Genomic DNA, 71701 nt, shown 5'->3' on the forward strand with positions numbered 1-71701 from the left:
TTTTCCTGCCAGTCACTTTGCAAACTCCAAAAGCTCAGATGAAAGATAAGATGTTTTTTTCAGGTTAAAAATCCTGAAAATACACAGAACTTTTCAGCCAGGTGCATGTGTAAATGCAAGTTTTACAAAGACTTCTTCACTTCTACTTTTCCATCCTGACTTAACCCAGATTTTTCATACCAGTCCCCTTGCATATCAACGCTGATTTTAATCACTTACCTCCTGAAAATTTCCTGAATTTTTCAGGGTCAACTGCATGTGTGAACATCAATTTCTCAACCTGTTTTTTCATCCTGTCATTTCCCTGCCAGGCTCCGGTCAATTGGATGATAATGAACTTTTTTAATGAACTTTTTCAGGTTGAGAATAATTTCTTATCCTGATGTTTCCTTTTTGACTTTACCCAGACTTTTCCCTACCAATCTTTTTGTATGATTTGCTGGTTTTAAACATGCACTGAACTCATGAAAATTTCCTGAACTTTTCAGGTTGAAGATAATTTCTTATCCTGACTTTTCCTTCCTGATATTACCCTGACTTTTTTTCTACGAGTCTCCTTATAAACTCCAAAAGCTCATTTGAAAGACAAGCTGTTTTATATGTAAACAACCCTAAAATTTCCAACATTTTTCAGCCAGGTGCATGTTTGATCTCCAAATTTTCACTGTGCCTTCTACATGCACATACCCCATAATCGCTAGCCATATCAATACATCTCCTCTGAGGTCTCCTCTCTGCCAAATTTTCCCATAAACTTCAGGATCAGCTGCAAACTTGACAACCTGAAGTTTATAATCTCTACTTTTCCACCTTACCTCTCCATCCTGGCTCTACCCAGACGCTTCCTGCCTGCTCTGCTGCTGCAGCGTGAGTCAGTGTGTGAACGTCGCTGTAATCTCTACGACACAGGTTTTGGTATCCTGTGTCGAAACAGAAGCAGCCTGACCATAACTTCTCCATGAATGTACCTATGTTTTTAAAGAAGCACAGACTAGCATCGTGTCTACGTCGTCACTGCACATCAACCCTTTCATTTCCTCTCTTTTCTCCTTCACGATGATGACTGCTTCTCATCTTTGACCTGCTCCAAACCCCCGTTTTCCTGCTTTCTCCAGAGGAAACTTCCTGCTCTGAGAAACTTTAGGAGCTGACTATCCTGAAATTTTCTGAATATTTTCAAAGAGTAAAGAAATGCACGGTAGCAGCACGGCATGGTTTGTCTCTGAGAGCAGCTTATTGTTTTGTTTATCCTGCATAATGACATAAACAAAACCCCAACTGGAGGACAAAACGCTGGTTTTCTTAACTTGGTTTGTGCATTAATCTTTTTTACTAAGTGGCTTAAAGTTATCCCAACACTTTCACTCTCCTCTCTGCTGCAGTTTGCATATTTTTCTGTGATTTATAAACAGAGTGAACCATCACCTCCTCCTTCACTGAGCTCCACAACAACAACAGAAGCATAAACACAACAAACAGGAAGCTGTAATCTGCTTAACTGCGCCTTTTGTCCGTTTTTCCAGTCAGCCTTGAATGCACCACACACACACACCTGTGTGACTGTCACCTGACGGTGAGTAAACACACCTATTCCGCGTTTTCCTCCACGCAGTCTGACCCTCCTCGGCTCCTGTAAGAGTGTCTATGAAGGCCAGCGTCAGTATTGTTCCCTGAGCTGCTGTGTGTGGTGATGAAGCTCGGGTTGGTGAAACACACTCAGACCAAAGCTCATTCAGAAACCTTCTCATGTAAACCTCTATGTGTGTGTGAGTGTGTGTGAGTGTGTGTGTGTGTGTCAGCTGGGAGCATCACGCCCTGCTGCCACAGCTCCCCTCGGCCTCCCTTCATCACCTCCTCCTCTCCCTCCTCACCTCCTGTGTGGCGGCCGGCTTCGGGAGCTGGCTCTCGGCGTCCTTCAGCTCCTTGGAGTCGGCGGGCTGCGGTGGAGGGTCCTGGGCTGTGTCCGACATGTTGGCGTCGTTCCCGCGGTGGATGGTGATGAAGCTAACGGCTAGCTCTCAGACACACACACCGACAGACAGGGAAACAGGCGACTGACAGGCCGAGGGGAGGAGAGGGGAGGAGGAGGGGAGGAGAGGGGAGTCAGGAGGTTTTCCCAGCTCTGTCATGTGACTAACAGGAGTCCTGATGGGAGCCAGAGAGGAGGCGGAACGACAGAGCTCTCACTCCGAGGCGCTTTTCACCGGAACTTCACAAAAACAGTTACACTTAAAACCACATACACAACGCAAACCCTTTCAAGCAGTTTAATAATAATAATAATAATAATAATAATAATAATAATAATAATAATAATAATAATAATAAAAACTTAAATTTATATAGCAAGTTTCAGTTTAGTTTAGATATTGATACCCCTCAACTCATCATTTCTGTTGTTTGCTAGTGTCTAACCACATATGACGCATATACTTTTTATTAAGCCGACACATTGGCATTTAAACAATTGTTAAAAAATTCAAAAATTTTGCAAAAAGTTTTAAATATTTGCAAAAATTACAATTGTAAAAAAAAATGAAGAAATATTTTTTTTCCAAAAATATGTTAATATTTGCAAAGCTAAAAAAATGAAATTTAAAAAAATGTGGAAAAAGTTTCAGACAATTTTTAAATTTTAAAACATTTTTAAATTTTAAAACATTTAAAAGTTAAAAAAAAAACTCTGAATTTAATATCATAAATTAATTATACCTCTCATCTTATATTTTTTTGTTGTTTGCTAATGTCTTGCCACGTATCAATCATGTATATTAATCCCAAGACCCTAAACTATATGAGCTCTAGGTTTTGTCCTCCTTTTAATTTTGACAAGAAGAAAGCAAAAACAGCAAAAAAAAAAAACAAAAAAAAAAAAAAACAACGGTTTGATGAACCATTAAAAATTATACAAACCCCCTTTTTTCAATATATCATTAACATAAAATACAAAAAATAATAGCAGTGGTATTATGAGAAAATGTAATTAAATTATTGTTATTTTTTAATAAAACAGAACCTCATTGTCTTGATGTTTCTTGTTTTATAAATTAAATCTCGCAAATTTTATGTAATATTTGTGTTATAAATTTTTTATAAGGTATTAATAACCCGAAAGTTGCACTTGTTTGTATGCAAATAAAATATAAATAAATTACTGTACTTTTTTTGGCTTTTATATTTTTATACAGTTGTTTTTATTCTCATGCTGTCACACTGTTATATTGTTTTAGTTGTGGTTATTATTATTATTATTATTATTATTATTATTATTGTTTTTGTTATTATAATAAATTTTTATTTTTATTTTTTTATTATTTCACACATAGTTTTTTTAACAAACATATAAAACTGTACTAAATGTAATAAATTTTGTTCTACTAAATTATTTTTAAATCAATTTTATTTGAACTCAGTTCCTTTCATTGTGTCTTTTATTTTACTTCTGTTATGATATCCGTTGGATCCTATTTTAATATAATGGAATGATTTTATTTTGATTTCATAGTATTTTAAAAAGATTCTTCTCACATATTTCTGTTATCAATTGTCTCTCTTTTGTTAAGCACTTTAAAAGCTGCATGTTTGGCTGTGTGAAAGGTGATATAAATAAGAGTGTAACAGCAGCAGTTTGGTTTAACTGTCACCCATTGATGAAAGCTTTATGATGTTGTCAATAAAGTTGTTGTAGAAAAAATCTTTTCCGCCATAGACGATCTTTGATGCATCATTTCCGCGTCGTTAGCAAACTACAGGCGGTAAACAGGAGTTTATAACCGGTAATAACACTGATTCAGGTAAAAGTCAAATGTGTTTTTGTATCAGTGGGAACCACCACCATTACCAGATAAACTTTAATAAAACATTTTGGCTCTGGATTTAGCGTGTCAGCTAAGCTAACTGTGTTTCACTTTCTATTCTCTGCATGTAGCTGTGTTAGCATGGAGGCTAACGGGCTGACGGCTAGCCTGGTGTCTGGGGAGGATCTTCAGGTGAAACACCTGAGCCAGGAGGAGGTGGAGGAGCTGGAGGAAGATTTGGCAAACATATCAGTAGAAGGTAAGAGCACAGTAACAAAGATAGGGTGTTTAATTAGAGGACAGTTAACTCCGTGTTCAGGCTAAAGCTAACAAACCACACAGCTACTGATCTCCCGAGATTAAACGAGAAGTCAGTGAGGTCTGATAAATAAAGGTGATGATGCTCCTGAAATATTAATGAAACATCAGTCAGATATCTGTGAATTCATAATATGAGACTTAATGAGGATTTTCATTGATGAGTCATTAAAATCATGCCCTCAGCGGAGATGATTTAAGGACACTCTTCTTTTGTTTACTTGTTTTATCTCCTTGTTTCCTTTCCTCAGACCTGCTGCAGAAGGCTCAGGCCGTGCAGACAGACAGCACCACACAGGAGCTGAGCGTGAACACCGACCCGGACTGGGAGAGTCAGGTGGAGGCCATGTTGGAGTACAGCTCCAAGCTGACGGAGCAATACGACAGCCTGACGAAGAAACAGGGTGAAGAGGAGCAGGCGAAGGAGAAACAGAAACTACAGCTGAAGAATAAGAAGGAGGAGGTCACCCAGCAGCACCATGTGAGACTCACACACAAACACACACACATATTCACACACTGCTGGAGTTTAACATGAGCTGACTGAGCCGTCACTCTGCGGCTGTGTTTCAGGCGCTTCTGGATAAACTGGAGTCGGTGCGAGTGAAGCTGCAGCTGAACAACTCCAAGGCCACGAGGAAGAACTTCCTGACAAAGAAACAGGAGATGACTGCAGAAAAAAACAAAGTAGAGGAGGAGAGGAACAGGTACACACCACTATCACAGGAGACATGGTGAATGATTAAAGTTCAGGGACGACTGAGCTAAAAACAGGCTGCACGTTTCCCCAGAGACTTCTCTTAATGCAGGCGTCTGCAACCTTTCTATTCACAGCAGCCATTTAGCCTCAGCTCACCTGGAGTAAAGTCATTCACGAGCCACAAAAAGTTGATATAACTTGATACAAAGTTCTATGCATACCAGATATCTAGGGAATAATTATCTATACAAGAAGCTTTTTGAATTTATGTAATCGTACACATGCTCCTGGTTTATTATCTTCAAAACGTGTGCAAAAAAATAAAAATTAAAAATTAAAATCTTTTTTTTTTTCTTCACAAATTCAGCAATTTTAACAACTATGACAGAACTTTGAGGTTTAAAAAAGAAAAAAAGATAAATTTGAAATGTTTTTTTTTTTTTCAAAAATGTAAAACAAAAAAAAAAAACAAAAAAGAGGAAATTTCGAAAATTTCCAAGAATTTCAAAATTTTTGGAAGTATCCTTGAATATGATAAATGAATGAATATTGATATCTCTTAACTCATTTTTTTTGTTGTTGGCTAATCTCTTACCACATATGAAGTATTTACTTTCTTTTAAGCTGGCACATTTGCAGTTAAACAATTCTTTAAAAAATTCAAAAAATTGCAAAAAAGTTTTAAATATTTGCAAAAATTACAAACATTTTTGAAATATCAAGAAATTTTTAATTAAATAAATACATAAATAAAAATAAAATTGAAAAAAATCCAAAAAATTTTAAATACTTGGAAAATAAAAAAATTAAATGGAAAAATTGTGCAAAAATTTCAGAAAATGTTGAAATTTATTTATTTTTTTGTTTTGTTTTGTTTTTTAAATTCAATACATTTTGAAAATTTCCAAAAAAGAAAAAAAAAATGAATTTGATAACAAAATTTAATTATATTGCTCTAGCTTTAGCCACTGTAAAGGAGTCAAAGAGCCACAAGAGGCTCCAGGTTGAGGACCCTTGTCTTACTGTGAAGTCTCCTTCAAAGACCCAACTTCTGTTAGAGATTTGTTTTATAATTTTTTTTTTACAAAAATACTTTTAAATCCACAAAAATCTTGATCAGAGAAAACCAAAAGTAGAGGAAGAAGAGGAAAGGTTGTGGCAAAGCTCAGCCTCCTCCGCTGTCAATACCCACACACTCAAGCTGTTCGGTGGTTGGTAATGAAGTTCTTTGCAAATCCTCACTCTGGTATCCTCACTCTTCTCCTCTCCTCTCCTCTCCTCTCCTCTCCTCTCCTCTCTTCTCCTCTCCTCTCCTCTGCCCAGGCTGGCTAAAGAGCTGGAGGAGAGTGAGGCGAAGCTGGCGGCGCTCTCTGAGGAGCAGAGCGAGGAGCAGCGCAGGTGGCAGGAGGAGCTGGAGGAGCTGAGGCAGGAGATGGAGAAGGTGAGGAAGGAGGCGCGGAAAGCCGAGCTGCAGGCCTTAAAGGACGAGATCGCCGCCGTGGAGAAGCAGAGGGACGTGGCGATGGAGCACATCGAGGCCTGGCTGAGAGAGGTAACGATCAGATACAGACGCTCAGATTTATGACTTTAAACACCAAAACAAACCTTAAACGTTTCACATGAATAACTCTGACCCTGACCTTGTTGTATTCTTGTCTCAGGTGAAACAGTACCTGAGCGTCCTGAGGTCAGAGTCCCCGCAGCAGTTCCCCCATGAGAGGCAGAAGTGGGAGAAGAAGGAGGGGGTGGTTCGGAGGAGCCAGGCGGACCTGCAGAGCCGCTTTCAGGAGGTTCTGCAGCAGCTGCAGCAGGGACGAGAGCTGGAGGCTCTGCCCAGGATCAACATCCCGTCACTGCCTCAGGTCCCCATGGTGAGACGCTTTTACACTCTGCACTTTGATCCATGTGAGAGACAGACTGTTCACTGTTCACAGCATGAGGAAGAGGAGGAGGAGGAAAGGTGTGAAGGATTAGCTGAGGAGGAGAAGTTTGATATCAATCAGACCAAAGAAAGAAAAACATGGATACACGATACAGCCAAATACTAATATCTGGATTTTTTTAGTCAATATAATGAGACACAATTTATATAAATCTCGATATTCTGATTTTTCCCTTTTCTGTCATTTGACGTACAAAATGACCCCAGTATTATGATAGAAGCAGACCTTTCAGTTGGATTTAAAAATTTGCAAAAAGGGAAAAATCACAACAAGGTAAAGTTTAGCAAACCTTTATTTCAAACCAAACTTTATGTTGTTACATATTTTGAGTTCCAGTAAAAAAATTCATTCAATTGGCTGATTATATTCTTTTATTTCATGTTATATTATACTTTATTATATTATATTATATTATATTATATTATATTATATTATATTATATTATATTAAATTATATATTTTTTGAATATTATATTATATTTTCTTATATTATATTGTATTATATTATTTTATTTTATATTATATTGTATTAAATTATAATATATTATTTCATTTTATATTGCATTATTTGTATTATATTACATTATTTTATATTATATTAATTTATATTATATTATTTTATTTTACATTACATTATATAATTTTTTAATTATATTATATTATATTATATTAAAATATTTTTATTATATTAAAATATTTTTATTATATTATTTTATATATATATTATATCATATGACATTTTATCATATTATACACATTACACTTTGAAAATAACATGATATTAAGTTGAAGATAATTGAATATTACTTTCATTTCCATAAATCAGCTACCTTGATATTATTGGTCATGCTAAAAGGACTCAAGTGGCTTCTGTCTGTAAGTCTGGTGTCTGGTTGTTTTGTACTAGATTCACCTCCTCCATCTGTTTATCTTGCAGCTTAGAGTTCTGTTTCTGGACGGTTAATACACGTTTGTATAAACTCGTGGTGTTGCCACAAAACCTTCTTTGTTTTCTGAAAACATTGCTTCTTACAGTATTTTGGTATTCAGTTGTAAAATAACAACAAAACAAACAAAACTCCTCTCCACCTTCATGCATCGAGCAGTGTGTGCAGTGTATGCAGAGAAATGAAAGCAAAACTCAAGAACATGTCGTGTTTGATTCTTGTTGTGGAAAGCTGAGAGAGAATCAGGCAGGGATGATACAGGCAGCAAAGCAAGCCCAGATAAGAAACTGAACTTTAGAAACAAGTGGGAGACTTTTCTTGGTGGGCGAGGGGAGTGCAGTGCTCACTGTGAGAGGAGCGCCAGCTGTGACCAGCCAATCACTGAAGAGAATTATATTACGATGTCTGCCCTGTTTCTGAGCCTTTGACCGTGCAGAGAGTGATTTTAACTTTACTGTAACTTTCCTCTCCCCCTGCAGGCCGAGCTGAGGTTTAATCAGGTGATGCAGCCTCTGCTCCGCCCACAGTTCATGCCTCCACCTCCTCCACACCAGATGAACCGACACTTCCCTCCACACAGACCCCCACACTTCTATCCTCCCCCGTTCCACCACCCTCCGTTCCGCCATCGTTACCACCACCCACCACCTCCACGTTACTTCGAGCCTGCCCTCCTGCCGCTGCCCCAGCCTCCGCCTCAGCAGTCGATCCAGCCTCCCATCAGACCTCCCAGAGTGACTCCGCCCCCTAATCCCTCCCCGACTCCTCCTCATGTTCAGCCCTCCCACCCTACAACCTCCTCCACCCCTCCTCCTCCTCCTTCTGCTGCTGCTGCTGCTGCATCCTCGGCCCCCGCTGGGAAACTGGACAAAGTCCTGGACAAGCTGGAGGCTCGTTTCCCACAATGCAGCAGGGTTCAGCTGAGGTCGCTGCTGCAGCAGGTGAAGACGTCTCGCGGCACGCTGGCCGGCATGTCCATGGAGGAGCTGATGGAGCAGGTCGGCGTAACGCTGGCGCAGAGCGAGCGTGCACCTCCTGGACCAATCAGCCGGCCCAATCCGCCCGGCCCCATTCAGAGACCGGCGCCGGGCGGAGCAGGCGGAGGTCAGAGCGCCGTGCCTCGTAAACTCTGTCTGATGTGTCAGAACCCCGTTGATCCAGAGAGCCGACACCCGCTCAGCTGCTCCCACACCATCCACAAAGACTGCATCCAGGTGTGGCTGCAGTCCAGCAAGAACAACTCCTGCCCCTTCTGCCCCGCCAAGTGACCCGGGAACGCCGACCACGCAAACGCTGAGCCGTGAGGATCCAGAAACATCGCTCTGATCCACTGGAGGCTGGAGAAGTTTGTTTCATCACCAAACAGGAGAAAAAAAATGACGTGTTCCTCAAAGCAGGTGGCTGCATTATCAGTCATGTTGAAGTGAGTTATCGCCCCCTGCTGGTTCAGAATAAAAAAACTGATCTCTACTAATTCAACTTTAACATTTAAACAATGCTTTTAGAAAATTATTTTTCTGTAAATCACCAAACCAAATCTGTTGAGCATCTGCACACAGTTACTATTTTATGTTTAATGTTGGTTTATAAAGAATGATGCCAAAATAAATTTTGCCTTACATTTCAAAAGCCTCTGTTTAGATCAGAACGTTTGTTAAAAGAATAAATAAACTATTTTAATGAACATCTGAGCGCGAATCATGAGTTATTCTCAAGTCTGACAAATAGATACCAGTGTGTTGCGGGTTATCGTGCAACATTTAGCATTACGGACCAATTTAGCTTAGTCTTTATTTCCTTCATACTGTCTAAAAAATATATTTTTTAATTTTTATATTAATTAAATATTCATATTTTTAATTTTTATATAATTAAATATTAATATTTTTGGATTTCTTGTTAATCAAATATTTCTATTTGTACATTAAGTATTATTTTTTAAAATGATTAAATACTATTTTTTTATTTTTTATTTTTATTTTATATTAGTTTTAAAAAAATGTATATCCATTTTTTTTTATTTTTATATTAATTAAATATTTTTTATTTTTTTTATTTAATTCAATATTAATATATTTTAATCTTTATATTAATTAGATTTTATTTTCATTTATAAATTAAATATTTTTTATTTTTATAATAATTAAATATTTGTAAAAAAATGTATACTTATATTTTTTGACTTTGTATATCATTTTTTTATATTAATCAAATTATATATATATATATATATATATATATATATATATATATATATATATATATATATATATATATATATATATAAGAATAAAAAAAATAAAATAAATGAACAGGAGCAGAAAGAAGAAAATGTTTTATCATATCTGTCCCTTCTCTCACAAAACATTAATTAAACAACAAAATTCTGTCCTACTAGAGCTCATCTACCAACTCCAACCTCACCAAGCAGAGCTAACGTAACCTGGCTCTTCATTTTATTGATAGACTCTCAAGTTTGAACAGACCACTGCAGAATAACTGCTGACTGCTGCCTAACATTAGCACAAAGAGTTTAGCCCTTTTAGCCTTTAGCTTGTGCTCTATCTCTCTCCTGTTTCTCTTTCTTCTGCTCTTCTGTCCTTTTTCTGTCTGACAGTTAGTCTCCAGTGTCCACCATCACTACAAAATTAATCACAGAAATCATTAAGAAATGGAAACTTCATCAGCCAGCGTGACGTTGTTATAGAGACTAAAATAATTGCAGCCCCCCCTGCTGGTCATTTGACAGAATGCAGCTCTGCTTCACCTCTGCATTCACTTCACTTTTCAGACACTATTTTTTTTTCTGTGTTTAAGACAGCAGATTTATTAGGGACACCTGATTGAGTATGATAAAAAAAAAAGATGGTATTTATTAAAGGATTAATACAAAATAAACATCATTTATCATTTTTATCCCTAGGCTTTAATAACGTCCTGTTTCTGTGTGAGCTGCATCGAGCCCCTGGCTGCCCTCTGCTGCACTTACAGTAAACACATCACCGTGAACTCACAAATAAACACTCAGGACGGAAATATCGGGCCATAAACTCTCCACAAAACAACCTCTCGCTTCTGAAAGATCCACACACACACTCTCACTCACACCCTCCCTGAGGACATCCCAGTCAGCCTTAATGGGAACGCTGGGCGGTCGATGTGTGAGGTTAAAGGAGCCGTCGCTTCCCAATAAATATCAAAACACACACACACACAGAGCTGCACAGAGCTGGAAATGTGTCTATCTGGAGCTGTGTGTGTATGTGTGTGTGTGAAATAATGACAGTGTGTGTATTTCCTGTTTACAGTCTGAACGTCCATCTCTCTAACAAACTCTGGCTCTCCTCCTCAGTTTAAAGGTTAGTCTCTCTGAGCGATTTTACAGGCAGCCGTGCCGATAAAAGCTGCTGCTCTTCAGTAAAGCTGCTGTAATGAATGAAGGAGCTGGAGAAATAAAGACAAAACACCGCCCAGAGGAGGAGGAGGAGGAGGAGAAGGAGGAGGACACACACGCTGACTGTGAGAGAAAAACACTCAGAGGAAAAGCAAATTCAGGTAAAGCATCCAGAAAGTGAAGGTCTGTCTGTCCTGTCAGCCCGTCACCATCCTGATCCTCACAGCGCTCAACAATATAGCTTTTCCTCTTCCTATCACCCTAATGCACCTGTTTATGAATCCAGAGTGGGACTGTACGTTGGCCTGTAGGTGTCAGTCGATTTGCAAAAGCAACATCACAACAGCAGAAGTACAGCCACAGTTTTCCTAACAAACACAGACACAGAGAAGTTGTTAAAGTCAGTAAGTTATTTTTTTTCTTTTTTACCTTCAGCCATGGTCAATGTAGCTTTGACGCTAACGCTATTGATCCATAAAGCTACATATAAGATTACCTTTTTTTCCAGTTACTGAAATAAAAAAATAATATAATAAATATTTGATTAAAAAAAATATATAAGAAAAAAAAAATTATAGTACCATAAAGGATATTAGAAGGTGAGACCCCTACCAAGCTAAATTTGTCAAAGATGAAGTAAAAGAGATTATGATTTACTAACTTTTGTATCTTTTCTGTTTCTGTTGGGATAACTGACTTTTATCTTCCATTGTGGCTGTACTTCCGTTGTGATGTAGCTTTTGCATTTTTTTAGTAGCTTTTTGCACTTGTGTTGTAGCTTTTGCCTTTATAATGAAGCTTTTGCAGTTATGTTGTAGCTTTTGCATTCATGATGAGGCTTTTGCATTCATGTCGTGGCTTTTGAATTTGTGTTATGGATTTTTGCATTCCTGTGTTTGATCTTGCATTTCTGTTTTGGCTTTTGCATTTATGTTTTTGTTTTTGCACTTGTGTTTTGACTTTTTGCATTCATGTTTTTGCTCTCGCATTTCTGTTGTGGCTTTTGCATTTATGTTTTTGTTCTTGCATTCGTGTTTTTGCTCTTGCATAATTTGTGTTGTAGCTTTTGCATTTGTGTCTTTTGTATTTTGCATTTGTGTAATGGCTTTTGCATTTGTGTTGTAGCTTTTTGCACTTGTGTTGTGGCTGTTTCCTTGATGTTGTAGCTTTTGCATTCATGTTGTGGCTTTTGCTTTAGGAGTATAGCTTTTTTATTCGTGTCAAGGCTTTTGCATTTGTGTTATGGCTTTTTGCATTCATGTTTTTGCTCTTGCATTTGTGTTGAGGCTTTTGCATTTGTGTTTTTGCACTCGCATTTTTGTTGTGGCTTTTGCGTAAGTGTTGAAGCTTTTGCATTCGTGCCTTTGCTCTTGCATTTATGTTTTTGCTCCTGCATCATTTGTGTCGTAGCTTTTGCATTTGTGTTTTTTTGTATTTTGCATTTGTGCAATGGCTTTTGCATTTTTGTTGTAACTTTTGCATTTGTGTTTCTGCTCTTGCTTCTTGTTGCTTTTGCAATTCATCTGACACCCACTGGCCACCATAGGACTGTGATCAGGTGAGATAAATTTGAAGCAGATTGGACAATCTAGTGAAAGATGCTGCCATGCATTTCCAGAGGGTGGCGCTGTTGTAATAACAGAGAATTGAGCATGTGGATGTGTTGGCAGGTGGACCTTGATCATGTTTGTTAAACTTGAAGCAGATTGCACCTTGTATGAAGGATGTAGAACCAAGTTGTGGTTCATGGCAAGAAATCAGAGTTTGATGTTGTTGTTTGTTGTTGTATGTTTAAAAATAAAGACAGATTCTTTTTAATCGCTTACAACCTTTAGACAATGGGGGGCGCTGTAGTATGGGGTGAAAAAAAACATAAAGCTACATTCAGACTGTGACACTGAACACTTATGCAAAAGGAATTCAGACCTGCAGTTTAAAGCAGCAGGAGGGGCTATGCTTTTCTCACCTAGGGGGCGCTCTGGAGCAGGTATTGGCTGGAAAGCACTGGGGTCATACATTTTTCACCATGACAGAATTTTGTGGAATGTTTTGTTATGACTTAAGTAACGTTCATGACTAACAATTTGGTGTTAAAGCAGTCACAGGTGTGAACACTGACCTGAGGTAACAGGAAGTTACCCAGGTGATGCAACAAAGTGTTTCCTGAACAGGTGAGTCTGTGTATCTGCAGTTTCACCTCCTGAGGTTTCAGTTAAAGATGGTCTGTTTGGTTTTAAAACTACTTTTCTCTCCTCTGCAGCCTCCTCCTCGTGTGTGTGCGTGTGTGTGTGTGTGTTTATACGTGGGGTGTGTGTGTGTGTGTGTTGGGGGGTGTTATAGATCCGGCTCGCCGTGTCTCGGGGGTTGGGGGTATTAGTGATGGTCTGCTGTGTCTCCAGTGGATCCTGTGACAGCTCTAATGTCGGTGTGATTTACAGACCGCCGGACAAACAAGCATCATTACCGCAGCCTGTAAACGTGGGCCCGACCCACCGCTCCCAAAGTGGGGTCTGGGGACCCTCAGGGGCCCCTAAGAGGCTCCCAAGGGACCCCTCAGTGAAATGAGAGTTTTATTCGACGGTTATTTCATTGAGGAGGAGAAATCGGCTCTTATAGACGAAGATGAAGAGAGGAAATCGTCTTCACCTGCAAAACTTAACATGAGAGTTACTCGCCATTTTGAAATTATTAAAAACAGGAAGTGATGGTTTGCATTTCAAGTTTTATGGTGAGGATCTGGACTCTTCTCCTACAGAGCCATGCTGTTGTTGTCCTGTAGAAGTGGTTTGTTGTTGTCAAACTCTTCGTCTGGATGGCAGCACGTGTTGCTCTAAACCTGTAGATGTCGTTCAGCTTTAATGGAGCCTTCACAGGTGTGTAACCCCCACCCCATGCAACGGACCAAGGGTCTTCAACCTGTGGCTCTGGAGCCTCATGCGGCCCTTTGACTCCTTTGCAGTGGCTCCTTGTAGCTTTAAAAAAATATGATTGAAATAAAGAATTGTTAATTTTCTTACAGAGGGTATTGATGATTAACCCTTTAACCTTCATTTTTTTAAAATGCAAAGTGATATTAACTCTATTCCAATTATGAATTTAAATTAAAAAAAAAAACTTTCTTTATTCCTGAAGGGCAACTAAAGGCACATTGAGCAGTAAATCACTGTAGACAAAGATGAGACAAAAAAAAAGCACAGAGTTTAGTCTTGGACATTGAATTTAAAGTAAGTCAGCTGTTGAAAAAAAAAACAACCTGTAACATCCCATCCAAAAATGTAAAGTAAAAAAGTAATAAAAAATGAATATATATATATATTAGAAATTTAGAAAAAAAAACGTTTATTTTTTAAGGTTTTTTTAATTTCTGAAATTTTGCAAATTATTTAAATTCCATTCTTTGTTCTGTCATCACCCTAAAATCTGAAACGTGAAGATGTCTTCAAAACTAAAGTGAGCAGAAAATATTTTTTATTAAAACACAGACTTTGCAGTTTCATCATCTGATGCTTTTACAGTATTTTAGACAAAATATGAAATACAAATTATTTTAAAACCATTAAAATCTCTTATGGGTTTAGATCTGTGCCACTAAAAACGGAATTTAAATTATTAGATTGAATTTAAAAAGCATGAACTGAAATTAAACTTAAAGTTGTTAAACTGTGAGGCCTTAAGTTTGGTACAATTTGGAATTGTTGAATTCATTTCATTTCACAAAATATTACTATGAGTCTAAAAAAATCTTGGTTTTGGAAGATATACAAATGAATAAATAGATAAATAGATAAAAATAGATAACTAACTCACTAAAAAAATAAAATAAATAAATAAATATTTAAAATTCAAAATATAAAAATAAATAAATAAATAAATAGATGAATAAATGAATAAAATAAAATTAATAATAATAATAATAATAAAATTTAAAATAGATAAATAAAAACAAAAAAAGCTTAATATCTATACATCACCTACTTCAGACTCAGGAATATAGTCAGATGAATTTCAAAATACAATTTCAAAGCAAATAAATCCAGTTACAAAGCATTAAATCTAATTACAGATCACACTTTTCATATTTAGTGCAACAGTTTAAATGTATTTTTTATTCAAATAATTCTCAGTCCATATTCTTTCAGTAAAACCCGGCCGTGAAGGGACAAAAATTAAAAGCCCTGTACCACAAAAGTAAAAAAAGCAGACATCCCCTGGCTTCAGTTAGGAGGAAGGGAAGTTGAATTTAATTAAAAAACATTTTCACCAGACTAAAAAAAAACTTATCGTCCCCATAAAAAAAACAACTTTTAAGAATTTGTAAAGGTTGGAGAAAATCAATCCAGTGTTTGAGTTCAGGAGTATTTCTGACATTTCTCCAGCAATAATACACCCTCCTCCTCCTCCTCCTCCTCCTCCTCCTCTGCAGGGTCACTCACAGACTAACTGAGCCCTGGGTCTCCAAATTAAAATAAGAGTTTCCTGCAGCTTGTTCATGATGTGTGCTCGCAGTGTGTCGGTCCTCGGGGGGACAAACAGCGTGGAGGCCGAACAAACACTTTAACAAGGCGCCGCTGCTGTTTTCATGCTCAGAATCAACAAATCGACTGCGTGACAGAGGAGCTAAATGCCAAACGGCTGCTAAAGAGCAAAAGTGCTGCTGCTGCTGGAGGTCTGTTTGTTTCTGTGGGGAGGAAACTGCAGGACTGCCTCCCTCTGGCCCTGCAGGGGAACTACAGAGCAGGTCACATCAGCTTAGACTCATAGAAAACTGAGCTCAAAATAGATTTTTGATTATTTCATTTATATTTTCAAAGTAATCTATTGAGTTTATAAAACATATTTTGGCGTATTTTGTGTCCCTCTCTTGTTTTTATCATTGAAACTCAGACTCAGGTCAGATAGCTTTCACAAAAACAGGAGTTGTTCATCTACCTCCACTGCTTTTTTTTTTTTTTTTTTTTTTGCTTTTGTCATTAAATGTAACAGTAAAAGCTAAAACACAAAATATTACAAACACACACTTTTTCAGGAGTTAAATGTTGCTTTTGTCTTATACACAGAACACAAGAAGCCTGTTAGAGACAGACAACTTATTGGTTTACTGCCCCACCAGCTGCCTCCTGCACAGCAGCACACTCTAGAGGACAATCAGAGAATTACAATAAGACAACAAATTCCCAAACAAACAAACATTTTCCATATTTCTCAAACTCAAATGACTTTAAGTCTATGGAGTCACTAAAGAGAGTGGTGTCTGGTGGTTAATGTTTGAAACAAAAAGCTTTTTATTTGCAAGGACTTTCTTTAAATATTGTTAGACACTTTAAATAACTGAATCTGTCAGTCAGAAACAAAGGGAGGAATGATTTACACACGGTAAAGTTAAATAATCTAAAATAAAATAATATTTAAAAATAAATAATCTAAATATCTTTAGATATTTAAGCTCCAAAGAGTAAATCTCAAAACCGTTAAGGAAGGTCCCGCCCCCTAGTTAGCTTACGCTACGTCCCGCCTACAAACGCGATGAGCCAATCACAGAGCGTGTAGCTGTCTTCATTCACTCGGACATTTCCCGCCCCCGACGTCCATTGAAATACGGAAAGTCAGTGTTCGTTCGGTCTTTCTGCGATAGTAACTTTAAAAGCGGTCAAACGGGTTTCATGCGGTACACAGAAGTCCGACATAAGGTTTCCCGAGAGTCTGGGTGAAAGGGTTTATCTTTTAACCGTTTCTTAGCCACATCTCAACCAAGAAAAGTGTCTTCTTCTGGGGAAGGATTTAACTACATCAGCTCTGTGTGGATCAAATGAAGGATGTCTCCGTCTGCTCTAAGGTAAGCTGACATCGTGTTGGAGGCGGCAGATTGTCACTTTGCTGTAAAGACAGATAAAGTTAACATCTGTAACGTTAGCTTAAGTTAGCCTCATATTAGCCAGAGTCAGCCTAACGTTAGCTCGTAGCTGCGTGGTTCATCATGTCACTTTGCGTTCATGACCAATGCTGATCTTCTATCTCATTGTCTTAGATGCTAATGCTAACCAGATGCTGTTTATCAGGTTAGCTCTGGGATGCTGTAAATTTAGTCTGTAACTGAAGCATTTTATCAACATTCTCAAGAATGAAATGATCCATATATCCATCCAATGTGGACTGAAGAGCCTTTTGATAACTTCTTGATAAAATGTGACCTTTCTGTCTCCAAAAATCATCAATAGCATCCAGAGTAATGTCTGCTTCTGACACCTGTCATAGCACCTGTCACTGAGGCCTTGTACACGCGTAGATGGTTATTTTAAAAAAAAAACAAATATCATCCCAATTTGTCTTTAAAAATACTTTAGGTTCGCATGCACTGTTAAGTGCGGCTCGAAGCATGCCAAACCCATAGGTGGCAGTGTTTTTCAGACATGAAACCTGTGCCAGCCAACCAGAATGAACCCCAGTCATTTAGTTGAGATGTTTGAGAACCAAAATCTGTTTTTGGGTCATACATGAAACCATAGTTTTCCAAAATCTTCCAAAAACTGAAGTTTGGTGTGGATGACAGGCCTAAACTTAAGCTGCGTTTCCACCAAGTAGTACGGGTCGGTTCAGTACGGTGTGGGACGGTTTGGGACAGTTAAGTCTCATCCTGTTTGCGTTTCCACAGCAAACTGTGCCCTCTTGTGGTGGGCGGCGTGTAAGCCGGATGCCGGAAGCCACAGCTGGTAAATAATAGCGCTACGCCGTAGCAGCTTACCCCGCGATTAAATCCAACAAAGAAGAAAACGTGACACAGTAAACAAAGAGCACGGATGGAAGACATGCAGCATTTCGTCCTCTCTGAGATTTTCATGTAACTCTCTGTTACAAAGTGCAATCAAGCTTTGTTTCAGAGAAATCTGTGTGCCGCCAGGAGAAATACAGCCACTGTTGGGGTAAGTGACGATTCTTTTGACCAATCAACCGTCTGCAGTGTGTTGCTCCACCTCCCGAGAGCGGATTGGTTCAGTCTGGCACCCATACGAAAGGGTCCCAAAAAAGTGGGACGGCTCGTCTCGGTTTTTAGGGATCCGTCCCGGGATGAGTCTGTGGAAACGCCACTAAAAGCGCACCGTACGGAGACGAACCGACCCGGACTGCTTGGTGGAAACGCGGCTTTATAAAGCCTGAATGTTCATTGTTTGCTTAGCCGTAGGTTAATTCTGAGCTATGATTGGCTGTGGGTTTGTCAGAAGGAGGATTTTGGACAGTGATACAGCCAAGTAGAAACCTCACACTTTTAAGCTGCGTTTCCACCAATCAGACCGGTTTGGTTTGTCTCAGTACGGCACACATTTTGTGGCGTTTCCACTGACTGATCCCGGGACAGATCCCCAAGGAACTGAGACGAGCCGTCCCACTTTTTGGGACCCTTTCGTGTGGGTGCCAGACTGAACTCTCGGAAGGTGGAGCAACACACTGCAGACCACTGATTGGTCAAAAGAATCCTCACTAATGGTGTGACAGCGGCTGGTGGCACACAGACTTCTCTGAACCAAATCTTGATTGTTCTTTGTATCAAAGAGCTACGTGCCAATCACAGAGAGGACGAAATGCTGCATGTCTTCCATCCATGCTCTTTGTTTACTGTGTCATGTTTTTCTTCGTTGTTGGATGTATTAGCGGGGTAAACTGTGTCGCGCTGCTACGGCTTACAGGCCGCCTACCACCAGAGGGCACAGTTTGCTGTGGAAACGGGATCAGGCTTAACTTTACCAAACTGGGCCAAACCGTACTGAACCGAACCAGACTGCTTGGTGGGAACAAGGCTTTAGAATGAGTTATGAACTGCAGTTCCTGGAGTGTCCACTAGAGGCTGTCTGTAGAAAAAGCAGAAAACACATACACACTAATTCAAAAAGCTGATCTTTACAGCAGAAATTAACATGTTTACAGCCTGGTTCAGAACATGATCTCAGTCTGAATAGATCATTTCTCCATCACTGTGAGTGATGTCACCACAGTCTACGGAATGTTTCCCTGTGTCAGAGACATTCAGAGCAACATTCCGGAACTCTTTTGATTCCTTTAAATCCTGAAGGATGGAAGTTAGGATGAGTCAGCATTTCAAATACGGAACTTCTCAACGATAGTCCTCAAAACTCTGCATTAGAAACAGATGTGTGACATCACAGAGATTACATCCATGTGCTCTAATGGATTTACAGCAGAAATAAACACGTTTACAGCCTGTTTCATGATTTCTGTCTGAATAGATCATTACTCAATCAGCACACTCTGATCAGGAGATGAGTTATTATAAATCATTCACTTAGAGAATATTAATGTTACCCCACATTGTCCCTGTGTGTGCCGATGAACATTTTGTCCCTGTCCGAGTTCACAGAGTTCCTCAGTTCAGTGTGTGTGTAATCGGCCTACAGCAGATGTTGGTCTTCAGCCACGCTCCTCTGATGACTCTGAGTATAGATGTTATTGTTGAAGCTGCCAATATCACAGCTGCATTACAAATACTGTTCATAACAAAGCTTCACTAACAGGCCCAACAAACAGCAGATCTGAGACCTGTTAGGGAGATAAATAACCCTGTGTTTGCTTTCCTCTCCCTGAGATTCATTCAGCTCAATCATTCAGTCAAACTTTATTTACACTCCAGAGAGCATCTGTTGTTTACATCGACTCAGAGCCCGTTTTCAAAGCAAATAAGAGGAAACAGAGAACACTTTGGTTGATTTAAGGCTTTGAGTGTGTTGGAAAAAGCCTTTAAAACAAGGGTCTTCAACCTGTGGCTCTGGAGCCTCACATGGCCCTTTGACTCCTTTGCAGTGGCTCCTTGTAACTTCTATTCACAACAATTGTACTAAGAGAGTGCAGTTAAAACCAGAGTCAATTTTCTTATATTCTTGAAAACACTTGGCGTATAAAGGTTATTGGAATAAATATTTTTTCATTTTTACAGAGGGTATGGATGATTGAAAAACATGAAAACTAAACAAAGTCAGATGTTATTTTGTTGAACTAAATTTGAATCATATCTTGCAATGAAGCTTTCCAATATATTTTTAGATTTTTGCAAATTATTGATTTCCAATTTTTTCACTTTTTTTCAAATTAAGAAAAAACATTTTTTTTGAAGATTTTGCAAATTTTTGAAATTTTTGCAAATGTTTGTCTTCTTTTAATTTCTTAAATTTTTGCAAAATATTTAACTTCCTTTAAAAAAAAAAATCAAAATTTGAAATGTTATTTTTTTTAATTTGGCAAAATTTTGAAATTACAATATATTTTGCAAATTTATTAAATTAGGACATTTTTTCACATTTGAATTTAATTTCTTTGAAAATTTTACAATTTTTTTTAAAGTGTTGAAATTTTCAAAAAATCTTGCAACTTTTTGCAAATTGAACCCTGACATTACACATTTTTCAATAAAAAAACTGTAAATGTATTTAAAAAAAAAAAAACAACCTTAGACTTGACATGTTCAATTTTATAAACACAAAAAACTTCATGTCAAGCTAATTATTCAATGGGCTTTTATTATTAACAGAATTTTAAACCCTTTTATTGTCTTCATAGTGAAAATAAAGTAGATTTTATGGCTTCTGAATGACTTTAATCCAGGTGACCTGAGGCTAAATGCTCCTATGAAAGTAAAGGCTTTAGACCCCTGCTTTAAAACCTGACAGTCACATGGAAACGACTTTGTTCGAGATCCTTGAAGTGTCTGTTTGTGTCACAATGTGCTGCAGAAATGGTCTGATTAAAAGCTTTTCATCGTCTCAACAGGTGATCTAATTCTAGATTTTGCTATATTTGCATCACATCTTGCAATAAAGCTTTCAAATAATTTTAAGATTTTTTGCAAATTTTTGGATTTTTTTTTTCAAATATAGAAAAAAATCATTGAAGATTTTGCTTTTTTTTGAAATTCTGAAATTTTGCAAATTATTTAAATTCCATTATTTAAAAAATGCAAGTTTTTTTTTTATTTTTACGATTTTTTTGGAAAATAAGGCAAATTTTTAAAATAATATTTTTATTGTTTTGCTGATTTTTACAATTTTAGCGAATTTTTTTGAAATTTAAAATTTTGCAAATTCTTAAACCGTCAGAATTTTTTTTAAATATTGCAACTTATTGAAATTTCATTAATTTTCCAAATCGAGCCCTGACATTACAACTTTTTCATTGAAAAAATTTAAATTTGTTTAAAAAAAAACCTAAGACATCACATGTTCAATTTTATAAACACAACAAATATGATGTTGAGACAATTATTTACTAGATTTTTACAATGTACAGAACTTTTTACTCTTTTTTTTGTCTTTATTGTGAAGATAAAGTAGATTTTGTGGCTCCTGAATGACTTTAATCCAGGTGAGCTGAGGCTAAATGGCTCATATTATAATAAAGGTTGCAGACCCCTGCTTTAAACCTGAAGGTCACATGGAAACAGCTTCACTCTGTGTGTTTGAGATCCTTGAAGTATCTGTTTGTCAAATGGTCAAATTTTGAGGTTTCATCGTCTCAACAGGTGATCTAAATGTGGTCTTTAACTTTCTGATTTTCTCCTTCATCCTGCAGAAACTTCTGGACCCTCAGTGGGACCTGATGGACGCCCTGCAGAAGGTCAGAAGAACCATTTCGTCCTGCAGACGTGTCTCTGGTTTGGACTGGAAAGGACAGTTGATGAGTGACAGACGTGGCGAGGATCAGACAGGTGACGTCTTGGACCGTGACGACCTCTCAGGTGAAGTTTGGCTCTTTGTGAGAAACTCACAGACTTGTTGCTCGCGGCGTGTCTTCTGGTTAAGGCCAAAATGCAAATGCGGGCGGTGATCAGTATGTAAACGACGCCGCGTGTCGTCTGCAGGCCGCCGTGGAAGACGAATGGTGTTTATCAGCAGCGCCGCTTTGACCAGGACAGCGTCTAATTATCTTTTTTCTTAAAGGTTGTATTTATTAGTATCCATCATCGCTGGTGTTACATCAATTAATGCTGTTGACGGGTGGAGGAAGTGTCGCCCTCCCCCTCCTCCCCTCCTCCTCCCCTCCATCCTTCACAGGCAGAAGAACCTCCTCTCCTCTCTTTGGCATTAAAGGCCTGTCATCCCAGCATGCCGCGGGGCCCCCGGCCCCAGCCCAGCGGTGTCAATTAAATTTGATTGACTGAGTAAAAGAAGCACACAAATAAGCCAAAACAACAGACACAAAAATCCATACATGACTCCTCCACCCCCTCCCAACACCTCCACCCTCCGCCCGGCTGTCAAATCAAACGCTTGTCTCGTCCGTTTTCGTGGCGTGTGCCGAGGACGTCCGCCGTGAGACATCCGCTGCCGTGTGTGTGTGTGTGTGAGCATGAGCGCCGGCCATCCGGTCGGCCCCGCCCGCCTACCTCCTTAAACACCACCCACCCACCCCTCCAACAACAAACACCCCCTCCATCCAAACAGAGCGAACCAATTAGCGGCTGTGGAGCTGGGTGCGGGCTGCGGAGCAGAGGCCCCTGGGTATCGACTCAAACCGTTGTCCAATAAATGAGGTCTAATTTATCAGTTTAACTTCACCCCCCTGAAAGGATGGAGGCAACAGAGGGAGGGATGGAGGGATGGAGGAGAAACAAATCTCTCTCGTTTTTTGCTACATGAACCAGAGAGGAGCGCGGGCTGATAAATCCGGCGCTCCTCTCGTCTCACGCCCCCCGTCCTCGCTGTGTGTTGTTTTGCTAATTGTGATTCGTGGAGCTCATGTTTCATATTCGCGGCGATGATTGAGGGACACTATTAGAGCAGACCCCATTAGGCTCCGTGGGGAAGCAGCCGACCCTGCGTGGGAACCATCAAAGGCCAATTTGCCAGCCAAACACCATAAATCCTGCCCCGTTAAGTGACTGTTTTTGATGCCGCTGAAGCGCCTGCGAATAAATATACGCTCTGTTTTGTATCGTCCATTAAATTAGCAGAGAGCACAATTCACACGCCACATCCATCTCAGTCAGAGGGGGTCAAAAGTGGGGTCCAGGGACCTGCTGAGGGCCTCTGACAGAGGTGGAGGAGGTCGAAGTGACATTAAGGAAGCGTCTGTCAGGGATCTCAGATCACAAAACATTCAACAATTTCAGATTTTTCTCTTTCCTGTTGGAGACTTTTTTGTTTCTCATATGGAGAGGATGCAGCCTTGGATTTTAAAAAAGGAGCCACGAGGTAAGGTATATATCAACAGTTAGGTAGAGCTACACTTTGAAACGTGACAACAAGCTAGCTTTGTCAGTTTGTAGCGTAGTTTAGCAGCTGCTATATTTCTCTCTGCTCACAGCCCGGTGCTCTGAGACGTGTCTGTAACGTGTAACGTTAGTGAATCCTGGTTCTGTCCTACCAGAGCTCATCTACCAACTCCAACCTCACCAAGCAGAGCTAACGTAACCTGGCTCTTAACTCTAAACCTCACTTGTGTTTTAGCTTTATTGTTTTAGTTTTAAGCTTGTGTTAAAGTCTCAAGCTTGTGTATATTCTTTTGCTCATTTTGTACTCTTAAGCTTATGTTTTAGTTTTTAGCTCAAGTTTTAGCCTTGAGCTTGTGTTTTAGACTTTACCTCATGTTTTACTCTTAAGCTTATGACTTAGTCTTTAGCTAGTGTTTTAGTTTTTTCCCATGTGTTTTAGCCTTTTGCTCCTGTTTAAGTCTTTCGCTCATGTTGTAGCCTTAAGCTAATGTTTGAGTCTTTAGCTCACCTTCTACCCTTAGCTCATATTCATGTCATTAGCTCGAGTTTTAAGCTTGTGTTTTAGCCTTTAGCTTGTGTTTTGGTCCTTAGCTAGTGTTTTAGTATTTTAGCTCATGTTTTAGCCTTTAGCTCAAGTTTAAGTCTTTAGCTCACGTTTTACTCTTAGCTCGTGTTTTAGCCTTTAGCTTGTGATTTTAGCTAGTGTTTCAGTTCTTAGCTAGTGTTTTAATTTTTAGCTTGTGTTTAGCCTTTAGCTTGTGTTTTAATTTTGAAGCTTGTGTTCATTTTTTAGCTTGTGTTTAGCCTTTAGCTTATGCTTAAGCCTTTAGCTTGTGTTATCTCATGTTTAACTCTTTAGCTAGTGCTTTAGCCTTAAGCTCAGGTTTTACCCTTAGCTCATGTTTAAGTCCTTAGCTAGTGTTTAACTTTTTAAGCTTGTGTTTAGCCTTGAGCTTATGTTTTAGCCTTTAGCTCGTGATATAGCCTTTAGCTCGTGATATCCTTTAGCTAGTGTAAGCACATGTTTTACCCTTAGCTCGTGTTTTAGCCTTAAGCTCATGTTTTAGCCTTTAGCTCAGGTTTTACCCTTAGCTAATGTTGTAGTCCTTAGCTAGTGTTTTAACTTTTAAGCTTGTGTTTAGCCTTGAGCTTATGTTTTAGCCTTTAGCTCGTGATATAGCCTTGAGCTTATGCTTTAGCCTTTAGCTAGTGTTAGCTCATGTTTTACACTTTAGCTAGTGTTTTAGCCTTTAGCTTATGTTTTAGCCTTTAGCTTGTGATATAGCCTTGAGCTTATGCTTTAGCCTTTAGCTAGTGTTAGCTCATGTTTTACACTTTAGCTAGTGTTTTAGCCTTTAGCTTGGGTTTAAGCCTTTAGCTCATGTTTTAGCCTTAAGCTCATGTTTTAGCCTTTAGCTTGTGTTATAGCCTTTACCATGTGTTAGCTCATGTTTTACTCTTTAGCTAGTGTTTTAGCCTTTACCTCAGGTTTTACCCTTAGCTCATGTTTTAATCCTTAGCTAGTGTTTTAATTTTTAAGCTTGTGTTTAGCCTTGAGCTTATGTTTGAGCCTTTAGCTCGTGTTAGCTCATGTCTTACCCTTTGGCTTGTGTTTTAGCCTTTAGCTCATGTTTTAGCCTTTAGCTCAGTTTTAAGCCTTTAGCTCATGTGTTAGCCTTTAGCTTGTGTTCTATCTCTCTCCTGTTTCTCTTTCTTCTGCTCTTCTGTCCTTTTTCTGTCTGACAGTTAGGCTCCAGTGTCCACCATCACTACAAAATTAATCACAGAAATTGTTTTCAGCAGAGAAAAACACAGATCTCTCTTCTTTCTGATAAACTTCATTAGCTACCATGGTGTCGTCATGGAGACTTAGACGTGCTGTAAATTAATTCAGTCCTCCTCAACCTGATCAGGAAGTTAAGAAGTAGCATTTAGGAATCACCTTTATTGGTGCTGATAATCTCATTTTAAAGTGTGGATTAGGATCAGGCAGATTTCTGCCCTTTCACACACAAGTTTCTAATTTTCTAAGAAGAAATAAAAACTTATTTGTAGAGATTTTCTCAAAAGTTTATTTCCATTTTTGAACAGCAGAGCAGCCGTCTGTCTCTGTACACACAGGTTAGTAAAAAACAAAAAAAGAACAGTTTCCTCAAACATTCAAATGATATTGCATCAAAGTTTTTCTTTTTGCATTGAGAGTAAACAAAGCATCCTTCCTCAGAGTTCATTCAGAGTCTGTTCGTCTCCTCTGAAGCTCCTTTTCTCTCCTCCTGAAGGAGTGGTTATGATGAAGACACTTCAAATTAAAAAACAATCTCAGAAACAGGATAAACCCACAGACCGAACACTGAACAGGAAGACGAGGAAACTTTGAGACGAAGGCGACCAGAGGTTAACCAAAACCAGAAAACTTTAACAATGACCTCCAAGGATGCTTGACCTGTCCAAGTAATTTGAGAGTCAGACTGCAGCTCTTTTTTTCCTCTTTCAAGCTTCACACAGTTTGTTAATGATCCACTGAAAATCATAAAAAATCTCTGGAATGACAAAATGTGAATTACCGTAAAACTTGGAGTAGAGGAAACACTTTTATCAACATTTTTTAGAACATCTGAAAATGAGCTGCACCCCAAAAACTGGTGCACCAGAATTAAATCTGGAGAGTTATTCTGTTGTTAAGTGGTATTTTGCCCAGAAGGTGGCGCTCTAAGAAGGAAGCAACTGGTGCAGTGCAGGAGACGTAAGCCCCGTTTCCGTCACAACTGGTGTGAATCTCTTGTTGAAATGAAACTGTGTCACATTTTTCTTCTTTGTTGGATTTATTAGGTGGGTAAACTGTGTAGCGCTGCCATGGCGTCATGCTAATACCTAGCTGACGCAGCATCCAGCTTACACGCCACCTACCAAGAAGGGCACGGTTGGCTGTGGAAACACAAACTGCATCAGGCTTTATTGATCCGTACTGGACCAAACTGTACTGATCTGTACCAGACCACTTGATGGAAATGGGCTTTAGAAATGTGAACTGATTTTGAACTGAGGTCACAATCGTGGAATTTAGGAAGAATAATGGAGGACTGTGGAGTGTTTGATTGGTTAAAAGAATCCTCAGTTTGGAGCAACAGCTGACCAGCAGGGGGGGGGATAGTGTGCCAACTGAGCTTAGGTAAAGATGATGCCAAAAGGAGCTACACATCTGCACATTTCTGAGCACTACATGGAAGTTAGTGAATCCCCCAAAAACAGACATTTGTGTCACCTCTACTCCAGGTGTTACGGTAATTCTTAATCCTAACGTTTATGTCACTGGCGGCTTCAGGAAGTGCATCCTCAAACACATTTTGCCGCTAACGCCAAAAATACTGCATAGATAACAAAAACATGAGACGTGTGAAATAAAACATAAAGATCAAATAATTAAATACTTCTACACATACAGTGGTTTTAAAAGTGTTTCAAAGTTGTGCTGGTGCACGCTCTCCACGTGCGTGATTGTAACCACGTTTTTTAAAATACATGTGTGCATTAACATAAATACTGACATTTCTTCTTTACACAGTAACAGAGACTGCCTCTGACCTCCTTTAGACAAAAACTTCCTGTAACATTTAACTAAATGTGATAAAACTAAAAAACATGTGAAGTGTTTTTGAAACGTGAGGTTTCAGCTGATTAATACTCCAACTTCCTTCATCCTGTCAAAAACAAATAAAATCAAACAAAACAGCTCCTCGTTTCTCTCTAGTGATTTCTTTCTGACGCAGACGGTTCCTGTTTGACTCTTCAACGTCGTCCAAACCACCAAAGGTCAAATGTCTGAGACAGAGAACATGAGAAACAGTCAAACCTTCAGTCTGACTTTAAAAAGGGTTAACACTGTTGGGTAGAGCTCACAGTAAAACTGAAGCTACAGTAAAGTAAGTGCTGCAGTGTGAAGGTTACGTGGTTATAAAACCAGGGATTGAGGGTGAAAGAGGACAGATACTGATTTTACTCAAGCACAGTCTGCAACTCTGTGGAAAACAAAACCGCTCTGACACCCTGTAATGAACGGGAAACAAACGTTTGTTTACAGCGCCTGCTCCTCTTGTAATCAGCTGATGTGATTTGATCCAAATAAAACGCTAAAATTAGACAAAGTCAACTTTTCCATCCCCTGGTTTGGACAAATGAAACTCTGTCTGCAGGAACAGATTCAGTGTTTGACGAATCATCGAGCTCCTGTTTGTTTTTATTACATTTAAGCACTTAAACAGAAATGTAATAAACTTAAAGCAACAAACGACACAAGCTCTTTCAGCTGTTGTTTTCTATCAGTCAGCTAACTTTGTGATCTGGTTTCTCTCTCTAATCTGGATCCAGGTCGACCTCTGAAAGGTTAAAGGTCAGTTTTAAAAATCAAAAAGTGCTGAACTTGATTTAAAATAAACTTTGATGGGTTTAACATCACTTTGTTTCTCATGCTCTCTGCCTCCTTCCTCCTCTGCTGGTTTTGTGCTCTCGGCCTCGGTAGGCACCGATTGGTTGGTTAAACGTTACTGGTTCTGCTCTTGCCCTTAGCCCCGCCCCCTGGGCTACCTTTGCCCTCTGACTTCCTGCCAGGTGAGCTCTGACAGGCAGACAGTTTGACGGCGGATCCTGATGGAGCGCCGCTGTTGTTGTTGTGATTGGTGTTCCCGCTCAGCGTCTCCATGATGGAGCGAAACGCTCCGAACGGTCGCTTGCTCTCAGAGCTTCCTGTTGGAGTCCTCTCCTTCCCATGATGCACCTTGGTCTGCTCCGCCTCCTGAGTGGAGCTCTTGTGCACCTGCTCGTCGAAGGTGACCCTCAGTTTGAGGTTCTGGGAGGTCTTCCTGCGAGACGAGGGCGACTTCAGGGCGCTCTTCGGGCTTGTTGCGACTTTCTGGCCGTTGGCGTCGTGGAGGTCACCGGAAGCGTCCGCCGTTTTGGCGTCTGCGGCCTCAGGGTCACTGGAGGTGGGGGAGGGGTTATAGCCGATGCTGTCCACTGACTTGGACCCGCTGAGGGTGAACGCCAGCTTCCTGTCGGCGGTGGAGGCAGAGGCGGAGGCGGGGAGGTGCTTCCTCATCATCAGGTTGAGGTGGTTGGACGCCGGCTCCTCCTCTGTGATTGGCAGGTGTGACGGCCTATCAGGGCGCTGAGCGTTTGGAGCGCCCTGACCTTTCCCTTCCTCTGGCGGGTAACCGTCTGTGTCAGATTCGCTCAGCGAGCGCTGCATGATCTGCTTCAGCCTCGCCAGCTTCAGCTCACTCCTCTCCACCAGCCCCGGCCGGCGGGCGCCAGGGGCCCCGGGGCCACAGGGGCCGTCCCTGCTGAGGCTGCCCGCAGGGGGCAGCCTCTCCCTGGGGCACAGCGAGTCCGACATGTCCTTCCCCAGCAGCTGACGCAGCACCGAGTCTGGACCCGTCCCAGCCTGACGAACCATCCAGTGACCGTCACCTGGAGTCCCCTCCGCTGTCAGCAACATCTCAGGCCACGCCTCCACAGAGGGCTGATGGGAACTGGAGTCCAGGGAAAGAGACAGAGATAATCTTTTATTACTGTGAATAAATAATAAATCATCCCTTCACAGCAGTAACACTCAGCTCTGAGGATGTAACATATGGAGCAGTGAGAGTGCCAAATTACAAAAATAAATCTATAAAGGAAAAAAATAAATAATATAAGAATCTATAAAAGAATACATGAATTAATAAAAATTAATAAAAAAATGAATAAGAATTTATAAATAAATTAAATTAGAATCTATAAAATAGTATAAAAATGAATAAATAAAGTATATAATAATCTATAAAAGAATAATTAAAATAATAAACCAATAAATAAATTATATAAGCATCTATAAAAGAAAAAAAAAATGAACCAATAAATAAATTTTATAAGAATCTATAAAAGAATTAAAAAATGAATTAATAAATAAATTATATAAAAATCTATAAGATTAAAAAATGAATTATATATAAATATATATATATATAAATATATATATATATATATATATATATATATATATATATATATATATATATATAATGAATAATATAAGAATTTATAAAAGAATAAAAATTGAATTAATAAAGTATATACTTATCTATTAAAGAATAATTAAAAAAATGAACCAATAAATAGATAACATAAGAATCTATAAAATAATTAAAAAATGAATAAATAAATAAATTATATAAGAATCCATTAAAGAAAAGGCTAATAAAAGTATAAATATACAGACAAATCAAAAAATAGAAAAGTGCTTAATAAAAAAAAAAATAAATAAATAAATAAAGAAAGAAAGTTGCTATATAAAGTGATATTAATCAAAAAATAAACCCCTTAAAAGTATAAATATAAACAGGAATAAATAAAAGTATTCAGATCACAATATACGCAGAAAAATATGATATATATACATATGTAATATCTCTCTTTCTTTCTTTCTTTCTTTCTTTCTTCATTTACTTATTAATTTATTTATTAAGCACTTATCTATGTATTTTTTTGATTTTTCTTTATATTGCTGTTTTTTTATTAGCCTTTTCTTTTGTGGGTTCTTTTCTTATATAATTTATTTATTTATTTATTCTTTTAGAGATTTATTTTTGTAATTTGGCAATTTCACTATTCTATAGTCAGCCCCTAGTTTTTAATTTTTCGTGTCCCGTCTTGTCGTGGTGTGTGGTGTGGCGTGTTACCTGGGGGACCTGGAAGGCGTGCCCTCGGCCTTGTTGGGGTCCATCAGCCTCTGTAGTTGTTTCTGCAGCACCATCCTGTCTGCAGCCTGTCTGCACGGCAAACAACAGAAACACAAACAGGATCAATCACAGTGAGTAGTGCTGCAGGTCGGCCAGCAGGGGGCGTGTGTGAGCAGCTCTTATTGTCATTAAAGGAAAGACTGATGAATTCTGCTCAGTGAATCAACAGGAAGTTATCATGAGGTAAAAACTGTAACTTACTCGTTGAGCTGTTTGGTCAGTTTGACGACCTGCGACGCCAACGACATGCAGGTTTCCACGACGACCAGGTAGCGAGCACAGGTGGTGTGTCCCTGCCGCTCGGCACTCTGGGAAGGCCGCTCCCCCTGCTGGTTCTGGACGGTGACGTTAGAGCCGTACTCCACCAGAGTCTGAACACGGAGACAGAAACCATCAGAGATCTGACTTTAAAAACAGACTTCATGATTTTATAATCAAAAATAAAAACATAATTCTTTATGTTTTTGCTCTTGTATCAGTCTCTCCTCTCACTCCTGAAACTTTGCTCCATGCAGGAAAAAAAGCAGCAACTTTATCCAACACGTATCACTAACTATCAGGGGTTTTGATTGTCGGCCGGGCTCGCCAACAGGAAGCAGACAAGACTGATAACATCCGCCCCTCGTACAGACGGGTTCACCACTTTACAGCAGTAAAAACCACTCGGCTACAGCTGCAGGAAAACAAACCTCAGGCTGGGAAATCAACTCAGTGATAAATTAAACTGAGCACGGAGCAGAGAGGAAAATTACAGGTGTAGAAACGATCTTTCTCTAAGAGTTTAACCACATTTTAGGAACAGATATGACACTATTAAAACCACGTCCCTAATACCTCGTCTGACTGAATAACTTCAGTATTTATCAGAGTGCACTGCTTTAAAAACAACTGAATACATGACAAAATGTAAACTTCAAGTTTTGTAAAGTATGTGTGGACGCTTCAAGGATTTTCTGAGTCTAGACGTCAGCTTCCATAAATTTATACCTTAAAAATCCAAGAAAAATGTAGGAGTGGGAGAAAAAGATCAATGTATCAAAGTATCTGGATTTGTTTGTGTAATGATTTTAAATTGTGCTTTTTTTGTTTAAAACTTTTTTTTTAGATTGAAATACTTTATTTTAGTCTTTGTTTATAAGTTTGGTTTGAAAAAAAGTTGAGATGTCAGATCTCCTGAATAAATCCTAAAACTGATGATGGGCATTTTTTGGGAAAGAATAGCTACTGATATCGTCCGTAGACATCATCATCATTGCACTTTTTCACATGGTCTGGAGTTAAATAAGCAAACTAAGAATTGCAAGAATCAGAAACTAAACTAAACTAAAAAATAAAAGACGGAAATATCAAAGAATCGTAATTCAAATCCAATCAGCAGCCCAAAAATCGTAAAAGAATCAAATCAGGAGAAAAGCATAGCATCCCAGCCCTTATAAAATAAAATCTAAAAAAAAGAAAAAAAAAACTTTTTTTCAGCTTTTTTACACTGATGAAACTATCAAAAAATCAACTGCTTTTTTAATTTGGTGAAATTACAACAAATAAAACAAAAAGTTTCAGAATAAAAAAAAAAAATGAACCACTTTAATATTTTCCTCTTTAGATGCAACTTAACTTTGAGAGTCACATCCTTTGACAGTGAACCACAGCTGTCTGAGTGAAAACAGAGCAAAGCAGAGACTGATTGGTTTGTTGAATGATGAAGCAGTAAACTGTACCTGTATGCAGGTGAGGTGTCCGTACTGAGCAGCTACATGAACCGCTGTGTTCCCGTTCTGATCCACTTCATCCAGAGAGATGGCCTGTTCCTGCATGAACTGAAGCAGCCACAGCAGCACTTTCTCCTGCAGACACAGACAAGGAGATGGACAGAGTTTTATACATTGCTTAAAAAAAGAGAGAGAGAAAAAAGTGAACAAAAAAAATGATTCAGAACTAAAATACATCATGCTTAAGAGCAAAATAACTCTTGATTTTAAACAATGCCACCTTAAAGACTGAGACTTCAGCAAAAGTCCTTCAAACACTTGGATCGTTACGGTCTGGAAAAGGCTGAAAGCTAAAACTCAGGTGTTCAGTTCTGTGTGTTATCACGCTGGGCTGGGACGATACACTATTTTCATGATTTGATTCTTTTTCAATTTTTGTTTTGCTTCTTTAACACCAGACCATGGGAAAAAGTTAAATGATGATGATAATGCTGTTGCCTGTTATAATGCTGTAATGTTGCTAAGCACCGCCCTGTTGGTTGTGGCTGCCTGTTGCAGCAGCTCTCTCTTCTTTGTCCATTTCTTGTAATTTTTTTTGTCTCTTTTTCGTCATCTCTGTATTTGGAGTGGATCATTACTTTGTATGGTTCATTGTCGGTCATGGACTCCAAACTTTTTGTGTCTTCAGTGATATTTTTACTACTTTTTCTCCTGTGTTTGTCTGGAGATCCTACATGTAACCATGGCTGCATTGTTTACATGTGAAATCAGCTGTTAGCAGCCTGTAGCATGTCAATGCTAACTGGTGCTAGGCCGGATGTTTCCCCACAAGCTGAGGAGAAGGAGGTGAGGACGACGTGCTGGTTCTCAGGTGTGAGCTAAGAAGTGACGACATGGACCTGTCCTTCCATCCATCGTTATTGGGAACGTAAGATCTATCTCCAATAAGATGGACGAGCTAGCTGTGCTAACCCAGCAACAGAGGGAATACCAGAGGGCAGAGTAGCATCATGCTATTCACAGACATGGCTAACAGAGCTAACATCAGACACAAACGTCACATGTGAAGAGCTTCACCTGCTGTGAGCAGACAGGATCCAGGAGACAGAGACTGAACAGACTGCTGAAGAAGCTCAGTCCTGGACCCTGTGGAGGTGGAGGCTGGCTGACTGGACAATGATGGACAAGCTGTCAGCATCTATTTTCTTATGGAGCTTTTTACACTTTCTATACACTTTCTTACTTTGGTTTTCTTGATTGCTGCTGTGACTTCAATTTCGTTGTACTTGTTACAAATGACAATTGAGTTCTATTCTATTCTATTCTAATGTCTACAGACCAGCAGCCGTTGTCCTCCAATCGTTGTCTTTGTAATATTTGTTGACACAAACTTGTCAACAAGTTTGAAGCACAGTAGCCGGCAATTGTTTTATTTATTTTTATTAATTTTATTTTGCTTCTTCTGTGTTTATATTCATTTTAAATTTGTTTTATGTCTTTTATATTGCTCCTTGTCCTTGACAAATTCATTTTACTTATGTTTTATGTCTATTCCTTTGTCTTGTATCTTATTCACTCTCTTGTACAGCACTTTGTTTTAACTATGGTTGTTTTTTAAAGTGCTTAACAAATAAAGTTGGATTGGAAGTGTTTTGATTGGTCAGATGTTCACTTGTTGCAAGCAAAACTTTGGAAAAATCAACTTTGGTCCAAAAAAATATAAGCCACAATTTTGCTCAGCGAAAGAATGTTGCTGGTGTGAAAGCTTGTAAAAAATAATGCGAGAAATATTTGCACGAAAAATACAGGTCTGGTGTGCAAAGGGCTTTAATCAGGAGCCGTAGTTTCCCATAAGATGCACGTCACAAGTCAGAGAGGAAAATTTCGCCCTCTGCTGGAGAAAAGAGGGAACTGTTTTCCAATCCAGTTTAAAAACAAAGACTAAAATGAAGGATTTGAACTTGGAAAAAACAAAATTTTTAACAAAGAATCCCAAATTTGATACTGCCAAAAAAGAAATCCAGATATATGGTATTTAGATTATTTTTTTTGTTACCTGTCCGTAGCGGGCGGCGTAGTGGATCAGACTGGGATGCTCTCTGGTGCAGCTCAGCTCTGCAATGGCCTCGGTCTCACTCACCATCCACCTCACACACTCCAGATGACCGTTCTGAAAAACACACACACATACACACACATGTTCAGTAACGTGTTTCACTCAGGACCAGGTGGCTGAAAATCTTTTGCTCCATTAATCTGAGCGAATAAACAAGCGGTCTGCTGATAAGAGCCAATCAGGACTCCAGATAAACACACTTCCTGTCTGGCAGCCAATCAAGACGCTGGTTTCCACAGCGAGGCAGACAAAACAAGACTGTCGAGTATTTACGGCGTTCGCTTTCCTCTGATTCAACACGGAGTCGTTTCAGATCCTCCATCTTAATGCATGATGACCTCACTGACCAGCTGCCAACAGCCAATCAAATCCCTCCATGAGCGTCTGAGTCCACGGAGAGTTTCCCCTTAAAACTCTGCACACTTTGCAGGGTGGAGAAGTGTGTTTGAGGCCTCACACACACGCTCACACACACGCTCACACACACTGACCTTGACGCCCAGCCCGGCGGGGGTGAGCTGCTGGTTGTTGCGTTCGTTCAGGCTGTCCTCCCCCATCAGGGAGGTGAGGTGCTGCAGACAGTCGGCGTGGCCCTGAGACGCCGAGATGTGCAGCAGGTTGTTCCCGTCTTCGTCTCTGAGCAGCTCCAGGTTATCAGCCGCCAGGTGGGGCTGCAGGAGGCGCAGGAGGAGCAGGAGGAGGAGGTGATTAATCATGAGGTAAAAACAGAAAAGAGGAGGAGAAAGAGGAGGTGGTGTGAACTCACCAGCAGGGAGATCTGCCCCTCTCGGACGATGTTGAAGATGTTCTGGTTCTTCTTGGTCTCCTCGTCCACCTCCCCTCCTGCTCCTCCGCCTCCTCCAAACCCCCTGGGTCCACTGCTGCCTCCTGATCCAGGAGTCCAGGGTTTGGAGGCCTCCTGCCTGCTCATGCTGCTCCCAGGCAGCGGGAACATCATCCCCGATCCTCCTGAAGACTCCACGCCGGGTCTCTGGCTCTGGGAGTCCGGGTAGACCCGGGCGGACAGCAGCTTGTCTGGAAATCAAAGATGGCGTCAGATATTCAAACAGCTGATTCGGACTTCCTGTGGAGCTGAGGGAGATCTGGGTACCTGCGTCAGAGAAGGAGGACAGAGAGGAGGAGCAGCTGAGGAGTCCAGACGGGAGCAGGTCAGACTGGTAGCTTCCTCCTGCAGGAGACCGGTGGAGGTGGTGCAGGTCTGGGTCCATGGACTTGGACTTCCTTAGGTCAGACCACTTCACCGGGGACAGGACGCAGTACTGAGGACACACAGAGACCACGTTAAGACCTGAGCGTGTGAAGTGACCAGCTGTGACTGGATCTGAGGGGTACCTGGGTCTGTGAGCCGCTGCTGCCCAGACTCAGGGGCTCGTTGTGGGCTAATGAGGACCCCTTCAGTCCGCCTCCTCTAGTCCTTTCCAGGGTCCCTCCTCCCAGGTTGCTCCCCGTCACCGATCGCTTGTCATGGGGGACGCGAGGCAGCGTGGACATCTGCTGGCTGGACTTGATGTAAGGCACGTCCAGGATCTCGTCCATGTCCAGGTCGTAGTGCTCCAGCTCGCCGAAGAGAGCCTGAGGGTTGTTCCCGCCAACGCCCCCACCGCCGCCGCCGCCGCCCAGGCTCTTCGCCTTCCCTCCAGGAGCCTCAGAGGAGGCGTGGGAGGGTTTGTCAGAGTTTGTGTCATCCTTGCTGCCCTCACCCTGCTCCCCCAGGCCCAGCCCCTGACCCTGGACTTTACCGTCAGAGTCCGAGTCGGTGGTCTCTGGTTGGTGTTTGAGGGGGGAGACCCTCTTCACCGGTCTGAACTTACTGTGGACCTCAGCCAGTCCTGTGGGTTTGATTCCCCCGCCGCTGTGCGAGGACACGCCTCGGCTCCAGTTGATGGCCGGAGCTGACGGAGGAGAAGGAGAGAGGAGATCAGCTGATGGAAAACTGAATTAACCTATGGGTTCAGGGACTGGGACTGTACCTGGTCTCTCCTCGGCCTGGCCATCGCTCCTCCTGGATAACTCAGGGATGCTCTTTAGGGAGGTCACAGAGTACTGCAGGACGGTGGAGACAGAAACAGAGACGTCAGAGGAGTTCGTCCAGCGTCTGACTGAATCAGATATTTTTAGCTATTAGTTCATTAGTGGAGCAGTTTGTTCCTGTAATTACTCACAGACTGTGGAGAGCTGAACAGCTCCTTCAAACCACACAAAGATAAACTAGAAAATCTCTGATTTACCTTCGTTTCTGCAAAAGAGATGTCTGGATACCAGAGTTTTAAACCTCTGAACCAAAACAGTAAAAACTTAAAGATGCTGACACTTGTTCCATCTCGACAGGATCAACAAATAACTCCTAAACACAAAAAACTACTACCCTTTGAGCCTTTTTTTTTCAGAAACAACTGATATCTAATGTGCCGATCACAGGTGACATCCCTGTAACTCCTCTACTCTTGGTCTGTGTACAACACAACCGTGACGTGTTTAATCTCTATAAGAAGAGGAAAAGACGTTATTTGTTGACCTGTGAATGAGGAGAGTTAGGGATGTAGAGGCTGTGATGGAGAGCAGAGCAGACAGACACACACCAGGTAGAAAACAAACTGTTAAAGGCATAAATAATCAAAAACCATCAGGAACTTTTTCTTTGTAGTCCTTTGTGTCCTTCACCAGCACTCTCCGTCATAACTTTATTTCAAGTCAAGTAAAACAAAATTCACTGCTGCTCTCTCCTTTCTTTGCTAGAGAAAATATTACAGTACATCGTCATCTTCTGCAAAATCACATAGTTTAAAATACTGAACTTTATCCTTTATCTTGTTCTTCAGCACTGAAATGACTAAAGATGGGTACTAATCAGGTACTTTTTACAGGTACTGACCGAATTCTGTCTGTAGTACAGAATTGCTCAATCGTAAAGAATTTAACCTTTGTATACACCTCATTCAGAAAGAAAAGGGCCAATCTGAATGGACATTTAATCGGTTTCACAGAGGTGGAATATTCCTTTCCCCAAACTGATTGAGGTATCATGTATCCACTCAAACGGAAAGTTGTCAGGGTGTGTTCTTTCAGAGCATGCTCAGATATGACGTAAGACGCAACTAGAGACGTTCCTTAACTTTAAAAATGGCGGCGAGCCGTCAGCACTGGAGGAAAGTTTGTTTTTGATCCAAACTTTGAAAGAAATGAACATAATTTCAAGACTGGACGGACGACAAACTCGCAATACGCTTTGATAAATCTGACTATTCCGTTTGATTACAGCGGCGCATGTAGACCAGAGACTGGAATATTCCTTTCCATGTTTACTGTTGTTTTCAGAAAAGTCATTTGGAAAGATTCCATTTGGAATCGGAAAAACTCCTCATGTAACCGTGGCTAGTGTTTAGGTACCTAAATGCATCCTTGTGACTGTGAGGGAGTGGAAGAGTAGGAGATTTTCCATGCTGGACATGAACACAGCATTATAAGGATATATATTGAGAAGAAATATGTTAAAATGAAGAGATTTTATTATTAAAAAATTATATTTATTACCACAGCAAAATACAAAAAAAGTACTGAAAATTGGTACTGTTGAGGAACCAATACAGATTGTGGTACCTGGCATTGGTACTGTGTCTTTTCCAATGTGAGAGGAACCCATCCCTAATAATGACTATTGTTTTTAAGTGTGCTGTAAGGTAAAGTGTTGAGCATAACCTTTTAGACATGTTTGGGGTTTTGGTTGGATTATTTACAAATTAATGATCGTACAAATAATGTGACTTTCTAACTGGCTATTGAGGCTGGTTCATTTCTATTTAGGGGTCGTACTCAAGAATGGGATGAAACACAAAAGTTTTGTTGTGTTTTTTCCTCTCGTTACCACAGAAACAGCCATTTAGCCAAACTGAGGCCATGTCCACACGAGCCAATCTGGGAAACCTCGAATATTTTTATACTTTTAGGCTCAACATCCTCACCAAACCACAGTTTCACATCAAAAAAACGTTTTCTGAAAACTCTGCCCAAAGTGAAGATTTTGGTAAACTTCAGTTTCATGGTTTTGTGTGGACACTGTCACAGCTGAATGACGGGTTGATTCTGATTGGCTGGCACAGATTTCACATATAAGGCTTCCTATTTATGGAAGATAATATAAACTCCCTGATAGTGGAGTTAATTTTATCGTCCATGTAGTGTCAGATCACAGCAGAAGTGATTTAGAGTTCCCTCTCTCATAAATCAGGTCAATACCTTGTTTTTTTTTTAATCTAACAGACTAAATAGCCTAAATGTTATTTATCCAATTTTCATGATCAGATGTCGTTTGTTTATCGTTGGGTTGACATTTCTTTCGATTTCTCCTTGCACAACTTATCTGTGCGCAAAAGAGCACATGACCTTTAGCACACGGCGAATGTTCAGCCCCAACGCGTTCACAGACACACAAACGCACATTTTTTTTCTTTTCTTTCTTTTTTTTTTCATTGCTAGGCGCTGCCTGTTGCAGCAGCTCTCTCTTCTTTGTCCGTTTCTTGTAATTTTTTTCGTCTCTTTTTCGTCATCTTTGTATTTGGAGTGGATCATTACTTTGTTTGGCTCATTTGTTGGTCATGGACACCAAACTGATTTTGTCTTCAGTGATATTTTTACTACTTTTCTCCTGTGTTTGTCTGGAGATCCTACATGTAACCATGGCTGCATTGTTTACATGTGAAATCAGGTGTTAGCAGCCTGTAGCATGTCAATGCTAACTGGTGCAAGGCCGGATGTTTCCCACAAGGTGAGGAGAAGGAGGTGAGGACGACGTGCTGGTTCTCAGGTGTGAGCTAAGAAGTGACGACATGGACCTGTCCTTCCATCCATCGTTATTGGGAACGTAAGATCTATCTCCAATAAGATGGACGAGCTAGCTGTGCTAACCCAGCAACAGAGGGAATACCAGAGGGCAGAGTAGCATCATGCTATTCACAGACATGGCTAACAGACAAGCTGTCAGCATCTATTTTCTTATGGAGCTTTTTACACTTTCTTACTTTGGTTTTCTTGATTGCCCGCTGTGACTCCTGAATTTCCCCTCGGGGATAAATAAAGTATTTTCTATTTCTATTTCTATTTTCTATGTCTATTTACACAAACAGACAAGCTCATTCTGTATAGTGGACAGAGCGCTTAGAAAACCACCACAATCAACACGTCCCAATGCTTCCTTTGGCAGCGTCACCGCCCTCCCAGGGCTGTTAACCGTGGAAGACCACCGTATGGTGTCTGTAGACGAAAGTATTTTTAAAAAATAATGAGGGGGAATATTAGTTTTTGAAAATGCCTGACTACGTGTGGGCAAACTTTTGAAAATGGCCTCCAGAGTGTTTTTTTCTGAAACACTGCAGACACCTTTGCCGTGAACAGTAATCTGGCTTTTTCAGTGAAAACGCTGACATCACGCTACACTTCTTGCATTCAGGAGTCCAGCAGTCGAACAGTCCCGTTGTTAGGATGGTGGTGATCTACCGTGTTGAGCTTGTGCTGCTCAATCTGCTGAATCTGTGACCGTCTTTAACTAAATGAGCATCTGTTGCTCCACTTTTTAACTTAGCATTCACCAACACACCAGATGATCGGCTCAACTCTACTTCAGAGGAGATCTACCAGAAGCTGCTTCTGGACAAGACAGTTATAGCTCCACCTACAGGCCTGGCATGCTCACTACTGCAAAACGTTGTCATATAAACATGGCCTTCAGTGTTTTTTTGTCTTGTGAACAATAACTTACAATGAAACAGTTCCTTTGCTATCCTCAAACGCTGTGTAATAAAAGATTACTAAAGGTAACTAAAGGCAAAAAAATATTTTTGTTTTTCACTGACTACTGAATCGTCGGAGAAGTCGATCTCGTCCAGGTCCAGGTATTCAGGAGCCTCCATCTTCACACCTCATCATCAGCTTCACCAGCAGCTGCACACAAACACAAGAAACACGCGTTCAAGAATCAAGAGGAAGTTAGTCCAACACTGGAACGCTGGATATGGAAAATATCTCAGGAAACGTACATTATTATTATCATCAGAGATAACACAGAGCAGGATGCTGAGCACACAGTGAGTTTCTTTTTCTCTTTACAGCTGTTTGAAGAGGAACTTTGTTAAATCTGGAACATTTAGCTCATTATAACCTCTGTTTGTCCCCTCTTCTGCTGCAGCATTAGATCCATTAATACGATGAACGTTTCACTGATTTGAAGCAGAAATCAAACACAGGAAGTGGCTGCAGGAAGCTGAGAACAGTTGTGTTGAACCATGGAGTTAAAGTGTTTCTCTGAGCGACAAACTGAACAGATCTACGTCTCCTCTCAGCTCTCAAAGGGTCACTGTACGGCCTGTCGTTTGAAGAACATCAAATCCTGGGTAATACCGGAGGTTTCCAACACTGTAAAGCTGAAAGTGTCAGCTCCACAAAGTGCCTGAGCTGTTATGATCAAAGGCAACAAACAGCAGGATTATCAGGGCTAATCGGAGAGCAGCGTGACCCACAGAGCGCTGAGATTTAAAGACACAGAGCACAACATCCAGCTGGACCCAGGAACCCACTTAATGGTTTTATAACACTTATCATCTTCATAATTTTTAATAATCAGATTAAAGACTTTTTACTGCACTGACAGAATCAAAAGAAGGACAACACAATCACTCCCCAAAAGTGAAGACGAACACTTACATCTGAACTGGGAAGTGTGGAGTGGGAATGACATCATCTCTGGGTTAAAAGTTGCCGAGTTGGAAAAACTTTCCACAACTGCAATATTTCTGTATATAAACATTGAACAATATTACGTATACCGCTTATTTATTACGACAAACTCGAGTCAAAAATGCTAAAATAAACAGAATATAACAGGGCTGCCCTTTGTCACCGATTCTGTTCATAACTTCTATGGACAGAATTTCTAGGCGCAGCCAGGGTGTCGAGGGGGTCCGGTTTGGTGACCTCAGGATTGGATCACTGCTTTCTGCAGACGATGTGGTCCTGTTGGCTTCATCAAGCTGTGACCTTCAACTCTCTCTGGATCAGTCGAGTGTGAAGTGGCTGGGATGAGAATCAGCACCTCCAAATCCGAGTCCATGGTCCTCAGCCGGAAAAGGGTGAACTGCCCTCTCCAGGTCGAGGAGGAGATCCACTGATCTGTTGTGGACCTGTCCAGGTCTGTTTACCGGTCGATCTTCGTTCCCACCCTCACCTATGGTCATGAGCTTTGGGTAGTGACCAAAAGAACAAGATCGCGGGTACAAGCGGCCGAAATGAGCTTCCTCCGTAGGGTGGCCGGGCTCTCCCTTAGAGATAGGGTGAGAAGCTCGGCTATCCAGGAGGAGCTCGGAGTAGAGCCGCTGCTCCTCTGCGTTGAGAGGAGCCAGATGAGGTGGCTCGGGCATCTGATGAGGATGCCTCCTGAACACCTCCCTGGTGAGGTGTTCAGGGCACGTCCCACCGGGAAGAGACCCAGGACATGCTGGAGAGACTACATCTCTCGGCTGGCCTGGGAACGTCTCGAGATCCCCCGAGAAGAGCTGACGAAATAGCTAGGGAGAGGGAAGTCTTGGCTTCCCTGCTTAGGCTGCTGCCCCCGCGACCCGACCCCGGATAAGCGTCAGAAGATGGATGGATGGCCATTTTTGATTGTACACTTAGGGGTGAGGTGGATCTGCCAACCTATCTGCCAATAATGAAATCATCAAGTTGGAGGGGTGGGCCTCAAACACCAAGGTCTGCCCATTGCTCTGCCCCTGACTGGCCAATCAGAGGGAAGGAGGCTTGCGGAGTTCAGAGCCTTAAAGAGACAATAGCTAAGACAAACTGTATCAGACAGAGGCTGATTTGAGAGTTTATAAAACACCATAGAGAAATCATGTAAAGAAACTATGGGGGCACCAGACGGACGAATTGAAGACTGATAGTTTTTTTTTTTTATTAAAGTCCTTCATTTTGGTCTTTTTTTATAAGTTGGGTTGAAAAAAAAGTTGAGATGTCAGATCCCCTGAATGAATTCTTGGGAAAACAAAGATCCTGATATAATCTGTAGACATCATCAGTTTTATTTATCTTTTTCACTTAGTTTGGTGAATTAAAATCACAAAAAATCGGAAATCAAATTAATGAACACCTCAAGAATTGTAAAAGAATCAAATTGGGACAAAAGCACATCGTCCCATCCCTACGAGAAAACAAAGCAACAGCTGATCCTACGTCAGCATGTCTGCAGGACGCCACGGAGAAGGTGACTGACTTACAGCCGGGCGGTGTCCTGAGTCAGACAGTCCAACAAACAATCAGCTGATCTGGAGTCGGTCTACTCTGCATCAGGGCCAGCTGGCTTTAAAACGAAGCGCACGGAGCTGCTACTCTCTGCACTCAGCTCATGCACTCTGTGAACTGGACCGTCAGCTAGCAGGAGGCTAACGCTGAGCAGCACTGGATGCTATCAGCAGTTGCGTGTACTGAACGTCTCCTCCACTTTGTCCTGAAATGAGCTGAAATGAAAAAGTCGTCTTTGTCTCCAAACTCCAGCTGCAACCACTACTGTTCAGCCAGCTGTTTCCTTCTTATCTCCTTCCAGTAAAACCCTCCTGCTGGTTGGACTGGTTCCAGCTCTGTTGTGTAAGTGAAGCGTGAAATGCTCCAAAGAGTCTACGAACAGCTACCTCTGAAGGAAAGGGTCGTTCCTCTGCTCGGTCCAGAGGTGTTTGTGCAGCTGTGCCGTATCACTTTCTGTTTCTCTCCTCGTGTTCATTAAACAAATAAAACAAGAGGTGTCTTTGTGTTTGGAAACAAACATCCTCTCGCCATGGTTACGTGATGTTCAGACAGCAAACTGTGCAGCCTTCGTGTGCGCGTGCAGCTGTTTTCAGACAGTGTGGGAGTGACCACACGAGCGAACGGCTCCAAATAAAACCTCTGATTGCAGCTTTGAGAAAGAGTCCGGCCTAACATCCTTGATAACAACTGCTCAGGCCCGAAAGCGGAGATCAGAAATAAAACTGAAATAAGAAGGAGGAGAACGTCTGCTTTGGCTGTTTGTATGAACAGCTGACCAGAGCGAAGCCTTCCAGAGAGCGAGGCACGAAAACAACCAGAGAGAGACTCTGGAAAAGAGACCTGAGACTAGAGACCAAGACTGGAGTTTTCAGGGGAATCAGAGAGGCTGGATCAGTCTTTCTGTGGGTGAAATTAGATCTGTGTAACTTTATATTCCTCCATGAGGTCAGGTGAGACCGCTGGAGTCCCATCAGAGAGGAGAAATCCCCCTGGAGAGAAAAGCTCTGAAGGAGTCTGGTTTTATACGTTACGTGTGGAGCAGGGTAAAAATAGAAACTTTAAAGGAGCAGTCTGTTAGGTTTCTGAAGTCCTGGTCTCAGAGGGGAGTTCTGGAGGTTTGTGGTCTGACTAAAGTCACAGTGCTGACCAACTTTTAGACAAACCAAATGCTGTCTGTCAGCTAAACGGCAAAATAAACTTGTCTTGAGAAAAGTTTCAAAGACTTCTGCAGATTCACAGACTTTTAAACAATGAATTAGTTTTTGTATGACCATCTTTTGTCTTATTCAGGGTCACAGAAGGACTGGAATCTAGTCCAGGTGTGCAAGAAGACAGGTAGACCCTGGACAAGTTGCCATGTGGTTAACCAACAGAAACAACGATCTTGCACACAGTGACACTTATGGATAATTTAGAGTCCCCAATCAACCTGATGATCATGGTTTCAGACTGAAGAAAGAAGCTAGCGAGAATATAGCTAATGAACGAATATTCCAATACTCGCAAATTATGTTTGTTTTTATTTTAACCAGTAATGAAAATAGGGTTTGTTGGTTAATTAAAGTCATTAGGTCCATCTTTTCCACTCCCATAGATGTTGTTCCCTGTGGGGCCATCAGCTCTCTGAAGCCTCCAGCGCCCACAAAACTTATTGGGAGCTCACCTCCAGTTATTAGCAAGCTAATCTTCTCCGCTCTGGTTCCGTCACAACGACGTGCTAATGGGGCTAGCAACTGACGTGATGCGAGCACATGTGGTTAAGAATTGAGGTAGTTCTTATATCACATGCAAGTTTAACGCATAAACCTGGACGTTAACTTCATCGTGTCTCATTTGTTTTGCTTTGCTTTCGGTGTAATAACAGGTTCCTAGAGGGCTGCCATAAAACAGTTGAGAAGTCGTGAGTTTCCATCCCGTTCCACTTCCATTGGAACTGTTCCGTTCCCACTTGGGCGAAAACAAAATGCTGGGTCACACTTGTAAAGCTGTGTGTGTTAAAGTTTTGTCACCAAAAGCAGCGCTTGCACAGGTGTGCCAATGACAAAATGTTACTCGAATAATGGGGTTAATGATGAGTATTCGAGTACTCGATTACTTTTACCCATCCCAACCACACAGAAAGATACTTTAGATAGATAGATAGTTGACAGATAGTTTATAAATTGATAGATAGATAGACAGAAAGATAAATAGATGGATAGATAGATAGATAGTTGATAGGTAGATAGATAGATACATAGATAGTTTGTAGATAGATAGTTGATAGATTGATAGCTAGATAGTTGATAGATAGATAGATAAATAGTAGATAGATAGATACATAGATAGATAGATAGATAGATAGATAGACGCATAGATAGTAGATATATAGATAGATACATAGATAGTTGATAGATAGAAAGTTGATAGATACATTGATAGATAGAAAGACAGATTGATAGATAGATACATACATAGATAGTTGATAGATAGACTGATAGATAGATAGATAGATAGATAGATAGATAGATAGATAGATAGATAGATAGATAGACAGATAGATAGATAGATAGATAGATAGACAGATAGACGGATAGATAGGAAATTATTTGCAATTGCAACAAGTACAACGAAATTGCAGAAGTTCTTCAGTGTCGTGCAGAATTTCTTCCTATTACTTCTGGTGTTGCTGGATTTTTGACCCTTTCAGACTTCTTTCCCCTCTCTTGTAGAAACATTTGGACTCAAAATTATTCAATTCCTGCATTTCAAATCAGAGTTATGAGCAAAATGTAAAAACTTGTGGTAAGGAACGGACTAAGATTTCTGTCAGAAGTTGGTGTTAATGTCTATAGCAGGTCCCAACAGCTAAAATGGGGATTGAACATTTTGAGACTGTCATATATGTTAAAAATGTCATTTTTAGTTTAAATTGGAGAAAAAAAAGTGCAATTTTTTTCTTATTTGATTTGTTTATAGCAAACAGCTCAAAGTTTTAAGTTTGCTAATACACATTCTTTGACTCTGCAGGTGGAGTTGTGCAACAATCTACCTCTCTTAATGTTACTCCCATCACAGGTAAGCCCTCCATCTTTTCTTATTTAATTTTTCTGTCTTTTTTTTAATTCAAAAAGTCTTAAGAAAATCTTTAAATCACTGTCTCCTTCTGGGTTTATGCAAATGTCTTACTCTTGCAGACTGACAGCCATTCACACTCCCCTTAATTGTGTCATTAATGCTTCACATAATGAAACAATCACACATGGCTGTATTCTTTCTGTTATTAATGTGACATTATTCAAAACTTTCTAAACTAGTGTCTTAAAATGGACTTCTTTTTATGTTTTAGTGATAAATTATGAGACTGTATATTCATATTTATAGACTACAGCTTAAAGCTGGCATGTAGCAGAGGTAAAGTCAGGAATAAACAAACACAGGACACCTTAATATAAAAACATCAATCATAATTATTAAGTCAAGGTGCAGCTTTAGTCATATAACCACTATTAGCCTTTTATAAGACTGGAATAAGACCAGAGGGAGACACTCACTCTTCATTTTCCTGTAAATATCAGACTCTTTGATGCTGATAGATCAGATATATCAGCACACAGACCCTTTAACAGACTTTTAAACAGCTAATAAACCAGGTTTAGGTCTTAGACTAGCTGGTTAACCCTTCATTTACTCCTAACGGCTCATTTAATCCATTCATACCTTCATCTGTAGTAACAGGGGGCTAATTAGCTCACGTTCGGCTAGCTGGCTAATCAGCATCCATAGAGGCTTACGTGAAAGCTAACCGCTAACAGGCTAACGTGGAAGCTAACAGGCTAACAGTAGGAAAATGAGGTCAGGCAGAAAGCTCAGGTACAGGCGAACCCGGCGCCCGTTACCGAGCAGTTTTCTGGTCCCGTACCGTATCAGAGTCCGGCAGCCGAGGAGGAGGCTCTGTGTCAGGGAGAGCAGACAGCTAGCCGGGCCGCTAGCTCCAAAGATCCTCAGGTCCAGGTCCTCAGATCCTCAGATCCAGCTGTTTTTCTCCTTCTGTCGCCTCGCTGTCTTGAAAAGCACAAAGACTTTGACATATGGGCATCGCAGAGATAGGGCTGAGAGGAGGGCTCACTCTGGACACATTTCAGGAAACCATATCCTTCAGAAAGGAAGGAAGGGAAGCCTAGTCTTTTTAATTCCTTAGATTTTCAGTGATAGTAGTCCATCATAACATGGACAAATAGCTTCAAAATCACGCGTTTATTATGATTTGCTGTCTTGTTATCACAGTTTAGTCACCTTTTTATAAACATAAAGTCAGATTTAGTACGCAGGAATAGTTAATATGCACAAGTAAATATCTTGTCTCTCCTCGAGACAAGTATTTTGTGCAATTTTGTAAATTTATTATAGGAACAAATCACTGTTGTGATTAATATTACTTAATTACATGAATTTCATATAGCTTTTAATTCTGTGTACAAAGTGTGATGATCATGGAATCATAACAGCTGTACAGTTGGCCAGCAAAAAAAAACTTTTTTTTTCTTTTTTAATTCAGTTTTTCTAGTCAAACGAAAAAATACAAGTGTTCCTGTTTTTCTCTGACAATATATGACAACATTTTACTTTCAAAGTGAGAGCTTTAATGTCTGATTCCGTTTTTTCTTAATGTAATTCATGGTTGTAGTGAGTCATCGCTTCAATAGACGATCTTTGTAGAGAGCAGCCGCTCAGACGGAGGAGGAGGAACCGTTAGATCAGTCCGTTATCCTTAGAATAAAAAAAATCTAATTTTCTGAGGATTAATCATTCCTACAATTTTCTGTAACCTGACATAATTAAAAAGATTCACTAATCAAAGTTTATTTAATCAAAAAGTACAATTTAAATCCATGTTTTACTCACAAAATCTGCAAAGACATTAAAAGTCCATCGTTCCTGTACAGTTATTAAAAATACAGAATAAATGTAAGATGCTCTTAAAAAGGGACTTCCATATCTGTTATGGTAAGGCACTGTATTTTATGTTACCAGCCGTTTTTTCAAGCTCTTTGTCCCAAATGCTCAGACAGAAATTGGGAAAAGAGCTTTTGGGTACGCTTTAAATCTAAAATGAAATACATGGAAGCTCATCTGCTTGAACAACTGATTCCCAGAATGATTCATAGACAGCTCTGTTTTTATTTCAAAATGTTGTTTTGTGGCTGTACTTTGTCTTTCTATGAATTTCCCATCTGTATCTTTGTGTTTTTGCTGCTTTGTGACCCCATCACTGACTGTAAATGAGTCAAAACTGTGACATTTACTTGTAATCAGGTTCAGAGCTGAAAACTGTATTTAAAAAAAAAAAAACAACTGTTGCTTAAAAGTTCCATTTCAATCTAAATTGTTTCAGTTTATTATCATCTTACTGAATTAATCACTGTCTAATTAAGTCTCATTCCAGCTTTCACAGCTACTTTTTGTTTTTTCTTTTAAATGAAGCTTCATTAGTGGTTTTTGAACAATTTGGTAAAATGTATATTAAAAAATATTAACGTAAGAACTAGTACAACCTCAAATAAGCCTTTAATTATCAGTTATTGAGGTATTGTCGTCTATTTACAGACTCCTTGATCATTGGATGCTTATTTAATCCTTGTATCAATATTTAAAAACACCCTGACATAACTTTCAGAGAGTTTGGGAGAAGCTGAGTCTGTAAATGTTTCTATAATCACAGCGTGAAGAGCTTTTATTCTGTCCTCTGTCCTTAAACACTCATCACATCAGTCACAGCTCAGCAGGGACATCTAGAGGCACACTCTGGTACTGCATTAACTTTCATCAAAGGCATTTGATGTTGAGTAGAAACATTTTTTTTAATGTACAAAATAAACATATTTTAAACCAAAGTGGACCAAACTATTGAAAATAAAGATCTTTGGTGGCTTTTCACCAGCTTTCACAGGAAAAAGATCTCGAAAAAAAATTACACCTTATATAACACAGCACATTACGAACAAAACACCAAATAGAAACAAACACAACAAGAAAAATACACAAAGTTTTTCAAGAAAATTCACAATTCTGAAACCATATATAAAGTTACAAGTTTCTATCAACTGTCCAAGTTCAACCAAACATATGACTCAGATGTTTTCAGCACCAGTAAACTGTCTGCATTACTGCTAAATCTCCAGTCTTTCCAGACCAGGTTTAATTTTTCAGATTAACAGCAGAGACATCTTAAAGCCATCTCTATGACTTCTTCATGTTGTGAATATCAAGGAACTAAAGCTGAGTTCACGTAATTATTTGTCTGATGACTGTCCAGAGATTTTTACTGTTAGAAACAATCATCAACCTGGTGCTGATGCAAAATAAGAAGTCAGGGATTCTCTAATATGGTGGGATTGATACTCAGAGGAGGACCTCTGTGTCTTCATCTGCTCCTCTTCTTCATTTTTCTCTTTTTCAAGTTCAGAACCAGAATCCTTTTATTGTAACTGTCAATTCTTGATTAATCTCCATCTGATCAACATTTTGCTTTTTCAGTGATTCCTTTGTTCTTCTGGTTCCCTCACACATACCACTGGTTCCCCCAAGGCATTCCTCTGTTTCCTCCATACATTACTCTGTTTATTTCAGTGAATCCTCTGCTTCCACTCTGTTTTCCCAGGTCATTCCTTTGTTTCCTCTGTTGTTCCCTTGGTTTTATCAATGATTCCTTCAGTTCCTCTGGTGGTTCCAGTGGTTCTGTCAGTGATACCTATGATTCCCTCAGTGGTTCCTTTGGGACTCTCATAGATTACTTTGGTTCTGTCAATGATTCCAATGGTTCCATCATAGATTTCTCTGTTTTCCTCTGTGTATCCTTCGGCTCTTTTGTAGACTCTGTTTGTTTCGTCAATAATTCCTTTGGATCCATCATTAACTGGTCTGATATGTAAAGGAACCTTCTTGGGTGTGGCCTTTTTCTTGTTAAAAACCTGAAACTCTGTCAAACCTCTCTCAGGAGTCTTTTCTTCTTCAGGCTGTGCAGTCATGATCATGTGGTCCATCCTGTTTTCTTTGTGAATGAAGGAGAATGTGATTACATTTAAAAACAGAAAAGACAAAATCTAAGAAAGTATCTTAAACATTTGGACTGATGTCTTCAGACGGCAGAGTTTAACTTACTGAGTCTGTTCTGTTTCCATTTCCTCACAGCAAAGATGACTGCAGGAACCAGAACCAGAGCACCACAGACCAACACAAAGATGGTAACAACAGGAGAACCAGGAGGTACTAGTACCGTGTAGAAATGACCTGAAAATGTTGAATCAAAGTTTGTTGATGTTAGTGTGTGAATTGACTGAGAACAGATAACAGCTTCTAAAATCACCAAAGCTGAGGACCAGGTGTCCCTCTATCTCCTCCTGAAGCTCTGACTCTCTAACTCTCTGATGATGCTCAGAGTCCTGCAGCTGGGAGCAGTTTGCTCTTGTTGTGTGTCTGACTGTGACTGAGAGGAGCTGTTAGCATCTCCACTCTGAGCTGCTCAGAGCTGAGCTGAGAGCTCTCATCCTGACAGAGACTATCTGGATGGAGAGAGGAAGGCTTCACTGTTTGATTCAGGAGCAGGTTCAGAGTTCACACTTTACATCCAGATCACTTCTTGGATAGATGTTGAAATGCTGAGCCCCAACCCTCTAACCCTGAGGGAACCAGTCCTATTTATAACCTCGGAACCCCTTATGACATCATCAGCTGTGCTGTTTCCATGGTGATGGGGAGCACCAATAGAATGGAAGAGTCTTATTACAAAACATTAATGTGTAATGGCCGAACTGAAACTCTGACACACAGAGATGCTGTTTGCTCTGCAGAGCAGTTTGTGGAGAATTAAACTCTGAGAGATTTTAGAGTTAGACGATGGTTTTACTCACATCCACAGACACAAAGCTGAACAATTCAGATCAAAAACTCAGAGATCATCTTTACCTTCAGGCTCCTGTTTACCTGGAACTGTGGTGTTGTCCTCTGTGCTGTGGTTGATGTCCCTCTGTGTGACTCTACAGGTGAAGGTGTTCCTGTGTCTCCTCTCCACAGTCAGTCTGCTGCTGACAGTGTAGAGACCATCAGGACCTCTGAGCGTCTCAGTGAGAGCAGAGGAGAGAAGGTTTCCCTCAGCGTCCAACCAAAACATCTCTGGCTCTGGATACCAGCCTTTAGACTCACACTGCAACACCACTCCATCACTGCTTTGGCTCACCTGGACCACAGGTGACGACACAGCACCTGGAGGAGGACAGAAGGTTCTGTAAGTATTCAACAAATTATCTGCATAAAAGGAAATCTAAAGTCCCCAGACAGGATCCTGTCCTGACCGATTCAAACTCAGGTTAAAAAAGTTAAAGTGTCTCCACTCACCAACGAGGAGCTGAACAGTTACATCTTTGTTGAACGTAGGAATGAAACATCTGTAAGCTCCTCCATCAGAGAGTTTGACTTTGGAGAGTCTCAGAGAAACGTTCCCGTGTCTCAGTTCTTCAATGAACACCGACGTTCTTCCTCTGAACCATGGATGTTTTTTACTCTCCAGTTTCAAACCGTAACGCCACACAAACACAAATCTGGGGTCCAGGTCTGGTCTGGACCACTCCACAGTCGTGGTGAAAGCATTCATGGCCGGCTCCAGACGACGCGGTAATATGACATCATCACCAATCAACGCCACTATGGGCCCAGATGGACCAACCAGCTCCAGACCTGAGAACAGACAGACGACTGGTTAAAATCAAACTACTAACGTATGCAGATGATACTGTTTTGTACAAATGTGCAAAAGCAGCTGTCAAACCTGACATTTTCAGAACCTTTAATGAGCCAGTTTGTCAGAATTTGATCAGATTTCTCTGAGAGTCACAGCTCAGAGAATCACAGACAAGATGACATTAAGAACTGGGATTATTTTAGCAGTTTAAATACCAAACCAAAATAATCTAAAGCTGATGATTTCATATCACTGTTTTAACTTGAAAAACCTTGTTTTTTGTGGGCATGGTGATGTGATGTTTGAACTGTGACCTGCTCAGGGACTGCATATAAATTAGCATTGAGCTAACTCTGCTACAAATCATTCAGTGGTTTATGTTCAGTTTTTATATACGGTCCCTTTCTGAATAAATCAGATTAAATCAGATTTCTAAAGCAAACAAAGAAAACACTGAAAATAGAATATAAAATATACTAAGGTTTTTCTTCTAATCTCTGGTTTTACCCATGACCATCAGACTGTCAGTGATGTCAGTGACTCACCTCTACATGAGAGAATCAGGACGAGGAAGAAAACCAGGTCAGTGAAGGCACCACGCTGAAGGCTGAGGGACCGTCTGACAATCACACCAAACATCCTGGATCAAAGACAGAGGCAGAGACAATGAAGAGGATTTCAACATTAAAACATTATCATGTTTGGAAAAACATCATTGATTGACAGAGTTAAAGGTAATCAATGCGCACAGTCTTTAATCACTATACACTCACCGGCCATTATATTAGGCACACCTGTCCAACTGCTCATTAACGCTAATTTCTAATCAGCTGACCACATGGCAGCAACTCAGTGCATTTATTCATGTAGACATGGTGAAGAGGATCTGCTGCAGTTCAAAGCGAGCATCAGAATGAGGAAGAAAGGTGATTTAAGGGACTTTGAACGTGGCATGGTTGTTGGTCTGAGTATTTCAGAAACTGCTGATCTACTGGGATTTTAACCCACAACCATCTCTAGGGTTTACAGAGAATGGTCCCAAAAAGAGAAAATATCCAGTGAACAGCAGTTCTGTGGGACAAAATGCCTTGTTGATGCCAGAGGTCAGAGGAGAATGGACAGACTGGTTGGAGCTGATAGAAAGACAACAGTAACTCAGAGATTTCTCGATTTCTGCTCCACATTCAGATGGTAGGGTCAGAATTTGGCCTCAACAACATGAAAGCATGGATCCATCCTGCCTTGTATCAACGGTTCAGCTGCTGCTGCTGGTGTAATGGTGTGGGGGAGATTTTCTTGGCTCACTTTGGGCCCCTTAGTACCAACTGAGCATGGTTTAAAGTCCACAGCCTCCCTGAGTATTGCTGCTGACCATGTCCATCCCTTTATGAGCACAGTGTACCCATCTTCTGATGGCTACTTCCAGCAGGATAACGCTCCATGTCATAAAGCTGGAATCATCTCAGACTGCTTTCTTCAACATGACAATGAGTTCCCTGTACTCAAATGTCCTCCACAGTCCCCAGATCTCAATCCAATAGAGCACCTTTGGGATGTGGTGGAACGGGAGATTCTCATCATGGATGTTCAGACGACAAATCTGCAGCAACTGTGTGATGCTATCATGTCAATATGGAGCAAACTCTCTGAGGAAGGTTTCCAGGACCTTGTTGAATCTATGCCACCAAGGATTAAGGCAGTTCTGAAGGCAAAAGGGGGTCCAACCTGGTACGAGAAAGGTCTACCTGATAAAGGGGCCGGTGAGTGTGTATCCTCAGAGTTCAGCAGCAGAAGTCAAGAAACCGTAGATCCAGAGCTCCCTCTGCTGGTCTCTGAGCTCCATGTTTTCACACTGAATAATCTCTGATCAGGAATGGGTTCAATGACACATGTAGATTAAATATTAACACAGATTACAGCGTCCTTCTCTTTCCTTCTCAGCTCTCTTTATACGAGTTCAAGAGCCGTCATTTTATTTTCACATTTCCCAAATACTTTGAAAAAAACTCAGTCTGTTTTAATCACTGTTTACCCAGAATCCTCCAGGAGCAGAGGTTGTTAATACTTTAAAAAAGCATAAAGATAGTGTAAATTCAGAAAATAAAATGTTAGTTCAAGAAAGGTCAATCAGAAAGTTTGAGCATTTTTCACACAAACACAGAAACAAGGACTGAGTTAATCTTGTTCAATGTTTTAAATAAAAGATCAAAGTGAAAGAATCTGAAACACAAGTTTGTTATCCTGAAACTGGATGAAAAACAGCTGAAAGAAGTCACCGTTAGATCTTCAGAGGTCTCCTGTTACACCGTGGTTTATTCACTGATTAGCTGATATAACATGGAGAAACACGTTTGGCACAAAAATGACTAAATCACCGTTTGTCTCTTTACTAATACCCCACAAAGAGTCGATCTAAACAGATCTTACCTGTTTGAAAGCGCAGCACCGTCTGTAACCAAAGTCCAGAGAAAAGAAACACAAATAAAGGTGTGTCACTGAATTAACAACATGATCATAAAAAAGGGAAACAAAGCTGCATGTGCAAACCACTCATGAAAACCCTTTAAAAAAAGATAACAGTTCAAAGCATGAATTCACCTGAATAATTCATAAAGAGTTTTTCATCAGAAACACTGACCTCAGAGGAGCAAAACTGTCATCTATTCGACCATTAAACTTGAGACACTTAATGATCACAAAGAGCTTTTCTTAGACTCATCTAAAAAAGTATTTTAATTGAATTACCATTTTTTGTTTTTACTTTTTCTTTTGCATATTTTTTTCATTAAGGTTCAGTGAATTGTCATAAATAACGTCCAGAACTCTATAGATAAAGAAAAGGGTTGATCTTTTTCTAAAATCATGATTTAAAAAGGCAGATCTCTCTCTGCTGCTCTCTGATCTGCATTTCGTCTTATATAAACTGTGAACCGGTTGGAGCGTTTAAATAACCTCACTTTGAGAAATTTATTGTTACAACATGAACTCCTCCTCTGCGTTTCTCTCTGTGCGCTCTGTTTAGTTTCACTTTCAGCAAAAACTAATGGACTGAAAACTTCATTAAACAAAGACTTAAATAAATATTTTTAATAGGGCTGGGCAACGATTAAAACTTTTTATCGTAATTAATCGCATGATTTCCCTGATTAATCATAATTAATCGCATTGTGAAAGTGCCATAACATCTGTCATGCAAACACTAAATCAGTACTTGTTATACAGTATAAGTTAAATCACATATTTAGAGCAAATCAAATTTACAAAACGTAAATACAAAATTAAAGCTTATTGCCACTGTCAGGGCATTAAAGTGATCCTCTGGGATGGAACAAGTTGGGTCCTATCACAAGGTTTAGGGCAGAAATTACCCCTACAGCAGTGTTTTTGTGCAGCAGAAGCTCAGAGCGCTCGCACCAAACACCCCCTCCCTGCTCCTCTGCAGGTTTCCTCTGCACTCAGACGGGGCCATATTTTACTTGACCAAAAACACAAATAAACGGACTCCCACTGAAAAAATCTGATATGGGTCTGCATTCATGCTTTATTTAGAGAATTTTCAGCGCGCAAAAACACCGCTACATAAGGCTCTAGTTCTCATCAGCATTGACAGCCATGGTTACATGTAGGATCTCCAGACAAACACAGGAGAAAAAGTAGTAAAAATATCACTGAAGACACTGCATTCACGCTTTATTTAGAGAATTTTCAGCGCGTTACTTTCACACAAAAACACCGCTAAATAAGGCTCTAGTTCTCATCGTGTCTCTTCGTCTTGGCAGACTACCTGTGTTTGTTTATATCTGGCACGCCGCGCGCGCAGACTGATACACTAAGTAGCGAGAGCCTTTAAAGGGCAACTCTGGTTTTTTGACACCTGGACCTTATTTATAGGTGTGTGCATGCTCATATACTCACTCAGACAAACATCGTGCAGCTCGGAGTCCTTCAGAAGTTATTTAGATCCAACTGATTTTAGCCGCACTTAGCGGGGGCCACGGCAAGGGAGCTTCAGCGCGAGACATAATCTCTGCAAAATCGCTCATTTCAGCTATATTTTTTCATCCATTGCTTTCCAGTGTTATCACAAACACAGTCCTCTTCTGTTGCCATAGGTGAACACTGTCCACAAGCGCACCACCAGTTCGCATTGAGTCGTGGACGTGCTCCTGTTAGTTGTTCTCCAGCCAGCTCTTCGTCTCTCTCCCTCTGCATCCGTCTTTCATGGAGCTCCTCGTCCGTGTACTCAGGCTCAAACCGGTAAGGACAACCGTCAAACTGGAAGTCTTAGTCTGACGACTGTAGAGGAGCTGACTTTATGATAACACTGGCAATGGATGAAAAAATAAAGCCGAAATGCCCCTCTTCTCCATGCTTGTTTTGGTTACTCATCGTGTTTTTCCGCCAATTTCACTTCCAGTCAGCGACAGACATTTACAAAATAAAAGCATGTGAGCTACATGCACTAACGTGCGATAAAATATTTAATGGCGTTAATAGATTGACGAGTTAACGCAAAACTTGCCCAGCACTAATTTTTAATGATAAACTGTAATAATAGGTTACCATGGCAGCGCTCACAATAGCTGCGGCTAACTGCTCTCCCAACCAGACTTATAGACGATCTTAAAACAAGATATGACAGACATGAACTGGTCCGGATAGGGGTAACACAGAGTGTTACTGCTGATTCATTGACCCTCACAGCATCCTGACCGACATAGCAAGAACTCCCGGGTCTTCGTGGATCACTATATCACTATGCTGGCGGAGAGGCCACGTAGATGACTTCGAGAGAGAACGTAGAAGCGGGGCTGCAGGGCCAGAGTGCTTACGTGGCTACGGAAGCAACCACACAAACCACCGCTTCCAACAAAATGGATGAACTGAGGCTCCAGGTTGTTGTTAACAACATTGTTAAGGACAGCTGCATTATTCTGATAACAGAATCTCGGCTAAACTCATCCATACCAGACACGGCTATCTAGCTAGCCGGCTACAAAGCCCATTGACAGGATAGAATGAAGGATTCTAGAAAGAGTAGAGGAGGAGGTGTGTGTTTGTACATAAAAAACAACTGGTGTACTGATGTGGTGACTGTGGACAGCCACTGCTCCGCGTAACTGGAATGTGTGGCTGTTAAATGCAGGCCCATCTACCTTCCCCGGGAGTTAATGGCGGTGTTTGTGACTGTTGTTTACATCCCACCCAATGCTAATGCTAGCGCAGCTAACAGACTACTCCACAGCAGCATTAGCAAGCAGCAGAATAGACACCCCGAGGCAGCACACGTCATGGCAGGAGACTTCAATCATGTGGACATTAAAACAGTGCTTCCCAAGTTTCATCAGCATGTCAAGTGAGCCACCAGAGGAGCTAATGCACTGGACAAGGTGTATTCCAACATAAAGCTGGGCTACAAGGCTAAACAGCTAGCACACCTGGGCCAGTCTGACCACATGTCCCTGCTCATGATCCCTGCATACACCCCCCTCCAGAAAACTGCCCCTGGCACCAGAAGGAGGATCACAACCTGGCCTGATGATGCCTCTGAGCAGCTGCAGGACTGCCTTGACAGGACTAGCTGGGACATTTTTGAACATCCAGACCTGGAGGTGTTCACGGACAGTGTTCTGTGCTACATCAAAAACTGCAAAGACAATGTCACAGTGGATAAGACCATCCGGGTGTACCCTAACAGGAAGCCCTGGATGACACAGAAGGTCCAGTAGCTGCTTAAAGACAGAAACACCGCCTTCAGGGCTGGTGACAGCGCTCTGTACAGTGCAGCCAGAGCCAACCTGAAGAGGGGCATCAGAGAGGCCAAGAGAGACTACAGGAGGAGGATCGAGGATCACCTGGAGAGTAACAACAGCAGACAGGTGTGGCAGGGGGTTCAGCACCTCACGAAGTACAGGGCCAACACTGGTGCTGCTGAGGGAGGAGCCTCACTGGCAGGGGAGCTGAACAGCTTTTTTGCTTCAAGACAGGATCTCCAGAGGCAGATACACCACCTGCTGGAACAGCCTCACACTAATGGAGCGCACGCTGCGGGCGGTCAACCCATGGGAGGCAGCTGGACCCGATGGTGTCCCTGGACGGGTGCTGAAGGACTGCGCTGACCAGCTGGCTGGAGTGTTCACTAGAATCTTCAACCGGTCCCTGTCCCAATCCATCGTTCCACCGTGCCTGAAGTCCTCAACCATCGCCCCCCTGCCCAAGAAGCAACACATCTCCAACCTCAATGATTACCGGCCAGTAGCTCTCACTCCAGTGGTGATGAAATTCTTTGAGAAACTGGTACGGGGTCACATCACCTCACTCCTCCCCGAGAGTCTCGACCCCCCCCCTCAGTTCACCTACAAGTCCAACAGACCAACAGAGGATGCTGTAGCCACAGCGCTCCACATGTCACTGTCCCACCTGGAGCAGCAGGGGACCTACAAGTGGATGCTCTTTGTGGACTACAGCTCTGCGTTTAACACCATCCTTCCTCTCAAACTGGTGGGTAAACTGGGAGACCTTGGACTTCCACCCTCCATCTGTATGTGGTCCTACAGCTTCCTGTCGGACTGCAGGCAGAGAGTGAGGGTAGGAGACCACACATCTGGGTTTGTCAGCCTCAACATCAACTACCCCCAGGGCTGCGTGCTGAGCCCTCTGCTCTACACCCTCTACACATCTGACTGTATCTCTGCACACCCCAGTAACACCATCATCAAGTTTGCCGGCAACACCACAGTAGTGGGGCTCATCTCTGGGGGAGATGAGTCTGCATACAGAGCTGAGGTGGAGCAGCTGACTGGGTGGTGCAGAGATAACAACCTGCTCCTCAACACAGCTGAGACCAAGGAGCTGATCATCGACTTTCGGAGGACTAAAACAGACATTCCACCCCTACACATCAACGGGGAATGTGTGAAGAAGGTAGAGGACTTCTGCTTTCTGGGAGTCCACTTAGAGAAGAACCTGACCTGGACTGTGAACACCTCTGAGCTACTGAAGAAGGCCCAGCAGAGACTGCACTTCCTGAGGGTGCTCAGGAAGAACAACATCTCCCAGAGACTGCTTGTGTCTTTCTGTGTACATAATGTAACGATCATTGAATGATAAAAGCTGTACAGTTGGCCAGCAAAAAAAGTCCAGTTTTTTTTTTGTTTTGTTTTGTTTGTTTTTTTTCAGTTTTGTTAGTCAACACGAAAGTACAAGTGCTCCTGTTTTTCTCTGCAAATATATATGAAAAGTTTGATTTCCCCTTTTTTTCACTTATATATTTGTGAGATTACTGAGATAAACAAACAATAAAACAGTGAAAGTTACACTATCTCAATGCACGTAAACACAGCATTATAGCCATTACTCACAAAGTGAGAGCTTTAATGTCTGACTCCGTTTTTTCTTAATGTTATTCATGGTTGTCGCTTCAATAGACGATCTTTGTAGAGAGCAGCCGCTCAGACGGAGGAGGAGGAACCGTTAGATCAGTCTGTTATCCTTAGAATAAAAAAAACTAATTCTTTTAGGATTAATCATTCCTATAATTGTTTGTAACCAGTTTGATTTTTAAAAAAGTATAATTTAAATCCATGTTTTACTCAAAAAAAAAACTGCAAAGACATAAAAAGTTCATTATTTATGTACAGTTTTTAAAAATACAAAATAAATTTAAGCCATGCTCTTATAAAGAGACTCTAACATCTTTTATGGTAAGGCGCTGTATTTTGTTTTTGAACAATTTGCTGAAAGGTACGAAAAATGATTAACATGAGAACTGATACGACCTCAAACACAAATAAAAATCAGCCTTAAATCATCAGTTATTGAGGTATTATAGTCTTTTTTACCAACTCCTTGATCATTGGTGTTTATTTAATCCTTGTATCAATATTTAAAAACACCCTGACATAACTTCCAGAGAGTTTGGGAGAAGCTGAGTCTGTAAATGTTTCTATAATCACAGCCTGAAGAGCTTTTATTCTGTCCTTAAACACTCATCACATCAGTCACAGCTCAGCATGGACATCTAGAGGCACACTCTGGTACTGCATCAACTTTCATCAAAGGCATTTGATGTTGAGTAGGAACATTTTTTTAATGTATAAAATAAACAGATTTTAAACCAAAGTGGACCAAACTATTGAAAATAAAGATCTTTGGTGGCTTTTCAGCAGCTTTCAGAGGGGAACGATCTCAGAATAAAAAAATTACACCTGCAATAGAAGAAATGCTTACAGAGGGAAACACATCCAGGATCTAAACTTCTAACAAGCATCAAAATAACTTTAGAGTCAGACTGCAAGGATTCAGGTTTATATGTTAGAAAAAATAAGTTCAACTCACATCAAAATATTTGTAAAATAGCCATCATATGATTTCACACTGCACATCCAGGGAAACTTAAACAAAACTCCAAAATAAAACAAACACAACAAGAAAAATAAGCACAAGTTTTTCAAGAACTATAATAAACTATTTGTCTGATGACTGTCCAAAGATTTTTTTCTGTATCAAACAATCATCATCCTGGTGCTGAAGTAAAATAAGAAGTCAGTGATTCTTTAATATGGTGGGATTGATACTCAGAGGAGGACCTCTGTGTGTCCATCTGCTCCTTTTCAGGTTCAGAACCAGAATCTTTTTATTGTAACTGACACTTCCTGATTTGTCTTCATCTCATCAACATTTGGCTCTGTCAGTGACTCCTTTGTTTCCTCCATTGACTCCTCTTTCCTTAAGTTATTCCTCTGGTTCCTCCAGACATTTCTCTGTTGCCTCCTTGTCATAGCTCTGCTTCCACTATCCATCCTTTCTTTATTTCAGTCATTCCCCTGGTTCTTTTGCAGTTCCTCTGATTCCCTCATAAACATTCTTTCGTTTCCCTCAAATCTTCCTTTGGGTGCCTCATAATTTTTTCTGAGTGCCCCCATCATATATGTGTTTTCATCATTCATTCCTCTGTTTCCCTCTAACTTTTCTCTGGTTCCCTCGGTCATTTCTCCAGTTGTGGCAGCAGTTTCTGTATTTCTGTCAGACATTTCTCTGGTTCTGTCAGTGATTCCTTTGGATCCATCATTAACTGGTGTTTCTATGAAAGGAAGTCTTTTTTGTCCATCTTCTAGATCCTGTTTGTCTTGCTGTTGGCTGATCTCTGTCAAATAAGTCAAATTAAAATTTAAGAAAGAATCTTAAAAACTAGGACTGATGTTTTCAGAGGACAGAGTTTAACTTACTGAGTCTGTTCTGTCTCCATTTCCACACAGCAAAGATGACTGCAGGAACCAGAACCAAAACAGCACAGACAGTCACAGAGATGATAACAACAGGAGAACCAGGAGAACCAAGGGGATCAGGAGATACTGGTCCCTCGAAAAAATGATCTGAAAATCAAAGTTTATTTACATTAGTGTGTGAATTGACTGAGAACAGATAACAGCTTCTAAAATCACCAAAGCTGAGGACCAGGTGTCCCTCTATCTCCTGTTAGCTGTTAGCATCTCCACTCTGAGCTGCACAGAGCTCAGCTGGGAGCTCTCATCCTGACAGAGAGGAAGGCTTCACTCCTGTTTACCTGGAACTGTGGTGTTGTCCTCTGTGCTGTGGTTGATGTCCCTCTGTGTGACTCTACAGGTGAAGGTGTTCCTGTGTCTCCTCTCCACAGTCAGTCTGCTGCTGACAGTGTAGAGACCATCAGGACCTCTGAGCGTCTCAGTGAGAGCAGAGGAGAGAAGGTTTCCCTCAGCGTCCAACCAAAACATCTCTGGCTCTGGATACCAGCCTTTAGACTCACACTGCAACACCACTCCATCACTGCTTTGGCTCACCTGGACAACAGGTGACGACACAGCACCTGGAAGACAGGAGGTTCTGTAAGTATCCTGTACCTTGTTTCAAACAAAGTTCAAAATCCCAGAAACTGACAACTCATCTGCACGAAAGGAAATCTTAAGTCTCAAAACTGGACCATGTCCTGACCCTCTGCCCTGACTGATACAAACTCAGTTTAAAAATGTTAAAGTGTCTCCACTCACCAACAATGAGCTGAACAGTCACAGCTTTATTTAAAGGAGGAATAAAGCACTTATATCCTCCTCTGTCAGAGAGTGTGACGTTGGAGAGTTTCAGTGAAACGTTCCCGTGTCTCAGTTCTTCGATGAACACCGACGTTCTTCCTCTGAACGTCTCATGTTTTTTACTCTCCAGCTCCAAACCGTCACGCCACACAAAGACAAATCTGGGGTCCAGGTCAGGTCTGGACCACTCCACAGTCGTGGCGAAAGCATTCATGGCGGGCTCCAGGTGACAGGGTAATATGACATCATCACCAACCAACGCCACTATGGGCTGAGACGAACCAATCAGCTCCTGACCTGAGAACAGAGGTTTGATGGAAATCAAACTACTAACATATGCAGATGATACTGTTTTGTGTACACATGCAAAAGCAGGTGTCAAACTTTAAAGTGGTTCTTGTTCATTTTTATACACGTTCCCTTTCTGAATAAATCAGATTGAATCAGATTTCTGAAGCAAAGGAAAAAAATACTGATGACAGAAAATAAGGTATACCAATGTTTTTCTTTCAATCTCTGACTTTACCCATGACCATCAGACTGTCAGTGATGTCTGTGACTCACCTCTACACGAGAGAATCAGGACGAGGAAGAAAACCAGGTCAGTGAAGGCACCACGCTGAAGGCTGAGGGACCGTCTGACAATCACACCAAACATCCTGGATCAGAAACAGAGACAGACGAGACATTAGTATGAGATAAATAATACCTAGACAATTTCCACGGAAATCATTAGAGGGGCTCGGGTGGTGGCCAGGCTTTTTGCATTCATGAAATGGTTTAGAAACACAGGAGGGATTTCCCCATACCTTATTCACGTCTTTGAGACTTACTTGACCAAACACTTTCACACATTTCTGGTTTCTGGTTTAAGTGAGGTTGTCTGTTTAGGCATAATAAACAAACAAACAAATGTGTTTCTCTGTCCCTCAATGACTTCATCAATCAGTATACACAGCTGTGTGGTTACCATGGTGATCATGATGTCACAATGAGTGTGATGTGTTAGTGTAACTTTGGAACTCCTTTGTGTCCATTGATCTAAAGCAGGAGTATTAGGCTAGACGTAGGTCCGAACAACCTGCATTTATGTTGTAACCCTAAGGGCTAGGAGAAAAACGATAACACCACAAGAATCTGGAGACTCTTATGAACAAGATGATGCATTTCCCAAGTCTGTAGGGCTAGAAATGAGAGTAGGACAGCGATCTACAATGTAGTTACCAATGAACCTCAAGAGAGAAAGTGGCTCAGATAAAACATTATGGAGATTACAAAAAGATGAGTGTTTCTCTCACATTAGGGCATTTTTTGGCAAAACAGTACAATTTTTTGGTAAAATACTCCCTTTGTAAGAATCAGGAGAAGTCAGGGAACATTTTAATGTATTTTTTATTTTTCTAGTGTGTAGATTTTGGAAGTTAGGACAATTTGTTCGAGAAAGTTGAAATGTCTCAGCAGCAGCCTTCTTCACTCTAGCTGAAGAAGTTCCGCACTCTAGGAGCTGAGGTTTCAGGGCAAAAACCGAAAAAAATATGTTGCTTAAACAGTGAAATCTTAAAAAACTGTCATTGATATCTAAAAGTAAAGTCATACCTGAACAGCTGAAGGATCAGTGAACATTTTAAAGCAAAAATGGTGCCTGTAAGTGGAAGTATACTGTGGTTTTAGCATCTCAAAGTTAGTGGAAATTCGAGGGACAGAGTCCTAGATTCCCATTCATTCCTTATGAGACATTTTTCGCCGTTTTTCACGAATAACTCAGCCAAAGATTGGCGTAATACCGAAAAAAGTCATAGCACACTATTTCCGGCCAAACCGCACGTTTTGATGTATAATTTATGGGGGTTCACTCAAAGTCCTAGGAGGAGAAGTGAATCAAAATTTTGGCCAGAAGATGAAGAAAAAAGACATAAATGAAAGAGCATTAGCTTGCTATAGAGGAGAGGGGCTCGTTCAAAGCCTGAGCCCCTGGTAGTATATCATCAGAGTTAAGCTGAATCCCACAAACAGTAGATCCATAGCTCCCTCTGCTGGTCTCTGAGCTTCATTTCATCTATCACTTCAGATAAACTCTGATCAGGTTTGCAGTTTTATTACATTCATTGATTAAACATTAACAGGTCTCAACGGTTATATCCACCTCTCTTTGAACTCCTTCAACAGCTTTAGTTTTATTTACAGTTATACCCCAAAATGATCTGAAAAACACCTCAATCTGTTTTTATCACCATTTACCCAGCATCCTTCAGGAACAGGATACTTTTATTTAAAGTAGTTACTGAATGACAGGACTATAGACAGTCAGAATACAGACTCCAGTTATAAACAAATATTTGAATGTTTCATTGAAAAAAACATCCTTATTATGCAACAACATAAAAAAAAATAAATAATCAAAGTGAAATGATATTGAACAGACTGTGTTAACCTGGTTTTTATATTTTAAAGTAAAGGTGGACGTAAGACGAGTTGTATCTGATCTGACTCTTTAAAGCTGAAAGCAGCTGCAGTCAGATATTCAGAGGTCTGTGGTTTGAGCCTGGATCTGTTAAATCCTCCAGGGTTCATTCCCACTGCAGGCTCCCTCCTTCAGGCTGATCTAACAGGAGAAACATCTATGGCCCTGAAATGACTGAAACTCTGATAATCCTCTTTAAAAAGCCACAAAGAACAGATGAAAACAGATCTTACCTGATTGAGCGTCAGCTCACAGAGGAATGGCTCAAAGTCCAGAGATGTTTAATACCTGCAGTAAAGGTGTTATCTTTCCATCAGGCCCAAACTCTGACAGCACAATCAACAATCAGAGCAGCTCAGCTGGGACATCTAGAGGCACACTCTGGTACTGCATCAACTTTCATCTGTGAAGCTAAAGCTGCTCCCCAAGTGGCCAACTGTGGTACTACAAGCTCAGGGAGGAGACAGGTCATTAAACTGGCTTGATATGAGACAGTGTGTTGAAATCTGATGTTTTATTTTGAGTTAGAATTTTTTATATATAAAATGAGATTTTAAACCAAAGTGACCCCAAAACTATTCATAAAGATCATCTTTTGGTGTTTTTTTTTCTAGATTTTAGACAAAAATAAAGCTTGAATCAGACTGCAGTATTCAGGTTTATATGTTTTAATAGAAGAAGTTCAACCAGTATCAAAATATTTGTAAAATAGATCTCACACAGCACATCCTGGGAAACTTTAAAATGTACAAAAATTCCAAATAAAACAATTTAAAACAATCACAACAAGAAAAATAGACAAACTTGTTAAACAAAATTCACTGTTCTGAAACTATACATAAAGTGACAAGTATCTATCAGTTGTCCAAGTTCAAACAAATGTAAGTATCAGACATTTTTAGTAACAGTACTGACCTCATTACTGCTCAATCTAAAGGAACTAAAGCTGAGTTCATGAGTCCAATCAACCCGGAGGAGGGACACAGAGACAAACAGTCATTGACCATGAAACAAACTGGGAACATGAAGATATTTATCTGTAAAGATGTGGATTAAAGGTTTTACAGAGTTATAAACAGTAGTTATTAATGATAATAATAAACTATTTGTCTGATGACTGTGCAGAGATTTTTACTGTTAATAACAATCATCAACCTGGTGCTGATGTAAACTAAGAAGTCTGTGGTTCTCTAATCTGGTGGGATTGATTCTCAGAGGAGGACCTCTGTGTCTTCATCTGCTCCTCTTCTTCATTTTTCTCTTCTTCAGGTTCAGAAACAGAATCCCTTCATTTTCGTTGTCAGTTCTTGATTAATCTTCATCTCATCAACATTTTGCTCTTTTAATGATTCCTTTGTTCTTCTGGTTCCCTCATACATACCACTGGTTCCCCCAAGGCATTCCTCTGTTTACCCCATACGTTACTCTGTTACCCCCAGTGACTCCTCTGTTTCCACCTGCCATATCTCTGTGTTCCCAGGTCATTCCTCTGTTCCCTCCATACATTACTCTGTTTATTTCAGTGAATCCTCTGTTTCCTGCTGCCATATCTCTGTTTTCCCAGGTCATGCCCCTGTTTCCCGAAGTCATATCTGTGTTACCTAAAGGCATATTTACTGTTCCCAAAGTCATATCTCTACTTCCCAAAGTCATTTCTTTATTTCTAAAAGTCATATCTCTGTTTCCCAAAGTCACATCTCTGTTTCCCAAAGTCACATCTCTGTTTCCCAAAGTCACATCTCTGTTTCCCAAAGTCACATCTCTGTTTCCCAAAGTCATATCTCTGTTTCCCAAAGTCATATCTCTGTTCCCCAAAGTCAATCCACGGTTCCCTTCAGTAGTTCCTTGTGTTCTGTCTGGGATTTCTCTGGTTCCTTCATAGATCCTTCTGATCGCCTCAGTGGTTTCTGTGTTTCTGTGAGTAAGCCTACTTGAATTCCTTGTTCCTTTGTTTCTGTCTATGATTCCTCTGGTTCCATCAGTGATTTCACTGTTTCTCTTAGTGTTTCTATTGGTGTTAGTGACTCCAATGGTTCTGTCAGTGTCCCCTGTGGTTCCCTCAAAGATTGCTCTGGTTTCAGCAGTGATTCTTTTCGGTATCTCACTGACTTTTTTGCTTGCACTAGTGATTTCACTGGTTCCTCTAGTGGTTCCAGTCGTTCTGTCATTAATACGTATGGTTCCCTCAGTGGTTCCTTTGGGTCTCTCATAGATTGCTTTGGTTCTGTCAATGATTCCAATGGTTCCATCATAGATTTCTCTGTTTTCCTCGGCGGTTCCTTTGGCTCCTTTATAGATTCTGTTCGTTTCATCAATGATTACTTTGGATCCATCATTTACTGATCTGATTCTGTTAAGAACTCCTCTGGTGTCAGCTGCCTGAACCTGTTTCTCTTCCTGTTGTCCTTTGTTTCCCTCAGTCTCTCCTCCCCCAAACATGTCTTTGTTTCCTTCAAATATTCCTCTGTCTCTTTCAACCTTTTTTCTGTTTCCCTCGTACATTTCTCTAGTTCTGGCAGCAGTTTCATTTCTGTCAGACATTTCTCTGGTTCTGTCAGTGAACCCTCTGGTTCCTTTGGATCCATCGTTAACTGGTCTGATTATGGAAGGAAGTCTTCTTTGTCCATCTTCCTGAACCAGTTTTTCCTCCGGTTCCATGATCTCTGTCTCTTCTTCCTGTTTTCTTCTCTCCATTTCTGATCGTCTCTCCTCCTCTGGTTGGGTTTCTCCTCCCTGGTTCTTCTTCTCTTTCTGTCTCATTGATGCAAACACTCCTGTCTTCCTTTTCTCTCCTTTCTCCTCTTCCTTTGCTCTCTTGCTCTGGGTTTTAGTCTCAATCTTGTCCTGGTCTCTCTCTGTTTTAGGTTCTTTCTGTTCATCCCGATCTGTTCTGAGCTGATCTGTCTCTCTGTGATCTGCTCCTTCAATCTGAACATAAAACTCAGTGAAACCTCTCTCAGGTGTGTTTGTCTTTTCTTTTTCAGGCTTTTCTCTCCTTACCCCATACATTTCTCTGTTCTCAACAGTCATTCCTCTGTTTCCCTCAAACTTTGCTCTGGTTCCCTCGTTCATTTCTCCAGTTCTGGCAGCAGTTTCTGTATTTCTGTCAAACATTTCTCTGGTTCTGTCAGTGGTTCCTTCGGATCCATCATTAACTGGTCCAGTTATGAAAGGAAGTCTTATTTGTCTATCTGCCTGAACCTGTTTCTTTTCCTGTTGGCTGGTCTCTGTCTCTTCTTCCTCTGGTTGGGTTTCTCCTCCCTGGTTCTTCTTCTTCTTCTCTTTCTGTCTCATCCATGCAAACACATCTTTCTTCTCTTTCTTTGCACTCTTGTTCTGGGTTTTAGTCTTTTTCTTGTCCTGGTCTCTCTCTGTCTCTGGTTCTTTCTGTTCCTCCCAATCTGTGAGGAGGGTTTGGAGCTGATCTGTCTCTCTGTGATCTGCTCCTTTATCCTGAACATGAAACTCTGTGAAACCTCTCTCAGGAGTCTTTTCTTCTTCAGGCTGTTCAGTCCTGATCTTGTGGTCCTTCTTGTTTTCTTTGTGAATGAAGGAGAACGTGAGAGCATTTAAAGAACATTTAAAAAACAAATCTTCTGCATAAAAAAGTCAAACTCTGAGAAAGTATCTCAAACATTTAGACTGATGTTTTCAGAGGACAGTTTAACTTACTGAGTCTTTTCTGTCTCCATTTCCACAGAAAGATGGCTGGATGAACCAGGAGCAGAGCAGCACAGACAGTCACAGAGATGATAATCGCTTGACAACAAGAACAATCTGACTCCTTGAAGAAACAATCTGAAAATGTTGAATCAAAGTTTGTTCTTGTTAGTGTGTGAATTCACTGAGAACAGATAACAGCTGCTAAAATCACCAAGAGCTGAGGACCAGGTGTCCCTCTATCTCCTCTTGAAGTTTAATTACCTGTGTGTGTGTGTGTGTGTGTGTGTGTGTGTGTGTGTGAGTGTGGGTTGGCTTTTTAGACATAATAAACAAACACTTGTGTTTCTCTGTCCCTTAATGACCTCATCAGTCAGTATACACAGCTGTGTGGTTACCATGGCGAGTATTGGGTTAGACATAGGTCCAAACAACCTGCATTTATGCTGAAACCCTTAGGGCTAGAAGAAAAACAAACTCACCGTGAGAACCCCAAGACCCTGAGGAAGCTATCTGTGTTAGTTTCATGTCTGTGGGCCAAAAAATGTACCTGTGACGGCGAGAGACAAATCAGTAATATTTCACTGATCTCTGTGAAAACCCCACAGGAATCAAAATGGAAGTATATAGTGTGCTGGTGCTGACTTTGCCTGACAGTTGGCCATTTTGTAAAAAAGTGCTCAATCCTTTTGCTTTAAAAACCACTTTGTCAGAAGCAGGACAAGATTACCTACGTGTTAATGTATTTTTTATTTTTCTACTGTGAAGATTTTGGAAGTTATGACAATTCGTTCAAGATAGCTGCAACCTGTCACCAGCAGCCTCTCTCACTCTAGCCAAAGAAATTCCACACTGTAGGAGCTGAGGTTTCAGGGCAAAAAAAATGAAAAGTTTATGTTGCTTAAACAGTAAAATCACAAAAACTGTAAAAGATATCTAAAAGTAAAGTCATACCCATAGAGCTGAAAGATCAGTGAACATTTTAAAGCAAAAATGGTGCCTGTAAGTGGAAGTATGTCAAAGTCTTAGCATCTCAAACTAAGTGGAAATTTTGGGAAAAGAGAGAGAGAGAGTCCTAGGCTCCCACTCATTCCTTATGAGAGATTTTTTTGCTGTTTTTTGCGAATAAGTCGGCCAAAATTTCATGAAATGGTGAGAAAAGTCATAGCACACCATTCCCGACCAAGCCGCACGTTTTGATGTATAATTTGTGGGTTTTTTTTTAAAGCCCTAGGACAAGAAGCGAGGCAAAATTTTGTCCGGAAGATAAAGAAAAAAGCAACCTTCAGGCTCCTGTTTACCTGTCAGAGTGGTGTTGTCCTCTGTGCTGTGGTTGATGTCCCTCTGTGTGACTCTACAGGTGAAGGTGTTCCTGTGTCTCCTCTCCACAGTCAGTCTGCTGCTGACAGTGTAGAGACCATCAGGACCTCTGAGCGTCTCAGTGAGAGCAGAGGAGAGAAGGTTTCCCTCAGCGTCCAACCAAAACATCTCTGGCTCTGGATACCAGCCTTTAGACTCACACTGCAACACCACTCCATCACTGCTTTGGCTCACCTGGACAACAGGTGACGACACAGCACCTGGAGGACAGGAGGTTCTATGAATTTTTATACAAACTCGGGTTAAAAATGTTTAAGTGTCTCCACTCACCAACGAGGAGCTGAACAGTCACAGCTTTATTTAAGGTAGGAATGAAACATCTGTATCCTCCTCCATCAGAGAGTTTGATTTTGGAGAGTTTCAGAGAAACGTTCCCGTGTCTCAGTTCTTCGATGAACACCGACGTTCTTCCTCTGAACGTCTCATGTTTTTTATTCTCCAGCTCCAAACCGTCACGCCACACAAAGACAAATCTGGGGTTCAGGTCAGATCGCGCCCACTCCACAGTCGTGGCGAAAGTATTCATGGCGGGCTCCAGACGGCACGGCAGAATGACGTCCTCACCAATCAACGCCACAACAGGCCCAGACGGACCAATCAGCTCCTGACCTGAGAACAGACAGACCACTGGTTAAAATCAAACTACTAACGTATGCAGACGACTCTGTTTTATACTGTTTTAAATTTTAAATTCTAGAAACTTCACCTCTACATGAGAGAATCAGGAAGAAAACCAGGTCAGTGAAGGCACCACGCTGAAGGCTGAGGGACCGTCTGACAATCACACCAAACATCCTGAATCAAAAACACAGTTAGAGGAGACTTTACAGAGGATTTTATCATTAAAACGTTATCATGTTTGGAAAAAAACATCATTACCTTACAGTTAAACACTGTAAAATAAAAACTCTGTAAAAAACAGTAACAGCTGTGGCAACAAAGTTTCCTGACCTCAAAATTACAGTCAGACGCTGTAAAAACATGGAACTACATGAAATAACTGTAAAAATACAGGACAAGATTTTACGGTCAAAATACATTAAAACACAGTATTACTGTAAAATAACATATTAATTTAGTCAAAACACGTTCAAATCAGATTTCTGTAAGGTTAATCTCTGTAATTTTATGGTATAAATTATTCATTCTGGGAAACAGTCAATTAATCTACAGTAATTTCCAGTGAAAATACTATTTTTCATATGTACAATATTAAATTTGTAATGTATTAAAACAAACTGTACGTAAAACTAAAGATAAATGTTTGCAGATTTACAGTATTAATATGTAATTTCAGAGAAAAATACCATTATTTAAAAGATTTTCCCAAATTATTACAGTCAGACACCTTCAGTATAGCAGTTACTTTACGTAGTTTTGCAATTTAACAGTGTTTGACTTTAATTTTACGGTATTCATCTGGAAACTAGACTGCCAGTGCATTTACTGTTTTTTTAATAGTTCTTTTCGTTTTCTACAGTGTAATCCTGTAGTTTTTACAGTTATTTTACGTAGTTTTGCATATTTACAGTGTTTGACTGTAATTTTATGGTATTTGTCTGGAAACTGCTGCCAGTGCTTTAACCGTTTTTTTGACTTTTTTTTTTTTTATTTTTTTTTTAAATACCTAAAAAAAATCATCCAGGATTTCATTTTTGCTGATAATTTCTTTAATTTTACAGTTTTGTATAATTTTTTTGAAAAACAGAAAAATACTGTAAAATCAAGGGTTAATAACGGTAAAATTCATACTTTTTTGGGGGCTGTGTCACGGTAGTGAAAATATCTGTAAACTACTATCATTTTGTTGTTTCATCAGAAAACAGGAAAATTTATGAAAAATCACAGACCATTCACTGTAAAAGTACATTTTTTTAACAGTGCAGTTAAATGTAATCAATACACACAGTGTTTAATCAATAAATATCCTTAGTGTTTAGCAGTAGAAGTCAAGAAACGGTAGATCCAGAGCTCCCTCTGCTGGTCTCTGAGCTCCCTCTGCTGGTCTCTGAGCTCCATGTTTTCACACTGATTAATCTTGGATCAGGAATGGTTTTAATGACACATGTAGATTAAATATTAACACATATTACAGCGTCCTTTTCTTTCCTTCTCAGCTCCTTTTATACGAGTTCAGAAGCCGTCATTTTATTTTCATGTTTCCCCAATGCTTTGAAAAAAACTCAGAGTCTGTTTTAATCACTGTTTACCCAGAATCCTCCAGGAGCAGAGGTTGTTAATACTTTCAAAAAGCATAAAGATAGTGTAAATTCAGAAATTTTCAGGAAGTTTAAGCATTTTTCACACAAACACAGAAACAAGGAGTGAATTGATCTCGTCTAATGTTTTGAATCTGAAACCCAAAAGTTTGTTTTCCTAAAGTTGTTTTAAAAACAGCTGAAACGAGTCGCTGTCAGATCTTCAGAGGTCAGTGGTTACACTGTGGTTTATTCACGCTTCACGTTTTTTTATTCATGCTGTTTCAACATGGAGAAACATGTTTGGCAAAATTATTAAATCACTAATTTACTAATACCCCACAAAGAGTTGATCTAGACAGATCTTACCTGTTTGAAAGCGCAGCACCGTCGGTAACCAAAGTCCAGAGAAAAGAAACACCAATAAAGCTGTGTCACTGAATTAACACGATCATAAAAAAGGAAACAAAGCTGCAGGTGTTCGTGAAACCACCCAGACACACAGAAACACAGGATATCCTACATGTCACAGTGCGAACACGACAACGAGCACAAAAACAACAAAACAGACAGAAAAATAAAGGTCCCATATCATTCAAAAATCACTTTATTAAGTCTTTTAGTGAAATGTGTGGGTCTTTGTCTTTCCTCCCAGCCCACAAAATGTGATATTTAATGACCAAACCTGTTCTTAGTGGAGCTTCTGAATGTAAAATCCATCACTGCTCTGTTTTTGGCTGTAAACAGCCACATAGCTCCATGCTAAAGCTTCCCATCTCAGAAGAAGACAGACTAAGTGTCTAGAGTTCATTTATCAGGAAATGTTCCAGCTACACTCAGTAAAACTGAGCATGTGTGTGCTAGTCACTTCACGGCCGACTGCTTTTCCAACTTTGGACAGTCCAACAGAGGGCTAGCCAATAGACTGGTCCTGAACCCAGGCGCATTACCAACCATCCTCCAACAAACCTGGGACCCTGGAAATGTGAGTATTTTAAATGCTG

At 40.4% G+C, this 71701-nt stretch overlaps 3 protein-coding genes across 5 annotated transcripts in view; 1 reads left to right on the plus strand and 2 right to left on the minus strand.

The window, feature by feature from the left end:
* The window catches only part of snx2 (sorting nexin 2), a 34754-nt gene extending 32621 nt beyond the window's left edge, over nucleotides 1-2133 (minus strand). Inside the window, exon 1 of one of the 2 annotated variants that reach the window (XM_074670921.1) lies at nucleotides 1872-2133. In XM_074670921.1, the coding sequence (XP_074527022.1) occupies nucleotides 1872-1970 (99 nt within the window). In that variant the 5' untranslated portion in view covers nucleotides 1971-2133. The remainder of the gene's footprint in view (nucleotides 1-1871) is intronic. The other variant, XM_074670922.1, reaches the window with a different exon arrangement.
* A 1549-nt stretch (nucleotides 2134-3682) lies between these two features.
* Nucleotides 3683-9325, plus strand: rnf214 (ring finger protein 214). Of its 2 annotated transcripts, none has more exons than XM_074669328.1 (7): nucleotides 3683-3794; nucleotides 3929-4056; nucleotides 4367-4596; nucleotides 4689-4822; nucleotides 6139-6367; nucleotides 6477-6686; nucleotides 8185-9325. In XM_074669328.1, exons 2-7 carry the CDS (start codon nucleotides 3939-3941, stop codon nucleotides 8971-8973), a joined length of 1710 nt encoding a protein of 569 aa, XP_074525429.1. In that variant the 5' UTR covers nucleotides 3683-3794; nucleotides 3929-3938; the 3' UTR covers nucleotides 8974-9325. The 2 variants fall into 2 exon arrangements, with proteins under 2 accessions (XP_074525429.1, XP_074525430.1); XM_074669329.1 differs by having other exon boundaries at nucleotides 3691-3776.
* Nucleotides 9326-25393: 16068 nt separating this feature from the next.
* On the minus strand, nucleotides 25394-46292 carry sncaip (synuclein, alpha interacting protein). The gene is made up of 12 exons (XM_074671300.1): nucleotides 46117-46292; nucleotides 39776-39863; nucleotides 35900-35972; nucleotides 35262-35821; nucleotides 35020-35188; nucleotides 34675-34943; nucleotides 34400-34579; nucleotides 33849-33962; nucleotides 31802-31927; nucleotides 30285-30454; nucleotides 30024-30113; nucleotides 25394-28835 (listed from the first exon to the last, which is right to left on the minus strand). Exons 2-12 carry the CDS (start codon nucleotides 39830-39832, stop codon nucleotides 27842-27844), a joined length of 2802 nt encoding a protein of 933 aa, XP_074527401.1. The 5' UTR covers nucleotides 39833-39863; nucleotides 46117-46292; the 3' UTR covers nucleotides 25394-27841.
* Nucleotides 46293-71701: the final 25409 nt, after the last annotated feature.

Source organism: Halichoeres trimaculatus, unplaced genomic scaffold (assembly GCF_033239565.1).
Source record: "Halichoeres trimaculatus isolate MK-OKI-2021-1 unplaced genomic scaffold, fHalTri1.1 fHalTri1_scaffold_5, whole genome shotgun sequence".
NCBI lineage: Eukaryota > Metazoa > Chordata > Actinopteri > Labriformes > Labridae > Halichoeres > Halichoeres trimaculatus.

Bases quoted from the DNA above. Each gene is read 5' to 3' on its own strand.
- rnf214 (XM_074669328.1), top strand. From the start codon at position 3,939: ATGGAGGCTAACGGGCTGACGGCTAGCCTGGTGTCTGGGGAGGATCTT. The intron at 4,597-4,688 runs GTGAGACTCACA...GCTGTGTTTCAG, and splicing joins AGGTCACCCAGCAGCACCAT to GCGCTTCTGGATAAACTGGA. The intron at 4,823-6,138 runs GTACACACCACT...TCCTCTGCCCAG, and splicing joins GTAGAGGAGGAGAGGAACAG to GCTGGCTAAAGAGCTGGAGG.
- sncaip (XM_074671300.1), bottom strand. From the start codon at position 39,832: ATGGAGGCTCCTGAATACCTGGACCTGGACGAGATCGACTTCTCCGAC. The intron at 31,928-33,848 runs GTAACAAAAAAA...CTGTGTCTGCAG, and splicing joins ACGCCGCCCGCTACGGACAG to GAGAAAGTGCTGCTGTGGCT. The intron at 28,836-30,023 runs GTAACACGCCAC...CCTGGACTCCAG, and splicing joins ACGCCTTCCAGGTCCCCCAG to TTCCCATCAGCCCTCTGTGG.